This window comes from Lissotriton helveticus, chromosome 7, assembly GCF_964261635.1.
Source record: "Lissotriton helveticus chromosome 7, aLisHel1.1, whole genome shotgun sequence".
NCBI lineage: Eukaryota > Metazoa > Chordata > Amphibia > Caudata > Salamandridae > Lissotriton > Lissotriton helveticus.
The window spans coordinates 1,885,759,230-1,885,831,318 of NC_136068.1; positions in this window are offsets into that span (position 1 = coordinate 1,885,759,230).

A 72,089-nucleotide genomic window follows, 5' to 3' on the forward strand; every position below is an offset into this window, starting at 1 on the left:
ATGAGATTATGAACAGATTGAGTGAGTGAATAACTGGGTGTGTTGTAATCAATTAACACAAGTCTCTGCATACTGTGGTGAATCAAGACTTGTGTGTGGTATGGTCAGATCTGTATCTGGTGGTCATCAACTAGAAATCAAAAGGCACATGTTCTGTCAGACTAAGGGCTTGATCGGGTGATTGACAGATGGTTCACTTCACCACAAGTATTACAAGTGACAGCGGATATCATGCACTTGTAATGTGGTGGACCGGATATCGGTCATGTTTGTGATGGAGTGACCCATCCGCCAAACTCTAATTCAGACCCTAAATTCCAAGGCAAGGACCATGGACACTGTAGGGCCAAACTTTCTAAACTGTCACTCATTGCAGCGCTGCAAACAGAGCTGCTGGAATGCATTATGAACAGGAGAGATGGGACAGTGTCATAGCTACTGAGATATATCACTGTTGCTGTTTCCCCCAGCTGATGCACTCTAGTATACCCTTTACTATGTTTGAAAATACTTTACAACGTTTCCAACATGCTATGTGTGCCGTATACCACAGCACGCAAGCTACATTTGAAAAGATTTGAAGAACATTTTTCTCCAACTTTAGGCTTGCCTCCCAGAGGTTTACATTGTTGGAGCAAAGCTCTATCTACAAATGTTAGTCGATAAGGCTTAGTCTAAACAATCATGGCTCAATCCTGGAGATTACTTATGCAACATCCATAGGATAACCCGTGTTTCAAAATAGCAAGCACAATGCTGCTTTCCGTCACTTTAGAGCTATTTTCCATCCCCAAACATGATTTGCACTGGAAAGTAAATCTCAATTCAACACTTTGAGTCTGTTTGTGTCACTTTTCGTTACACTGTACCGATGTAAAGTGCTGATAACTCCGGCCCACAGTTTGTAGTGGGATGGGGTGTGTGTCAACATATCGACTAGTAAATATTATGTTATGATAATATCTCCACACAATTCTCGACAACCAAAATATTAAGATTAGTAAGTGCATGTTGCTTAGTATAAATGTACTATTCTTAACTACACACCTTGAACATTTATAATTGGTCATAGTAAATATACAAAGTAAATCAACTATTAATATCAACTTACCTTGTCCATATTTTGGAGATTATTTTGGAAATATCAGGGTGGGACGATATTCAGTGTTCAGCCTCCTGGCACCACACCCTGATGGAGTCCATCCTACACATACAAGAGAGGGAGTATTGTGTAACTGCACTGGTCACAGGGCTCAATCATTTTTAGAATCCTGTTTTCCAAAATATGGAAACACAGAGAGAGGCAGAATATTCTTACTAAAGTAAGTGTCTTCTGTGAACACAACAACCTGGAGCAGCACAGTCCATGGATGACAAGTTGAATGATTATATCCAACTCTCGGTGAGCAGAAACCAACCTGGGTGAATGGAAATGCCAATGAAACATCCGGAATGAATCCTTGCAGGAGAAGAAGCTGCAGCGTGTTACAACTTTCCTCAAATAACCACAAATGTGTGCAGTGAGAAGCTCCTGCATGTGGACCTCATATCTGCAGCTCCCTTCCTGTACTCAGTACCCACCAGAAGCAACACTTACAGGCCAGGTGATAATAATAATAATAATAATACTGAGGTTTATATAGCGCAAACAGCCACCTCACAAAGAGGTGTCCCGGTGCTCAGTAAACATCACGATAAACGGAGTAGTAACAGGGCATCCTCAAAACAGATTACTGATTAAAAAGCCATGTCTTTAGCTGTTTCCTGCAGACGGCTCAGAGATTGCATCAGGAATATAAAGTGGAAGGTGATGGCACTGGTTTAACCATTGCTACTAAATTGTATTTATGATGACAACATCCTGTCTGCAGATCAGTATCTAGTAATTTAAGCATCATTAAGGAGTAGCCATGACAGTCAAAACAGAATGACATACTTCACCATCTCTGCCACAGATATGTACCACCTAATCAATGCAGGTGGTACATGTCTATGACACAATCCCCGTTGTCAGGGAAACCTTGCCTTAAAGAACCTATAATTATAGAATGAGGTGGTTATTGCCCAAATTAGGGAGTTTTATTTACCATCTGCATTAACACATAGTGATACAATAGCCTGTTTCTCCGAGGTGAGTGAATGGCTTGTCATAATTGTGATCTGACTGTGTACAATGCAATCACTTCTGTGTGGCTTCAAACAGAAAAGTGGCCAACGCATTCACTGAATGCACATGACATTGAATACATGTACATAGCAGCTGATGTATTTACCTTCATCTTGAATGTCAAATATTCCCAGCGACAGAGGTTGTGGCTGGTGCACACTGCTCCCCAGTGCACTTTCTTTTCACAGAAAGTCTGCATTGAGGGACCATTGCTTTGTGACTTCTGAAGATGGTATACACCTGATTGCTGCTTGTTGTGAAGACATGTGCTAGAGAGATCTGCCTGCATGTGAGGCTTTTCTGTGCATGTTCTGTTGGGGTGCCAGAGTCACACCAGCAGCTGCAGGTGCCATTATTCACATACTGCTGGTTCCCTTCTCACATGCTGTGTCACTGGTACACGGATTGATGTGTCTCATGGCTTATACATTAGTTACACCACAGCATTTGATGAGATATTATGCACAGTCTGCCACAGACTACTAATGGTGCAGCATGCAGCGGCCAGACTAGTGTTGGGATGGGAAAGAAGGACCTCAGCCACGATAGCCATGAGCACCCTGCACTGGTTGCCAATACATAAAAGGGTGCTGTTCAAAATTCTGCTCATCACCTTTAGGGCTTTCAACAGAACAGGACCCAAATACATCAACAACATGTTCCAACGGAATGTCCCCTCCCGATGTCTGAGGTCCTAAGGTGACAACCTCCTTACCATCCCCAAGTTTAGACTCAAAACCAGGGGAGGCAAAGCCCTGGCAGTTTTGGGGTCCAAAGCCTGGAATACACTACCACCCCCTTTCCAACAAATCCTCACAGAAACCACTTGCAGAAAGACCCTAAAAACCTGGATCTACACCTTATCAGACACACAATGTAAAAACATGATTTAACACCCCTATCAAGACCTGCCACACAAACAAAGTCACCTGTTTCGTTTACACTCTGAAGTGCTAAGATGCTCCCTGGAGTGTAACCCGCGCTATATAAAAAACAGTTACAATACATTACATTACATCCTATAGAAGCTAACGGATAACCAATGCCTGTAGCAGGCTGCATCTGTTTGTAGAGGTCAACAGAATTTGCGTTTATCTACCAGCATATTGATGCCATCCGTGCATTTGCTGGACAGGAACCTGTTTCAAAATGAGCCAAACATGACTTTACTGCTGACATGGATGCCCTGTAGTTGGTGAAAGGACATCTGCATGATGTGTGTGGGTGAAAGACCAACACTGAATGACTCTTTACACTGCTCCCTGAACACTAATATTAATACCACTTGTAAATAATCCATAAATAATGCATGTGGTAGGAGGGGATTGTCTGATATTGATTCCAAGCACTTACTCTGTGAACACCTTTATCAAAGGATTGGTAAATCGTACAACTTCAGGGCGATGAGGAGTCAATCACAGAAGAGGAGAAGGAGCAGATTCCAGTGAGGCCACAATACTTGCAAACTTGCACAATACAGGAGAGGGTCGGCAGCATCCATGGCATTCACCATGAAGTGTCTTCCATCCTCTCTCTCCCTTCTTCTCTCACCTGCTTATATCAAGCTTGAGGCAGCATTCACTCTGCAGGAAGCTCCTCAGAGACACAGTCCCTGGAGCTACAAGGGACAGATCTACAACTGCAAAGAGTTCCTGTTTTTGTAACATCATTACTTTGAAACCCAATTAACATGATGTGTCCTGGTCATTGTTGCCCAATTCTCAGGACAGAAGCCAGATGATGTCCTTAAGTCAGTGGTCATGTTTACAATCAATAAGTAACAATTTTCTAATGTCGGGGTTCACCAGAATTGATTGTGTGTAAGGGAAACATGAATTATTGTGACAGGTCTTGAAATTGACATCCCCTGGATGACCATGTGGCACATCAGTGAGGTTCCAAGATGATGCCTCCCTTGATTGATGTCCAGAGCACCCACTGCTATAGCATAGGAGGGGCCACTTACTTGCATTAACCCATGGATGTACAGAGGAGTAGGAAACACTCCAATTGAAGAAGATATGCACTTCCTTGATACACCCACTGATCCTAAGGCTTTTAATGGTTTAGGTTTGAGAAGGCTAACTCCATATCTGTGTATGTGCAGGGGCACGAGGTTGTAACCAGAGGTGAGGGTGCATGGGTACTTGACGTGTAATATAACCATTTTTCCAAAGTCTCCTTGCCTCTCAGGTCTAGCTGAACAATCAGAAATTAGCTCAAAGTGAGTGATACATTGGTTGACATTCAATGCAGTAAATCCAGTTATCACTGGTGTAACATAACTGTAATAACATCATGAAAACATTAAGGGCCATATGTATCAACATCCTGATTTGCGATTCTCAAATAGTGATTTTTTAGAAATCGCTATATTAGAATCGCAAATAGGGATGTATGTAAAAAATCGAAATTTGTTAGCGATTTCTTAATATTCCTTAATTGCGATTAGCAAATTGCGAATCGCAATTAAGGAATACTTTCCCATTTGTTTCTATGGGCCAGGAGGCCCATAGCAATGAGTGGGAAGTTATTCTCAATTTGCGATTCGCAATTTGAGAATCGCAAATTGAGAATAATTTCAAGGGTGCAGGGGTGTCAAAAGGACACCCTGTTGCACCCCTGAAATAAGCATGGGTGCACATGCGGCGCACATACATGCCCTAAGGGCATGTATGTGCTTCACATTGCACTTTGAAAAATGCAAAAAAGTGAATTTTTCAAAGAAATCGCAAATTACCGCCAACTTGAAGTTGGTGGTAATTTACGATTCTTTAAGCCCAAATTGCACTTTTTTGGTGCTTCTTACATCGCAATTAAGGAATCGCAAAATTTACGATTCCTTAAATGCAATCGCTAAATAAGGAATCGCAAATTATTTTGCCTTAATACATACCATTTGGCAAAAGTGCATTCGCAAACACTGAAATTCTGCAAATTTCGGCGTTTGCGAATGCAATTTTGCTTGATACATATGGCCCATAGATATGTACTCAGTTAAACGTGATAATAGAAACTGTCAACACAATACACACACAATGATCAGTTACGAAAAGTGCCAACACTGTACTTAGGTTGAAATAACAATATGCTGCTCACCTTCATTTTATTGGTCATCATCACTGTGCTACTCACACTTCTGTGTGAAGGCCACAAGGAGTATGACCCTCCCGCCAATAACTGTCACTCCTATTACACTGTTGGAGGCCACTAACTGATCACAATCTCTAGAAGAGGAAATGTAAGAATTGCAGAATGAGTTCATTCACAATCCCTTCAAATTTGCTTATCATGTGTATCAAACGCTAGATCCACCTGCTCACCAGCTACATATAAAGGAAGGGCAGATGTTAGTACTCAAAGGGGTCAGACAGAGAACAGTGGCAACTATGGGAGTGGGCAAAAGAAGGAGGAAGGAACATACCCAAGAGCCAAGCTGGACTTCCATGACCCTGGAACCCAGCTCAAGTCTATGGGGGGATCAGAAAGATCTGTTTGGATTTCCCTAATATTGTGGGTTCTTCTCTGTGCAAGGTCAGCAGCAGATGCTGGACATTAGACTTAGCCCTGGCCTTGAGGCAACAGGCAGTTCACTGTTCCATGTTCAGGAAGTGCTGGTGGTTTCTGTGCACTGGAGTGAGTCTCCACCTTGTATACGCAGTCCATGGCTTTCATTTGTTTCACATTTATTACTCATCTTGTATTTCTTGAGCACTACCACCTTTCTTATATTATATGTCTTTCTATTTTCCTTTTTTTACATGCATCTTTCTCATTTGTCATACCCTTTCCTTTCATTCTCTCCCCTAGAGGTGTTTCCTAATATTTTTCTTTCCTCTACCTCTCACATTTCTTTTCCCTGTTTGTTATCTGTCTCTTTAGCTCCACCTCATTGTTCCTTTTCTTCTCTCTTTTTTCTTTTTAACTCCTATAGTCTTCACACCATGCTTGAGGCCTGACTCCTACACCATCAATTCTGTTAACATTTTTCTCTTCACTGGGTTATTTATGACCCTCTGCCTAAATGCATAGGATTATTTTCAAAACACACAAAAGAATGTAATAGCCAAAGCACCAGAAATCGCTAATACAGCACCAACAGGAGCAGCTCAAGTTTCACACATTCACAAGAAGCAGGTCATAGTTAACAGGAGTGCAACCTTCATTCACACACCCACAGCAAGTACTATGCAGGTAGAAGCATTGCAAAGGAGAGTAGAATGTCTTCATGGAGATTATGCACATGCAGCTCAGGTGTATGCTTTCACTCACAATAAAGTGAATAGCACACAGAGCTGCACTGCAAGCATCCCTGATATAAAACAGTCATAGCAGAGGCACCTTCTGTGCAAGCTTCACAAAGAACGGGTACACCATGGGCAACTGCACTGCAAACGTTCCTGGCAGAAGAAAGGTGCAAGATAGACATCAGCATTCAATCCCTCTCACATCAGTGCATTACAGTGAGCAACAGTGCAGGCTTCCCTTGAAGAACAGGTCCATCGTGGGCAGCAGACATGCAGTTTTCTCTTGCACTAAACATGAAAAATGTAAGCAGCAGCTTTAGAATCTTTCGCATGAAACAGATAAGCACCTGAAACAGGAGTACAGCACACATCTCTCACAAAAGAGATACACCAAGAAGCAATGGCAGCCACCTTCACCAGAGAGGTGCAGTAGTAGTAGTAGCAGCAGCTGTGCAAGCACCCCAAACATGTTGAACAGCACAGCAGCAGGGCAGGCTTATGTGACAAAACATGTGATGACGTACAAAGGGATAGGTGTGCACAGGTGCCAACTGGCAACATGTCATATGTGGTACAAAAGGGGGTGGTGATGGACGGAGCATCTGAACCAATCAAACACTCACACCCAGTCAAAAGATCTGGGTTTTATCCATCACCGTTCTTTAGCCCACTCTGCCACCCCAGTTCAGACATGGCTATATGCAAATCAGTCTGACCCTGTGCCTCATGGGAACAGTCCAGCACGAACTGCCAAGCCATGTCTTCCCTGGACCGGAAACAAGCTTCCGAGGACCGGTTTCTGGAATTCCAACGGTCTTCAGCCCGGCTTGCTTGAATCCAGTGGCAAAGTGAGCAAGGGACTCACGTCTGAGTATACCCTGCCACACTTATGGCGGCCATAGCGGTACAAAAGGGGGTGGTGATGGACGGAGCATCTAAACCAATCAGACACTCACACCCAGTCAAAAGATCTGGGTTTGATCCATCACCGTTCTTTAGCCCACTCTGCCACCCCAGTTCAGACATGGCTATATGCAAATCAGTCTGACCCTGTGCCTCATGGGAACAGTCCAGCACGAACTGCCAAGCCATGTCTTCCCTGGACCGGAAACAAGCTTCCGAGGACCGGTTTCTGGAATTCCAACGGTCTTCAGCCCGGCTTGCTTGAATCCAGTGGCAAGGTGAGCAAGGGACTCACGTCTGAGCATACCCTGCCACACTTATGGCGGCCAAAGCGGTACAAAAGGGGGTGGTGATGGACGGAGCATCTGAACCAATCAAAAACTCACACCCAGTCAAAAGATCTGGGTTTGATCCATTACCGTTCTTTACCCCACTCTTCAGCCCAGTCATATGTCACACATCAGTAATTCCTGGCATTTTATCCAAAAGAACAGCCCAAAAAAATTCTTGCTCCCCTAACAAATTTGCACCTGGGTTAACCACCCCTGTTGACCCCCCCAATGCTACATCACTGTTGAGATACCTGCCAGGTAAATAGCTTTTTAATGATCATTTCTGTTCTAATGTTTCTGATTCACCATATGGTTCATGCCTGGGTTCCCTTTCACTATAAGATTGTTGGTATCTATAAATTATTTTTCACCCATTCAGAGCATTTAAATAAACCATAAAAGACTTAGATCCGCATTTATAATGCATTGATGCATGGCAGTGCAGCAGCATCAAATGAAAAGGGCAGGAATGTGCCATATCTATATGATATGGTGCATTCCTGTACTTTTCTACTGTGGTGACACACAATGGCCTGCCATGCGCCAATGCAGGGACTCTTGGGACATGGTGCAACAAGGGTGTCTGCATTGTAGGGTTGCACAAAAAATCACAAGAGGTGTTTTCCTCTTTCTATGTTTGCTGCAACATCCTTCAATGTTTTATTGCCATTTTCGCATGGTATCAAGACACATTTACAGTTGTCATATCAACTTTCATTACATCTTTTAAATCCATATCTTGACATTATTATTCCTTTGAGCTTCATTATCAAACATGTGTACTTCATGCTGTTTGTGCTATTGTCACAACAAAAACACTCCCCCCCCCACCCTCTCTATTGTGATGTCAGATCTCAGAAATAGGTAACATACCCATCTCCCCGTAGGTCATATCCATGTACACAATGCATTCTCTTGTCGCTTCATCTGGCCATTCCTTCCATGCCCATCTCCTCCATTCCTTCCCCTTACACCTCCACATCAGGGACGGGGGGTATTTTGCGTCTGCTATCATGAGGGACCAGGCTTGCACACCATCTTCTACCTCTTTGTCCCTTCTAACCCTTTTCCTTCTGACTAGTTCTGCAGTTGCCCATTCACTCAGGTCTTTAGCCACCCCTTCCTTGTAGGGGGATCCAAACTGATCCATCTTATCGCTATTCTCCTCTGCGAACACTAGCCCTAAGAGGACAAACCTTCTGCTGAGTTTTTTATATTTGGGAGTAGGGAGCAATCCCAATGGTACTACTTGTATTTTATTTGGTGTTTTCCACCCAATGGCAGTTTGCACATGGTCTATTACATTTTCCCAGTATTGTGTCAGTTCTAGACAGTCCCATATCATGTGGATGAAGTGTGCATCTGTTTGCCTGCATCTACAGCATTGGTTGGTGTGGTCCGGATATATTCTATTTAGGATCCATTGGGGCAAGTAGGTCTGAGGTATAATGTTATAATGTTTGAGTTTAGATTTCACGGTTGAACCATTCATTAAGTGTCAGAGGTTCATCCATCGTTCCGTACCATCTTGCCTGGACTGGGAGGAGTTTTTTGGGAAGGACTTCTCATTGCACTCTGTATATATCCAATATATACTTTATTCGGCATAAAAGAAAACAACACCATAAAAGCACAGGCTAAAAACATTTCATACATAGACAATCTCAACTCCAGGGGCACATGTATAAACGAGCGTTACTAATCCCGCTAATATCATAATACTAACCTAAAACTCCCTCCTCCACCCGATTCATTACTCGTGCTGCTTATCTCACCGGAGGGGAGGGCAGGCAATGGGCGATTCACACATTCCCTCTGGTGTTTCTAAGGCGCATTGCCACTCTTAAAAAAATTTACAGTGCAATTCAAGGTTAAAATCTCCGAGGAGAGTTTCAAGTACAATAAAGCCACTTTAGCCTGCCTAAATCCTGCTTTTTTTAATATTCTTTAAAAAAAATGCTTCCTTGGGTGCATATAAAAGGGGCATAGCAGAACAAAATGAAGGGTATCCGGTGGGGATCGTTGATTGCAGCCGCAGGGACCCTTCTGCTAAACCGTCTGGGTAAAACCTGCTGGCACCGCAAGGCTGTGATGTAAGGAGTCCAACCTAAAAGGCGTCATTAAAAATCTAGCTTGGGCACTTTGTATGAGGTACTGATAAGGTTCAATACCCAAGCAGAATTTAGTCAGGATGTGCATTCTCACTGCAGGTTTTCCTATCTCATGATCTTCCATACTGGAACCCAGAAGTTTCGAAAGCTCCCCGTTGACCATAACCTTGTCCTTGGCCAGCAATTTCGTCGGGTGAGTAAAAAATTCTGGACAACCCAGGACCTCAAAGGATTCCCTGACATAGTTAAGCCATGGGATATTTATTCCATTGTCACGTGCCATGCAATCCTTTATAAGTTCTCTTGTCAATATGGCCTCTCGATTTGTCCAGAGTTTGACCCACCAACTAATGGGTTTTAGTTTTAACCTATCATTAATATAAGCAGCACCCAATTCCTCATGGACAATAAAGCCCGGGGTACTTTGTGGCACTTTCAATAATCTTCTAAAAAATGTATTCTCTTCGATGTGGAGGGACTTGGCATCCACAAAGCCCCACACTTCGCTGCCGTAGAGTACTTTAGCCCAACAGATTGAATTATAAAGATTCAGGATCTGGTCAGGGGACCAGCGAGCCAACCTGTGTGCATAATTCATGATCGCACCCGTGCTTCTAGTTAGGGTGCGACATTTTTCCTCCAACAAAGGTTTAAAATTAAGCCTAGAATCACCTAATATCCCAAGATATGAAAAAAACTGGACTTTTTCTATACAATGTGCCCCGATCGTGTATTTATATTTCTTTTTGGGCACCTTTCCTACCTCCATTATATACGATTTGGCAAGGTTTGCTGACAGGTCCAGGCTCTCCATAAAATGGACAAACCCATCTACCAATCTTTGGAGGCCCGAGGTGTTCGGGCCAGAAGTACTGCATCGTCTGCATAAAGCAGACCTGGAACCCCCCTGGCACCTATCCTTGGCGAGTCTACTCCCAGACCGGCCAGTGCTTTCTCTAGACCGTTAATGAACAAGGTGAATAGAAAGGGTGCCAATATGCAACCCTGGCTAACTCCCCTTGTGCATGGGAACTGGTCAGTCATGCTGCCCTCATCGTTATACCTAATCTGGGAAAGGATGTTCCAATGTAAGGATCTCAGGAAGGATGTTTACTAAACGCAGATCCGCACCCAGCTCCTCCATGAGTTCCCATAATTTTTTTCGGTTCACCCGATCGAAGGCCGCCGTCAAGTCCATAAAGGCCAAGTACACGGTCTCTTGGCTAGCGACCGTGTACTTGGGCGTCAGGAGGTACAGGTTGAGGAATTGGTCAGTTGTAGAATGTCCGACCTTAAACCCGTACTGCTTGTCGGTAATAATCTTATATTCCTCTGCCCAATCTAGTAAATGGGTGAGTATGGCCCTGCCAAGAACTTTCATGGACACATCAATAAGGGAGATAGGTCGATAACAAGACGGGATCTCCCTATCTCCCTTTTTGAAGATTGGTACAATTAGTGCTGTTGACCAAGTTGCAGGAATACCCATACTTACTGCAGCATTTATGACCCTGGTCAGTATGGGGACCCTCAATCAACTTGAGCTAAAAACAGGTCAGGGGGGTCCCCGTCTGGTCCCGGTGCTTTATTCAGGGTCAGTCCCTCCACACCCGCCTTGATTTCATTCAGCGAAAAGATTATATGTTCTTCCCTTCCTTGCCCCTCCTTAATTACTGGACAGTACTCCAGGGTACTGTAATTTTATAGGCCATTAAAATACTCGAACCATGACTCCGGCAAGATATGGTTTACAATCTTGGGCTTATACCTATCTTGGAAGCATGGTTCATTGATGACCTTCCAGAATGCCGTCATATTTTTGGTGTCTGCTGCTTCCCTCAAGTTCTCCCAGTTCTGCTGTTGCAGAGAAGTTTTGCAGTGCTTAACAGCCCCTTTATATTAGCCTTGACATGCAGTGGCCCTACTTGTGTCCCTAGGGCAGGTTTTCACTGCCAGTTTCAGCTCTTTCAAGGCCTTAGAGCAGGCCTGATCAAACCACCCATGTTCCGCCGTACCTTTTTTCCCGGGCTTGACCCTGAGGAGTCTATCGATGTGCATTGTGACCCCTTCATAGGCCTTGACTAAATCAAACCCTTTTACTGCAGGATTCAGGCACCTCCATACATAATGGTGTTTGTCTGCCATTAATGCTCCATAAAAGGCATCCACCTCTGTTAACAGCCCATTCATATCCCTCTTTTCCTGGGATACAGTCATGTTGGGGTCCCTTAACACAATGACTAAGGGATTATGATCACTAAATGCGCTCAATTGTATATCAAACCCCAGGACCTCGTGTTTCAATGTGTTTGATACAAAGATAAAATCTATAAATGAATTGCAGCCTCTACCTTTAAAGGTTGGGTGCACCCGGCCAAGATCCCCTCCTTTCAATAAGTCCATGCTGTGTTGGAGAGCATAAATTCCCAGCACCTTATTGAGCTCTTTTCCCTCTGCAGTGTGCTCTAAGTGGGGGCCCTTTTCCAGTGGGCAAGAAGACCAGTCGCCCCATCTATTTTTCACTTTAGGACAAAGGTGTCAATTGAAATCTCCTGCAAGCACCAGCTGGTACATGCGTCCCCCCTGGTCAACCTCCCCCGCCAGCCTTTTTTCCAGTTCTTTAAGTCTAATCAATCAATAAATCAATCAATCAATCAGTGCATTTGTAGAGCGCGCTACTCACCCGCGAGGGTCTCAAGGTGCTGAAGGGAAGGGGGTGCTGTTACTGCTCGAATAGCCAGGTCTTGATGTGCTCCTGGGTCAGTCGTAGGTGTGCGGGGAGGGAGTTCCATGTCTTGGCGGCCTCCTGTTGTGTTTCTGCGGATCCGTGGGATGGTGGCGAGGCTGGTGGAGCAGAGCTGGCGGGTGGGAGTGTAGAACGAAAGCCGGTTGTTGAAGTATTCTGGGCCCATGTTGTGTAGCGCTTTGTGTGCGCGGGTGAGGAACCTGAACTTGATCCTCTTGCTGACGTGGAGCCAGTGCAGGTTTCTCAGGTGGGCAGTTATGTGGCTATTGCGGGGGATGTTGAGGATGAGACGTGCGGAGGCGTTCTGTATGAGCTGAAGTCGTTTCTGAAGTTTGGCTGTGATTCCTGCATATAGGGCGTTCCCATAGTCTAGGTGGCTGGTGACGAGGGCCTGGGTGACCGTCTTTCTGGTTTCGGTGGGGATCCATCAGAAGATGTTTCAGAGCATGCGCTGGGTGTTGAAGCATGAAGGTGAGATGGCGTTGACTTGTCTGGTCATCGTGAGGGAGGAGTCCAGGATGAATCCCAGGTTGCGTGCGTGGTCCATGGGTGTCGGTGTGGTGCCCAGCAGAGTGGGCCACCAGGAGTCATCCCAGGAGGATGGAGATTGTCCAAGGATGAGGACCTACGTCTTGTCTGAGTTCAGTTTCAGACGGCTGAGCTTCATCCATTCCGCGAATTTTTTCATTCCTTCCTGGAGGTTGGATTTGGCGGTTGCTGGGTCTTTGGTGAGGGAGAGTATCAGCTGGGTGTCGTCGGCATAGGAGATGATGTTGAGGTTCTGTTTGCGTGCGATGGCGGCGAGGGGGCTCATGTAGATATTGAAGAGGGTTGGGCTGAGCGAGGATCCTTGGGGTACGCCGCAGATGATCTTGGTGGCCACGGAGCGGAAGGGAGGGATGCGGACTCTCTGGGTTCTGTCGGAGAGGAACAAGGTGATCCAGTCCAGGGCTTTTCCTTGGATCCCAGTGTTGTAGAGGCCGGTTGTTAGGGTACGGTGGCAGACGGTATCGAAGACGGCTGACAGGTCCAGGAGGATGAGAGCGGTTGTTTCCCCGTTGTCCATCAGGGTTCTGATGTCATCGGTGGCTGCGATGAGGGCAGTCTCTGTGCTGTGGTTGGCTCGAAATCCGGACCGGGATGGGTCGAGCGCGTTGTTTGCTTCGAAGAATGCAGTCAGTTGTTTGTTGACGGTCTCCTCGATGACTTTTGCCGGGAAAGGAAGGAGAGAGATGGGGCGAAAGTTCTTGAGGCCTTTTGGGTCGGCAGTGGGTTTCTTCAGAAGGCAGTTGATTTGTGAGTGCTTCCAGCTTTCTGGGAAGGTGGCTGATGCGAAGGAGTTGTTTATGATGTCCTGAAGGTGGGGTGCGATGATGGTGTCGGCTTTGTTGAAGATGTGGTGAGGGCATGGGTCAGAGGGAGAGCCAGAGTGGAGGGTGTTCATGTCGTGGGTGGTGTCTTTATTACTGACTGGGGTCCAGGCGCTGAAGGTCGTAGGAGTGATTGTTGGTTCAGTGGCTGGGGGTGGAGTCTGGGTGTGGAAGCTGTCGTGTATGTCTGCGATCTTGCGGTAGAAGAATGTGGCGAGGTAGTTGCAGAGGTCTTGCGATGGTGGGATGTCGTTGTTGCTGGTGCTGGGGTTGGAGAGCTCTTTTACGATGTTGAAGAGTTCCTTGCTGTTGTGGGTGTTGTTGTCCAGCTGCTCTTTAAAAGATGTCCTTTTGGTGGTGCGGATCAGCTGGTGGTGTTCGCGGGTGGCGTTCTTTAGGGCTTTCATGTTTTCTATCGTCCGTTCATGGCGCCAGGTTTTTTCGAGGGTTCGGCAGGATTTCGTTAAGTCTTTGAGGGCGTCGGTGAACCATGTGGTTTCCCTGGTGCTGGTCTTGCCTGTGGGGTTCTTTAGAGGAGCGAGGTCATCGGCGGTTTTGGTGATCCACTGTGCGAGATTCTGGGCTGCGTTGTTGGTTTCAGGGGTGTCAACTGGTGGGTTCTGGCTCAGCGATGTGGTTAACTGGTCTGTGGTGACTTTGCTCCAGCATCTGCTGGGGATATGTTGCGTGTGGTGGTGGGATGTAGTCTTCTTGAAGGTGAAATGGATGCAGCTGTGGTCTGTCCAGTGTAGTTCCGTGGAGTGGCTGAAGGAGACGTGATTGCTAGCGGAGAAGATGGGGTCGAGCGTGTGGCCGGCGTAGTGGGTGGGTGTGTTCACCAGTTGCTTGAGTCCGAGGTTGGCGAGGTTGTCGAGCAGGGTGGTGGTGCTGCTGTCGTTGTTGTTCTCCAGGTGGAATTTCAGGTCCCCTAGGAGGATGTATTCGGGTGAGGCTAGGGCGTGCCGGCTGATGAAGTCGGCGATGGTTTTGCTGAATTGTGTGCGTGGGCCCGGCGGTCTGTAGATGAGGGTTCCTCTGAGTGTGGTCTTGGGGTTGGTGTGGATCTGAAACTGTTGGTGTTCGGTGGCCGAGATTGCGTCTTCGGTGTTGGATGTGACTCTGATGGTGTTCCTGTAGATGATGGTGATTCCTCCTCCGGTTTGGTTGACGCGGTCCTTCCGGGTGATTTTGTAGCCGTCCGGGATGCTATGGCGATGTCGGGGGCCGAGGAGGTGTTCATCCAGGTCTCCGTGAGGAAGGTGATGTCTGGTGCTGTAGTATCGAGGAGGTCCCCGAGTTCGATGGTGTGCTTGTGGAAGGAGCGTGCGTTGAGAAGGATGCACTTGAGGTTGTTGTTGTTGCTGGGTTCGATGGGCGGGGTGCAGGTTGGGAGGCAGGTGAATTTGCAGGCTTGGCAGGTGAAGGGTCCGTGGGTTCGCTTCGGGGTGGCTCGGTAGCATGCAGGTGGTCGTCCGGTGTTGAGTGCATTGAGGGTGGTGGTGTCGTACCTCAGTCGGGTGTCCTGGCTCCGGCGTGGGCCAGGGGTTTTGGCGCTGGGCGCGCTCCAGGCACGGACGGGCGCAGACGGGCTTGCCTTTGGCGCAACAGCGGCGCCGCCGCTGCACGGCCTCCATATGAGGGGCTGTGGGAGGGAGGAGCAGCTGGGAGGCGGGAGCGCGGCGGAAAATGGGACAGCGGGGGTCGGGGCCGCAGGGGCGCAGCGGCAGGAAAGTGGTACAGTAGGCAGAACGGGGGAAGGGATACAGAAAGAAAAACGGGGGGAGGGGGCACAAAGGGCACAACAGTGGCGGAAAACAGTACAAACGGGCAAGAAATTCAACAGGGATACGATAATCAGAGGAGACAAAAGGGCTTACGCAATCACAGACACAGGCAGCGGCAAGAGCGAGGCGGCAGTACTCAGCGGGGGTAGCGTCACAGGAGGACCGTGTGGCGGCTTGGGGGGGCGATCTACCTGAGGACCTCCTGGTCCATCTGGTCCTCCAGCATCTTTCTGTAACTCTTAGTTGTCTCGAACCATGATCTGGACGGAATAGGACAACTTTTTTTTTAATTTCAGAGGAGCAAGTTGGTCAAGTAAGGTTACCATGTTTGCTTTGCAGAGCGAGATGAGCTCACTTGTGGGAGCTCCGAGTCACTCGGTAGGAGCAGGTTTAGCCTCTCTTCGATTGCATCCAGGGGAATCTGGGAGAGATTTCGGGTTCATTTGGGAGGGTCAAGGACCGAAGGCAGGGATAAAAGTCTTCGGTTGATGTGGAATAGGATCATGTGGTTATCTGACAAGTCCACTGGAAGAATATTGTTGACGTAATTGCATCCTGATGGGCGATGATGGGATCCATGGTTGCACCTTTGTTGTGCGTTTCTTCTGAACAGTGTTGGGAAAGATTATTGTCACAGAGGAGGTTTTTCAGAGATTGAATTAGAGAGTTGTTTGTCTCACTCCAATGTAGGTTGAGATCACCCAGGATTAGGACGTTGATGTCTTTGAGTGCACACTGGGCAATTAGGTCGGATAAGTGTTCCCCAAATGTGGGGATGTTGTCTGGGGGGTGATAGAGAAGAGGACAGACTATAGGGCTGATGTCTCTAGTCTTAATGTTCACAGAAAGACATTCAAATGAGCTGTACTTCCAGGAGTCAGTTACAGTGATGTCTACATCGTCTCTGTGGATGATGGCTATACCTCCCCATCGTTGATCTATCCTATCTTTGTTGATGATGGAGTAGCCAGGAGGCACAACTATATCTAAACAGGGGGTGGAGGTCTCTTTTAGCCATGTCTCTGTGATGAACGCAATGTCTAGGTCATGGGAGAGGATGGTTTCTGCCAATTCCGTTGCATGTTTGGGAGCTGATCTACAATTAATGAGGAGACAGCTAGAGGATAGACCCTTTTTGCTAGGGTACTTTCCTGGTGGGGCCTTAGGTATGGACAAGAGGGAGGGCAGGGGTCTTTTAGCTTTAGAGGGGGGGTTCGCTTCTGAAGCCTGTGATCACTTGTATTTTGGAATCAAGTGAGACTGTGGGAGGAGAGTCGTAGGTGGCAGCTAGGATCGTTGCTTCTTCCTTGGACATTGCTGCTTTGGTCCTGGAGGGTCTATGCGTCTGGGTCTTGCAACCATACTTGGGGGACTCGGTAGCCTGGACATGGAGGATTTGGTTCTGGTGCGGGTCTGTACCGTGGTCTCCACAACTCTTTATTGAGCCTCGGGTGCCGGATATCGAGGACCGGAAAGGGCTCGCATTGGGATTTTGGGAGGTTAGAATTGGTCGCAGGAGAGGCCCTTGTAAGGGATTGCTCGGGCATTCGAGAGAGGGTCTGTAACGGGGTCTCCACAACAGTTTTATTGGGCCTCTGGGGCCGGAGATCGGCGGGACAGGGCTCGGAATGGGAATTTAGAAGTCTTGAGTTGGTTGGAGGAGAGGCCCTAGTAAGGGGATTGTTCGGACATGTGAGCCTTGTCTAGGTTGGTTATAATTTCTCCAAGGCCTCTGAATATTATTTGTAACTGATTCTCTAATAAGATCAGTCGGTGCAACATGTTTTCCGGGGGAGGAGGCATTACATTGTGGGTGGGGACAGCCCTTGAGGTGGTGGGCAAGATCGAATTGTGGGGTCTAATGCTGGTTGGGTCGCATTGATAGCCGCGTTTCATGACTCTCGGAGGGAGGTCGGGTTGCGAGCTCTTCCTCAAAGGCTCTGTGGGAATGGCGAAGGGGTCGGAAGGCCGAGTTCGAGTGAGGGTGAAGGGATGTATGGGCGGCTGAGTCTGAGGGGGTTTAGGGATAAGAAGAGAGATTGAAGGTTGCGGTTAGTAGGAATGGGGAAGTGAGAGGGCCTCCTAGCTGGGAGGCTGAAGGGTCTAACCGGGAGGATGGGAGTAGGAATTTGTGACCTCTGGAGGGGAAGGGAGTCTGGGGACGGGGGTTAAGGAAGAACAGATCGAAGAGAGTGGAGACAGGCGGAACGCAGAGCAGGGAAGAGGAAGTCGAAGGCCTCCAGGTTCTCATTATTAGCCTGTATCAACACTGTGCCATTTGAGTAAATGGTCACTGTTGTGTTCCCATTTCTAGTCGCCTGGTTAGGAAGAGAGGTCGTAAATTTACAGCTATGTGTGGCGGTCGTTGTTTTGGATATGTGGCGTTGTAATCTCAGTGTAGTGATCCAATCGTCCGGTCCATCCGTATGGAAGATGAGATCCATCTTCACCTGCCCTTTGGAAGAGCAGTGGTAGGTGTCTACAAAAAGGGTTTCTGGGTGTTCTCTGATAAGACTATGTTTAAGGTTTCTCCATGCTTTGATGGAGAGCTTGGGGGGAAGCTAATTTTGAAGGCGTTCACGCCATCCAATTTCGTGTGGGTCGGCATGGGAGCTTCGACAGGGATTGGGATACCACGTGGCGTTGTTTGGGTTACGTGAGATTGAAATGCACGTGGGGTCCATCGCAGCCATCGGAGATGAGGGACTGCTAGGTAGGGGGCCGCTGAGTAGTGGAGAAAGCGATAGGTGGTGTGGGATCACATAGCCACCAAAGGAGTCAGAGGGGTCTCAAAGGACTTTGCCAAAGGAGAGGAGGGAGGGAGCCCAGCACAAAAATTGGGAGAGAATTTGCTGCGAAAGGAAGGAGGGGGTGAGAGTTGGTGGAGTTATAAGCTACTGAGGGAGCTCACTGTGTGGCTTTGTTATCCCATTGGGCAGTCACATCATCGCGGATGCTTCAGTATCTTGATCAGACTCTCGGTCTGTGTGTATTTTTTGGGACGTCAGGCCACCATCATAGAGTGGGCAAAGCATTTGAGGCACTAGAGTGTGGCCCGCGATGTTGTGTGGAGGCAGGTCTTTGTCCTGGAGGCCGAATCCAGGGCTGAGCAGTCGTCCACTGTGGAGATTTTGTCCGACGAATGAGATGCTAAACATATAACGCTTGGCGGGTTCCTTCATGAGGGGATCCTCATCGGACCGCTTGCTGTCCTGGAGGCACCGGGCGAGGGACGATTCCACCGTGCGTGTACGTTTGGCCTGCTTCACTCTGTTCAAATCCTGGATTGTTGCGGTGAGTCGTCCCTTTAAGGGTTGTTGAGTTTCACGGCTGGAGGGGGGGTCGGTGTGGGTTTTACTGTGATGGTGGTGGACCCCGAGTCTGGGAGCTTGGTTTCAGAGCTCCTTCTCCCTTGGTCATGAGTTGAGATCAGGTGTTGGTGATGTTTGTTGCTGTGTCTTAATAAAAAGGAGACCAAAGACCCAGTATTCAGATTGTTATTGTTATTTCACTGTACTGTCAATGAGGTACTAGTTTGGTGTAAAATATGGAGTAAGAACAGATATAACACTAGTCACTGACATGAATAGCTCAGGACCTATCAAAGTAAGTAGTAGAGTAAATTCACACAGATAAATACTGCTACACATCACTGTAGAGTAACTATGAGAGAATGAAATTTTTATAATATTAGTTACAAGCGCCCTTGTGTACATAGCGTTTGCTTTTAGAATCAAAGGGGCGACCACAGTAAGGAGGATTAATATCTTCCATAGGGTCTAAATTTAAGTGATTAGATTGACTCCTGTATACAAATATATGTTGCGCTTTGTGGACTGAAGTATACGCGGCGTGAGGGGAGAGGACGTGGATCGGCAGACAACTCCACACAGTGTAGGCAAAAGTTTCACTTTGTAGAATGTTTTGTAATACATTTTGTAGTATTATAACATGACTTCAATAGCACAGCTTGTAAATCTGGTCTGCTGTGTTCAGGATAGTAATTTAGAAGGTGCAAGAGCAGTGCAATGTTTAGTGATTTTAAGAACAGAAAACAAAAATTCCAATGTTTGCATATTTTCTCATTTATTTACCTGAAACTTACTGTCCTCATAGTACACTTTAAACTATACAGGCCCCGTCCATGGCACTGTCCACTCAGATGTTCATTACTAATTTAGCAAGTACACCCGTGAGCATCAACTCTAACCCATACATAATGAAAGAGATAAACATCTCTTCTTATATGAGCCCTTATTTAAGATACAGACTGCCTCACATTATGCAATTTCTTAAGCTATGTCTGTGCCCTTGCCCGCATTAGTCTGTTTGACTAGAAAAAACATTTAAAACCCATAAAATCTAGTATTGATCAAATTATTTTGAGTGTGAAACAAAATCATAACAAATGTTTATGCAATAAATATATTGTATAATATAATTGTATATCAGGCTTGTTCCTTATTCTGTGATCTTCTACCTGTTCTTCTTTTCAAGGCATCTTTGAACTCTTTGTTTTTAAGAGTGTAGATTATGGGGTTGCACAAAGGGGCCACTCCATTGTAGACCAAGAAGAACATTTTGCTCTCACTCACTGAGTACATAGAGACTGGCCTTACATAGACAAACATGATGGCTCCATAAAATAAAACAACCACTGTGAGGTGAGAGGCACAGGTGGAGAAGGCCTTTTGCCTCTGGGTAGTGGTCTGCATTTTCAAAATGGCTGAGATGATTTTGATGTATGAAGTGATAATTAAAATCCATGAGAATATTACCAATATCACGGCAAGGATGAAAGTCATTGTTTCAATTGTACGAGTGCTGGTGCAGGAAAGTTTCAGCAGGGCAGCGATGTCACAGAAGAAGTGGTTAATTTCATGAGACTTACAGAAGGAGAATGTTGATAAAAGAACAGTGTGAAATATTGGCTCCAGGAAGCCTAAAATCCATGCTCCGGTGGCCATACGCAGACACACAGATCTATTCATCATCATTGTGTACTGTAATGGATTGCAGATGGCTACATAGCGATCAAAAGACATGATGGTCAGCAGAAGGAATTCTATTGCAATCATGGACATGAAAAAGTAAACCTGCAGCAGGCATTCCTGAAGAGTTATTTGTGTTTTTGCAAGAGAGAAGCTGGCCAGCATTTTTGGGATTGTGACAGAAGTGTAGGAGATGTCTACAAAAGACAGGTTTGTAAGGAAAAAGTACATGGGTGTGTGAAGTTGTGACTCGGAGTAAATGACAGATATGACGGTGAGGTTACCAGAAACTGCTAATAGGTACAAAAACAGGCATCCAGCAAATATGGGAACTCGCAAGTTGGAAAGATCAGAGAACCCTACAAGAATAAATTCTCCCAGGTAAGTTTGATTGATATCTTCCATCTGAAAATAAATAAAAAAATATTGTTTACAACGTCTAAAACACAAAAGATGATTTGAGAGTGCATTCTGAGCAACTCAATGATTAATTTGTCGATGTAAAGGTATTGATTATTTCTACAATAAGACCAAATTCGTACATTATTTTAATGGTAGCCAGAATTATGAAATTAAGACAATTATCCTTGAGACTACCTACCCTACCAACCACATAAATGGAGGATTTTTAGTTGCACCAAACTCTAAATCAGGGCTCATGATAAATGAGTGGCTCAGAATAGACGGGCTGAAAGAGTTACTTGGAGGCATATTAACGAGTCCCGTTGCATCTCTCTTGTACCACCCTCATGTTGGTAGGTGTGACTTTAATAGAACATGGCCAAATACGTGGATCAATTGAAATGGGGGTTGAGCGGTGTACTCCTTTTGTTGGTGATTTAACTTCAAGTTTTAGATTGTTACTTACCTCAGTTTTATTTTGGTGTGCCAAGAGGGAAGGAGGAGCCACCCTCCGCAGAAGTTGAAATGAATAATGAACTAGTGACAATGGTCATTAGACTCTTCTTGCACTACCATTGGCAGAATTCCATCTGCTTTTATAGACCACAAATCTAATGATACTTTGTTCTGTTTGTAAATTTCTTTTAATTTGAAATAAATCATTTCATTTTCTCATGATTGTCTGAACATCCATTATTTACATTTTCTGCAAGCATTCAATCTTGCTTCATGTTTTTTAGACAGCCAATCCAAATGCTTATAACACAAAATAAATGAATTAAAACTGGTGCAAAATCAAATCCCAATGCATTTCGGGAATATTTCCCTTTGTCAGGGGAGCTGAAAAACATAAACACATCAAAATAATAATGACTTTAGTTTAAGAAAGACCGTCATTCAGCACTTACAACTTACATTGAAATTTCCCTAAATTTTGAGACATTTTTCTCACTTTGAGAACTGTGAATGTTTATGAAGCAAAAACTTAACCAAAAAGAGATGCTGAATATCCTTATGTTAGGAGCAGGTTGGGGTAAACACTTAGAGTACAGGCAAAAACAATGCTCATCATGATAATACAGAGTTATAACAACAGAAGAACAAGAGTATACCAGGTTCAGAGGGTATTTATGAGTTATACACTAACTGTGTTTGAGCCAAAATGGGAGAATATTTTGTAACAAAAAACTAAATGGGACTTTAGACAAAGATTGGACATTGGAGAAAAAAGAGCTTTGAGGATCCTTACCGTGAATAAGATGTGAATATTTCGATGTAGAGTTTTACCAATATGAATGATGCACGGATTCTGAAAATGAAGAACATATATTTAGGATGATATAAAGAAGCTCGCTAATTAAGACTCTAACGCCCGCGAGTACCTAAATGCTATATTTCTAAAACTCGTGCCTGTATATTAAAATATGTGTAGGGTGGGGAAATGACCCGTCTACACTTTTGTCGATCAGCCTGTTTCACCGCTATGGTGTTATATGTTTGGGCGCTCTATCCAAACATAAAGTGCGTGTAATGCGCAAGACCATCAGAACACAAGAAGAAAGAAAATGATCAAACCTACCCTAAATCTAATCCGTGTGCATACGGGTATAGATAGTAATCTTGCCAGGAGTTCGATTGTGGAAACCGTCTTGTCTAAGTGCTGAATGACGGTCTTTCTTAAACTAAAGTCATTATTATGTTGATGTGTTCATGTTTTTCAGCTCCCCTGACGAAGGGAAATATTCCCGAAATGCATTGGGATTTGATTTTGCACCAGTTTTAATTCATTTATTTTGTGTTATAAGCATTTGGATTGGCTGTCTAAAAAACATGAAGCAAGATTGAATGCTTGCAGAAAATGTAAATAATGGATGTTCAGACAATTATGAGAAAATGAAATGATTTATTTCAAATTAAAAGAAATTTACAAACAGAACAAAGTATCAGCAAATGTGTGGTCTATAAAAGCAGATGGAGTTCTGCCAATGGTAGTGCAAGAAGGGTCTAATGACCATTGTCACTAGTTCATTATTCAAATACGTGGATCAGCAGGCTAAAAGAGTAACTAGGTGTAAAAGTCACATGCTTTTGCCTCTGAAGGCGTAGAGAGTTTTTTCAAGCAAAGACTTAAATGCACAAAAGGGAATTATGAGTGTGCAATGACTAAAGCTATTTTGGCATCCTCTTTCCCACACAAGGAGAAAGTTTCACCAAATGCAAAGTTATGTCCGTGTGAATAATCAGTCTGCACCAGTTTTATTCTCTTGCTTCACAGTCGTATCATGTGTGGGTGCTTCTCCATTCTTACAGGTGAAGTGCTTCTGTGATTGTTCCTCACTCCATTGCAGTTTGCATATGCTCACCTTCCCAAAAGAAGAGATAACATCCAACTTTCCAGTGTCTCTCTAGCCAGGCCTACTGTGCTCTTCGGTGCACATCCATGTGCCTTCCAGATCACATCCATGTGCCCGTGTTGAACTAGAAAGGATGGCCTCATCAATTGGTGTACCTGTAGGGGGAGAAGGATTATCTTCAATTTGGATCTTATGTCTTATGGTGCTCAAGAACTACCAAGTGCTTGCCTGAATGTAGTGTACCACTGCCTCCCTTCTCAGTCTCATAGCTGGCCAGTTAGAACAGGGAAACTAGGAAATGCACTGGGTGTAGTCTTGGGTCTTATCAATTCATTTCATTAACATTTAATTTGGTTTTGCTTGAACCATAAATGATACATAATAACATCTCATAAACATCGATTGATAAAACACAGTTCCAATACAACACATGCTAAAATAATCACAGTTTAGTTCAGAATAATTATATTGAGTTTTCAAAAAGAGACATAAAAAGACAATACATAAAAGCAATAAATGTCATTAAAAACCAATTAAATGATCTTAACATACAATAAACCGATCATATAGGTCAAGAAAATACAATTAGCAAAAAGTCAATGAGGGGAAAATAAAAGCATGGAAGGGAGAAGGGGGAAAAGGGGAAGGGAAGAGGGTATACATTATATCACCTTAAATAAATTGTAGAGTTACTATTAACATCTAAATAAATTGTACATCACTTATGAAGTAGCCATAAAAATAAAAAAAAGTGAAAATTATTGTTGAAACAACATATTTGAATCAATAGGAGACCAGAAGGATTGAAAAGAAATCTGGTTATGATTAACTCCATGTAAGGATAATTGTGCACCTCTTCTTGTGAAGATAATCCATGACCACCAAGCATGCACAGAAAGTGAAGCAGCGTCTTTCCAACAAAAAGTAATTGATTTTAACGCAGCCGAAATTAAGAAATTAAACAATTTTGTTTCAGAATCTGGTAGATGATGAACAAGCACAACCGATTTACAAACTAACAATTTGTACGAGAAAGCATCCTGAATAGGTAATATTTTTAACAATACATCCCAAACTTCTGACCAAAATTTCGAAATAATATGGCATTCAAATAGCATATGACGTAAAGACCCAGGATGCAAATGACAGTGCCAACAAACATCAGAAGGAAATAGTTTTGCACGGTGGAGGCGTACAGGCGTCCAAAGGGAATTAAACAAAATATATGCATTAGTCTGGTAAAGAGACACCGGAAACCATCCAGAAATGCTATTGAGACAAATAGTTTTCCAAGAGTCATTGGATAAGTGAATGGAGAGTTCAGTATTCCAAAATGTTGAAATGGCATCAATATTGGTACCTAATGAGGAGGTAAATTGTTTATCCATAATACAAACAGCATGAGAAGATGAAGAAACGGCGTTGAGATAGATTAACAAATCAGATGTAACAGTAGAGGGGACACCATTAGGGAAAGAGTCTAAAATTGAGTTACATAGAGATTGATATTTAACTAAATCATTCTTAGGCAACTGGAATTTAGATTGTAAATCGTAAAAAGGAATAAAAGCATTATCATAAAATACATCGTTAAGGTAAAAAATGCCCGCCTTAATCCAGGAGTTCCAGAAAGTCACCTTTCTATTCAGTAAAGCACTATGCCACAGTGATATATTCAATGTAGAAATTAAAGGAGAAGCAAAATTAATATCTAAATCATTGAAAATTAATCTGGATGACTTGAGTATAGATGAGTAGTGCACAACAGTAGATTTATGAGACATTGTGAGTAAGGAGGGTAACGGAAAAGGGGCAACGAGAGATTTTTCAATATCAAACCAAATAGGAGGATTAACCATGGGTGAAACAGTAAACCACAAGGAACTTTGTTTTAGTATGAATGCCTTATGATAAAGGAAAAAGTCAGGAAGGCCAAATCCTGCATTACATTTAGGTATTTTTAGCTTTTGATAAGCAATTCGAGGAGGCTTTTTAGTCCACAGAAAAGTAGATAACAGTTTATCAACATCTTTATAGAATTTTAACGGAAATTGAGTGGGTATCATAGCAGGGAATAAAATATTTTAGGAGCAATATTCATTTTTATCGATTCCATTCTTCCCCACCAAGTGAGATGGAGAGAAGACCATCTAGAAGTTTTATTTTTAACAAAATCAAGTATAAAATTACTATTCAATTTTAACGTTGAGGGTAAGGAGGAGGAGAACAAAATACCCAGATATTTCAGTTTGTGTTTTTGCCAAACAATATCAGTTAAAGGTAACATATCAGGGGTACACAGAAAATTAAAAGGAAAAAAAAATCAGTTTTATTAACATTAAGTTTGTAACCAGAAAGTGATGAATATTTATCAATAATGGTTAATAAGGAGGGAACAGATGAAATTGGATTACTAAGAAACAATAATACATCATCTGCATTAGCTAAAGTTTTAATGGTAACATTTTTATTTGTAATACCTTGAATATCCTTACAATTACGTATATAATTAAGAAAAGGTTCGATTCCCAATAGAAATAAAAGCGGGGAAAGGGGACAACCCTGTCGTGTTCCTCTAAAAAGGGAGAATTGAGTAGAAATTTGGCCATTGATAAATAAACGAGCAGTGGGAGCATAATATAACGCCGCAATCATACGAATAAGAGAGGGGCCAAAATTAAATCTAGATAAAGTTTGAAACAAAAATTGCCAATGGATTTTATCAAAGGCTTTTTCTGCATCCAAAGCCATAACTCCAGCATGAACAAGAAGGGTAGGAGTTTGTTCAATAACATGTAATAGGGTTCTGGTGTTATTAGCGGAGTATCTGTTTTTCCTAAATCCTGATTGATCAGGGTGAATAGTAGAATGGAGTACAGGAGCTAATCTAGAGGCAAGGATTTTAGCATATAATTTACAGTCCTGATTAATTAAGGATATAGGGCGATAGTTAGAAACTAGGGTAGGGTCTTTATCGGGTTTGGGAAGAACAATAATTAAAGCATCAGCAAAAGAGCCTGAAATGGTTCCGGAGGAACTAAAATGTGAAAAAAAGCTGAAATAAATTTGGTAAAAGAAGATGAGGTTGGAATTCTTTATAAAATTCAGCAGGGATACCATCAGGGCCTGGGGATTTATTCGGTTTAAGTGATTTAATGGCTTTCGGAATTTCCTCAATAGTAATAGGTAAATCCAATCCAGTTCTATCTGAGAGAGGAAGTTTTGGTAAGTGACAAGAATTCAGGAAGGCATCAATTAATGAACTATCACACAACTCAGGTTTATTATATAGGTTAGAATACAAATCAAGAAACTCTTGAACAATATCATTATGGGACAGCGCAATCTTGCCGTGAGGGCTATGAATTGAGGTAATCTGTGTTTTATCTCTTTTAATACGTAAGTAATTTGCAAGGAGTTTCCCAGACTTGCTGGAATTAAAACGAAATCTAGCATTGGATTTAGCAAGTTGAACCCCAGCTCTTTTACTAAGAATAGAATTGTTGAACGAAGTTATTGTAGTGTTGTTTTGTATTGGGGATTATTGGAAGTAATAAATAATCGTTCAAATTTTGCGATTTGTTTCTCCAAATGTTTAATATTATTATTAAACAATTTATTCTCATGAGCCATGATGGAAATTGTAGCACCCCTAATGTAAGCCTTAAAAGCATCCCATCTTTTGATTACAGAAGTAGAGTTTTCTGGATTAAACAAAAAAATAGTCTTGAATGGCTTGTAATAGTTTAGGTTTATTACGCTCGTTAAGAGCAATACTAGTGTTCATACGCCATCTGGTTTGCTTAGTAAAATTGGAGGAGATATTTAAAACAAAAGAAATTAAAGCATGATCTGATATATTAATATTACCAATTATCGGGGATGATGCAGTTTGGATAAGAGATGGAGAAAGTAGAAAATAGTCAATTCGTGAGTGAGAATTATGAGGGTTGGAAAAAAAGGTAAAACATTTTTCAGTAGGGAAATGAAGTCGCCAAACGTCGGCTAATTTAGTAGTTTGAGTAAACAATTTAAAGGCATGAAACACTTTAGGAGGACGAAATTTAGTGGTAGACAACCTATCTAACAATGGGTCAGCTATAACATTAAAATCACCCCCAACAACAATTGGAACATTACCCAACTTCAAAACCTCAGTAGTAATAGTAGACCAAAAAGTAGGGTCATCCGCTGAAGGACCATAAATATTAAGTAAAAATAGAGTAGAATCATGGATTTGAATTTTAGCAAGTACATATCTTCCCTCAGAATCTGTAATTTTATTCAAAACCTGACAGTGAAGTCGCTTCGCAAAGAAGATAGCAACACCATTTTTCTTTCCCGTAGCCGGAGAAGAAACAATAGTGTCAACCCATTTCTTATTCATATAATGAAGTATTTTATCTTCAACATGAGTTTCTTGCACAAAGCAAATATAAGCTTAACAGCTACCTAAATAGTCCAAAATGTTTGTACGTTTAACTGGGTGTCTCAAACCTTTCACATTAAGAGAAACAATTTTAACATTATGAACAGTAGCCATTATAAAAAGAAGAAAGGAAAAAAGAAAAGGAAAAGAAAACATTAAAACAAGAAGAGATGGAGAAAATCAGAAAGAAGAAACAGATTAAAATAGCAACTCTATATGTAAAAACAAAAGGGGGTGAAAAGAAAATATGGAGAAAAGAACAAACAAGAAACATAAATAGAAACATATAAACGCACACACGTTTCACAAGCATGGCCAGAACCGTTGAAGCCCATAAAAATATCAAGAAAAATCAAAAAAGTGTCAGTAAATTGCTGACTAGAAAGAGTCAAGTGTTAGGGTCATGAGTATCCATTGAAGGTGGAGCTTGCTGGTCAAGGAAGTGCCTCAGATCTTCAGGACGTTGAAAGGATTTGGAAAAGTTGTCTTTCCATATGCGCATAGTAAAAGGATCAAAAAGACCATACTTGAAACCAAGGCTCCTGAGTTGTGAACGACATGCAGAGAATTCTTTACGGATAGCCACTGTCTCTTTAGCAAAGTCTTGGTGAATAAAAATGTTGTGACCATTCACCATAAGTGAGGGAATGTCTCTTGCAGCTTTGCGGATCAAGACAAGATGGTGATGACGCAGAACCTTAAATATCATTTGCCTGGGTTTAGTATGACGAGGGTTACGATGAGAAGGGATTCTATGGGCTTTGTCCACTTCAAATTTTTCTGGAAACTTGAGATTCAGAAGACCAGGAAGCAAAGATTCCAAGTATAAACGACAATCAGAACCCTCAACTTCTTCAGGCAAATTAAAAATGCGAAGATTATATTGTCGGTTGCGGTTTTCCAATTCCAAAAGTCGAGCATGCATTGGAAGAATTTGAGCCACAAGAGGAATAAAAGAATCCACTTTACTTTTATTATCTTGTATTTTGATGGAATTATCTGAAATTTTCATGGACAGAGAAGCCATATCTTTGCGTACACTTTTAATATCAGAGGCAATAACGTCCATATTACTGCGTAAAGCCTTAATTTCCTCTAGAATTAATGAAAGCGAAGGTTCAGAAGAAGACTCCACCACTTTAGACTTAACAGGAGGAGGGGAAACTTGCTGTCTCCTTTTATTATTGACTGGATTTTTATTGTCCATTGTGAGGCAAAGATGAGACACAAATGTGCAATAATAATACACAAATGTGAATTAAATGAGTGAAGGAGTAAAGAAAACAGTGTAAAACACTGAAAAAGCACTGGTGCAGCAGCTATAATGGACTGTGGGCGTGGCTAGGCCCAAGCCAGGCCCTTTCCTAAGAAGCACTCCGCCCCCAAGGCTCACAAAACAGGCAGTACCTCAGGATGCAGCTGGGAGCCGGAACCAGGAGGCCGGGAAACAGGCTTCCGGCGACAGTAAATGCCCCAAAATCGGCAGGAAGGTAGGAAACCTGGTGGTGCAGCAAGCGCTCCCCTCAAATCCCACTCGTTGAGGTAAAAAATCGTCGTTATAATAGATAAAGGGCCGACGAATTATCGGAGCCTACACGGCGGCGGCCATCTTGATTGACGTGCTCGCGCGTCTCCCCAAATAATCACAGTTTAAATAAAAAAGAATAAAACGGCAAAACACCCATCAAGCTAAAATATGACAAAAATGCTAAGCTTACATTCTGATATAATTAAAATGTTGAGGAGAATATAAAGTCCAGGACGGGTTGAAAAGAAGCAAATACTAGAAGGGTACATATGATGAATGCAGCCTTCGCACATAAAATCTCAACAGCGACAATAGTGCAAGTGCTTTAAAAGTGCTTATAGGCTACAATAAGCGGGACATAGGATACCCAACAAAACAGTTCTACCTGAGTTCTGGGCAGTTCTATAGTGCAAATGCAGAAAAGTGCAAATTGGAATTTACGATGCCACATAAAATTCAGAATATTAAAAGTTCAGACCTTTTTTTTCTCTTGGTTTAACCACGGCAAGCAAATGTCTGCTAACACTAAAAACTATTTTCTGAGAAGTATTCGTTTTTAGTATTCTTTCTGCCTCAAAACTAGACCTTGGTCCCAAATTTCGACACATTGGTTTAATTCATTTTTACCTGGGCATGGCATAGGCTGGGAAAAAGAATAATAAGTGTAAATCATTTTCTTGTGCATTGGATTAGCATAGTAAACAACTGTCAACATTGTTCTCATCTGTATTTCGACCTCATTTCGATGTGTTTGAGATAATTTGTAAAACACCATAGCGAAATTTCATGTATATAGATTTGCCAACTGGGACTGCACTTCATCCAGATATTGCTCAAAAACCGGGTTTTCTCCCCCGCAAAAGTATTCCTACAAAAAGGCCCCCATAGTTCCACACCATAAAGGATTGACGATTGTGCCCTCTATTTATATACCTCAAGTGCAGGGGACACTGCCTTGGGAATACTGCTCTCATGTTTTTTTAGTATTGGTAGGGAATTTTGGAGCAAAATGGTCTTACTTTTGTGCAGATGAGGCTACCAGGTCATTTTAGTGTCAAGTGTAATGCCTGGATAGTTAAAACTTGGCTCATATTCTAGCTTCTGTTTTTGGACTGTTATGTTCTTCTTGAACTATTTAAGTGGATTAACTAGAATTGATAGAATTTATTTTTATACCCTTAAAATCTCAGAAAACACTAAAAGAGTCTAATAGGCATTGCAGTCCCTTCGGGGTTTGAGACACTAGAATAGTATTGTCCGCCAATAAAAGAGCTAGCACTGGCACCCCACCTAGCTTCGGTGAATCGTGTGCGCACCACCGCAGGTATTCTGGGGCATCATTTACATATAGTGAAAGTAGGGTTGGCGCCAGTACACAGCCTTGTCTTACGGGGATTGACTCAATAAGCTCTCCCCTCAGACCCCATCCAACTTTTGCATAGTTGTTGTCATGCAGTCTTATTATTTGCACAAGGAGATCCTCTGGTGCACCTTGGTTTGTTACGGAATTCATAAGCTAATCTCTGGGAATCAGGTTGAAGGCAGCCTTCAGATAAATTAAAGCAATGTACATTTGGCCTTTTTTTTTTCCGTATATCTCCAGCTCCTACAGAGAAATCTAAAAACCTGATCAATTGTACTGGTTTTAGCTCTAAACCCAGCCCGCTATTTTGATAAAATATGATTCTCCTCAATCCAATCATTTAATTTTGTTGGTAATTTGCAGGGTCTTGGGGATCACCTTTTTTCAAAATTGTAATAATTTCATCCCCTTTCCATGACTCCGGAAATGGAGCGCCTGCCGCCACTGTATTACAAAGAAGATTGATATATGGCCCCCAAACAGCTTCATCATGCCTCAACAGGTCACCTGGTATTTTGTCTGGGCCTGGTGCTTTCCCGGGTTTTACTGTGTTGATTGCTGCTAAGGTGTCCTCTAGACTAAAAGACAGGGGGTTTGTAACAAAGATTGTTCTATGGCCTTGCTTGTTATTTATAGTATCAAAAATGGTCCTTTAATACAGTTTAGAAAATGGTTCACCCAGGTACCAGAGTAAAAAAAAAGTCCTTGATACTTTTTCCCAATTTGTTTCTTTTGGCTATCAATCACCAAAAGCCAGCATGATCCTTAATCTTGGCTGCGTTGATCAATTTTGTCCAGACACTATTGTCCAAGTTTTGCTTTGTTTGTGCGAATAATCTTTTCTACTTGGACCTTTTCTCTCTTAGTGTCTCGGCATTATTTGATTTGGCTGCCAAAGTAAGCTCTCTCCTGGTATTAGGACACTCGTTGTTGTACCATGGGTTACCTGAATTATTAGCATCTATTTTCCCTCCTCATTTTCTTTGGGGATCCTACTCAAAATAAGTTTTAGTTTACCTACCAGTATATGGTGAATCTATACCAAGGGGATCTCTACAACAGACAGATCAATATACAGAGAGCTAACATCCGAAATGGAGTCATACATCTGTGTCATGACCTCGTCTTTTCCCACTATTGATAGCCATTTCAGGGCTCTACGGGTATTGCCGACTGTGGGTCCTGTTGGAATTGGGTTAATATCATTTTCTCTCCAGTTTGCGGGTTGAAAGAGGGAACCTGCTAACATTCGACACAGAGGATAATGGTTACTATCGACTCTACAATACAATACAATCCAATACAATATTTTAATTGATTCAGACCTCTATTGAGATCAACAAATACATACACATACACTCATCCTTATTAAAATACAATCACAAAACTTTTAAAATTCATTATATAATAGAACAATAAAAATGCTCTAAAATCCACCTTTGCATTCTATTGAATAAAAATGTTATGATTATGTGCTCTACTTTAAAACAATTAAAAAAAACTTTCAAACAAATGTAAACAAGTTATGACAAACTAATTCATTGGCTGGAGAGTTACAGAGCATAATTAACTCATGGGCTAGAGTCGCTTTGTGCTTTATTTGGATAGGTTTTATATACCGTTCTCGAGCCTCTACCAGTCCACGTGTTGGGACAGATTAGTAAAACATGAAGTAAATCTTGTTGTCCTCCTTTACACAAGTCACATATGCATTTATTTTTATTTATATCATCCCAACTGGCTAGGTATGTTGCTAATGGGAGTATTCCCATACATAAAAGAAGAATACAACGTCTTACCCCATGTTCTAATTGAAATTGTAAATAGGACGCATGGGTTTTTAAATCTATGCCTTCAGCGAGCGCTTTATACTGCTTTAGCTGAATGCAATATTCTTTGAAATTTTCGTAACTGATTCTAGGAGTCAGATGTTTAAAAAAAAAGCTTTAAATGCACTGGGGACCACTCCTGTAAAAGTGCTACAGTACATTGTGAAACCTCAACAGGCTTTGAAAAATTCCTATTAAAAGTATACCGAGATTCGAGACTCTCTGAAAGTCTCCAATTATAAGAGCTACCGTAGTGTGTCTGGTGCTGCTTGTAATAGATTATATGCCCACCTTATGATGTTACAAATTATTCAAGCAAAGACTACCATTAGAGATAACTTCAAATGAAGAGCTTGAACTGGTACCGACTGAGACACCTTTACTAATTTTCGAAGTATGATTCCCTCCTTTACCTTTATAGATGGACATTTCAGTACTCTACGGGTATTGCCGACTGTGGGTTCCGTTGGAATTGGATTCATATAATTTTCTCTCCAGTTTGTGGGTTGAAAGAGGGAACCTGCTAAAGTTGACACAGAGGATAATGGTTACTATCGACTCTAATTATAACAATTAAATCATGGGCAAAAGTTGATGAATGCCAATCTGTAATCGATACTGCTCTTACAATTTCCTCTGCTAAATGTAGAAGCATTCGGTCTATCAGACGGCAGACGACCATTGCAGGTTCTAGGTCCATACCCTGAAACTTATCAAGTGAATTTCAAAACTGCAACTGTGCAAGGCACTGTAAGACTGCTATCTAGAGGAGGAATGTTATTTGCAATGTCCTCCTCTTCGAAGATATTTGCTAGTCTCACAACTGGTTCAAATCTGTGATTAAAATAGCCCCATGAGTACCATTGCCCTTGGATCAATTGTGCATAAAAATGTATTTAGCTGTTCTCTTGTTGAGGATACCCTACTGGACCGACTTGGTCTACTATAGATGTTTACTTTATAGATTTCAGTTTTGTCATATGTAGAAATCTTTAACCCTCTAAATATTGTAATAAAAGATACAGCTGGGTTATATCAATACTTAGGGTGATTTTTACTCATAAAACAAGGCCACCCAAGGGTCTACCTCTAGCTGAGGGAATGGCATTAACACTGAATATTTTGAACGCAGGCTTGTGGGGAGTTTCCAGGGCTTGTAGCAGACAGATTTCACTGCCTATCAGCATCCTTTATATTTCTTTTCAGACCTGCTATGTTCTTTGATGTCAGCTGTATTTCTGATTGCTGGATTTATATACTTGAAATATGTGGGTTATCAGGGGCTTCAACAGACCTTGTTTCACTCCTGACATCTTGAGCTTGGTGATGTTTGTTAGTGAAGTCAGAAGGACATGTTTCATTGCTGTGTATAGGCAGGTGTAACATATTTGGGGCTGCAAAACCTGAGGGTTGAGGCTCTAGCAGAGCTGGATCAGTTTGTAACATATCTTTGCAGACCAAATGCCCAGTTGATTCTCTGTGATCAGGTGGGATATAATTTGGTGAGTTTAAGGATACCAGTCAATCCACTTTGTCTAGAGTTGAAACTGAGCCTGCCCGAGTGCCAATCATTTTGTGGGCTTTGGGCAGATACATACCACTTGGGTTGTATTTCATCTGTATACCAGTGGGTGAGGCTGAGGCTAGTACTTCCAGTGCTATTAGGTTATGCATCACATTCTCATCCCTTAAGTGCAGCTCGATGGAATCCATTTGAGAAGAACATCAGCTTAGCCTTCACACCCATAATATGTCTTCTCAGATAACCGATCTGCACCCCCTAACCTTTCTAATCCAATGAATCGATTTACTGATTAGGGAGTTGTGATCTTCATGTGTAAAGTGTGTTGGGACTTTAGGCAAATTTATCATGAAGATACTTTTTGCCAGGCAATAGGTCAGCCCATATATATCACAAGAGTAACGCTTGTTACTGTCCTCAAATGTTTTGTTTCTACCCATTTTCTACCCCTGAATGCCTAAATCTATTGAATAGAGGATTTTATAGGGGGGTGTGTAGGAATGGACATCAATGAAGTGATATTATACGTGGGCTTGTAAGAAGTGGTGCTATCCTGGAAAGAATGAGGGTTTGTTTCAGGGCCTATGGGATGATATGCGATATATGTCTTGGATCTCTCCCTGCCCAGAAGGTGTTTAACCTGGTCTGCAAGGTCAGATATTAGCATTGTGAGAGAATTGACTTCAGCCCTAAGCTCATTAATAATCATATTCCTGTCCTTAGCCACTCCTGACTGGACCTCATTTCCATGGTTAATATGTTCATGTTCCTCATGGATAGTACTTAAACTTGGTGGATGTGCTACCAACGCTACTACAACCACCCTCCCCGCATTATTTTCAGTTAGGTCTAGTAATGGACAACACCTATTGATCAGGGGGATGTTGGTAGAAATGTTGGTGCTATTGGTAGCATAAATGTCTTCAGTTGTTGTAGAACTGTCATCCATGAACGAGGGGGGTTTGGAATGCCTAATTCTACATCATTGGAGACAGCTATTGATTGCGTAACACTGCTGTGACTGAGGGGCTTGTTCCTTGCACTCCTTTTGGTGCGTTTAGTAAAGATAGAGGGAATACGAACAGCAGATTTGTAACATGAGCTAATGGAAGAAGAAGTCTTGACTAAAGGATGTGGGTTACCTATGGGGACTTGAAGAGAATCAGACGTTAAAATATCTCAGCACTCCTCCAATGGATCATCAATGCAGTCTAACACACAGTTGTTAGCTGCTGATCTGCAGGCTTCTTTTTTTCTACTGACCGTCAGGTTAGGCCCATCAGACAGTCCAGCCCCCTTGCTTACAGTAGACTTCCTTTTACCCCATACTACCAATAATAATATATCCCAAGGCAAAAGAGAAAATAAACTCAGAACAATAGATTTCAAAAACAGTTTCAAGCTTTGCTCAGTGCAACAAGTACTTAGTAATATAAGAAACAAAGTAGCACATCAGGTGCAATAACAAAGTACTGGAAGGGAAAAGGGGTTAAGGGACAGCGTTCAGAACTCACAGTTTATGTTTTGACGGACGAGGATTCCAATAAGTCCAACAAAGTTAATGCAAAGCCAAAAGAAGTAGCCAAGCCCACATTTTGTCCTGATGCTGACGGGCCCGCCCTTGGCCTGGGCTTTGCCCAGGCGAGGCCCGGGCACGCCTGCATGTGTCCACGCTGCTGGAAGCCATAGCCCCTCTTTTGCACCGCCGGGTATGGGGATCTGAAGTGGGCACCTGCCGGTGCTTAGGCTCCTGGGAGTTGGAGTCCCCCCAATGTGGGTGGCGTGGCAGAAAGGCTTGTGGTTAGGAAAGGGCCCCCTGCACTGCAGTAAGCCCCAGCCGCTATTATGCACCTCCGGGTGTGGGGAACTGACCTGGGTGCCTCCCAGCGCTTAGACTCCTGGGAGTTGGAGTCCCCCAACGTGGCATAGCAGCGTGGTACAAAGGCTTATGGTCAGGAAAGGGCTCCCGTGCTGCGGGAAACCCCAGCTGCTCTTATGTGCCTCTGGCGGTACAAAGGGGGGTGGTGATGGACGGAGCATCGGAATCAATCAAACACTCACACCCAGTCAAAAGATCTGGGTTTAATCCATCACCTTTCTTTAGCCCACTCTGCCACCCCAGTTCGGACATGGCTATATGCAAATCAGTCTGACCCTGTGTCTCATGGGAACAGACGTGAGTCCATTGCTCACTTGGCCACTGGATTCAAGATAGCCTGGCTGATGAGGATTATGAATCCGAAACCGGTCCCAGGATGCTTGTTTCTGGTCCAGGGAAGACATGGCTTGGCAGTTCGGGCTGGACTGTTCCCATGAGGCACAGGGTCAGACTGATTTGCATAATGGCCATGTCTGAACTGGGGTGGCTGAGTGGGCTAAAGAATGGTGATGGATTAAACCCAGATCAGTTGACTGGGGGTGAGTGTTTGATTTGCTCAAACGCTCCGTCCATCAACCCCCTTTTGTATCGCTTTGTTCGCCCTAAGTGTGGCAGGGTATGCTCAGACGTAAGTCCCTTGCTCACTTGGCCACTGGATTCAAGATAGCCTGGCTGATGAGGATTATGAATCCGCAACCGGTCCCAGGATGCTTGTTTCCGGTCCAGGGAAGACATGGCTTGGCAGTTCGGGCTGGACTGTTCCCATGAGGCACAGGGTCAGACTGGTTTGCATAATGGCCATGTCTGAACTGGGGTGGCTGAGTGGGCTAAAGAATGGTGATGGATTAAACCCAGATCAGTTGACTGGGGGTGAGTGTTTGATTTGATCAAACGCTCCGTCCATCAGCCCCCTTTTGTATCGCTTTGTTCGCCCTAAGTGTGGCAGGTTATGCTCAGACGTGAGTCCCTTGCTCACTTGGCCACTGGATTCAAGATAGCCTGGCTGATGAGGATTATGAATCCGAAACCGGTCCCAGGATGCTTGTTTCCGGTCCAGGAAAGACATGGCTTGGCAGTTCGGCCTGGACTGTTCCCATGAGGCACAGGGTCAGACTGATTTGCATAATGGCCATGTCTGAACTGGGGTGGCTGAGTGGGCTAAAGAATGGTGATGGATTAAACCCAGATCAGTTGACTGGGGGTGAGTGTTTGATTTTCTCAAACGCTCCGTCCATCAACTCCCTTTTGTATCGCTTTGTTCCCCCTAAGTGTGGCAGGGTATGCTCAGACGTGAGTCCCTTGCTCACTTGGGCACTGGATTCAAGATAGCCTGGCTGATGAGGATTATGAATCTGAAACCGGTCCCAGGATGCTTGTTTCCGGTCCAGGAAAGACATGGCTTGGCAGTTCAGGCTGGACTGTTCCCATGAGGCACAGGGTCAGACTGATTTGCATAATGGCCATGTCTGAACAGGGGTGGCTGAGTGGGCTAAAGAATGGTGATGGATTAAACCCAGATCAGTTGACTGGGGGTGAGTGTTTGATTTTCTCAAACACTCCGTCCATCAACCCCCTTTTGTATCGCTTTGTTCGCCCTAAGTGTGGCAGGGTATGCTCAGACGTGAGTCCCTTGCTCACTTGGCCACTGGATTCAAGATAGCCTGGCTGAAGAGGATTAGGAATCTGAAACCGGTCCCAGGATGCTTGTTTCCGGTCCAGGGAAGACATGGCTTGGCAGTTCGGGCTGGACTGTTCCCATGAGGCACAGGGTCAGACTGATTTGCATAATGGCCATGTCTGAACTGGGGTGGCTGAGTGGGCTAAAGAATGGTGATGGATTAAACCCAGATCAGTGGACTGGGGGTGAGTGTTTGATTTTCTCAAACACTCCATCCATCAACCCCCTTTTGTATCACTTTGTTCGCCCTAAGTGTGGCAGGATATGCTCAGACGTGAGTCCCTTACTCACTTGGCCACTGGATTCAAGATAGCCTGGCTGATGAGGATTATGAATCCGAAACCGGTCCCAGGATGCTTGTTTCCGGTCCAAGAAAGACATGGCTTGGCAGTTCGGCCTGGACTGTTCCCACGAGGTAGAGGGTCAGACTGATTTGCATAATGGCCATGTCTGAACTGGGGTGGCTGAGTGGGCTAAAGAATGGTGATGGATTAAGCCCAGATCAGTTGACTGGGGGTGAGTGTTTGATTTTCTCAAACGCTCTGTCCATCAACCCCCTTTTGTATTGCTTTGTTCCCCCTAAGTGTGACAGGGTATGCTCAGACGTGAGTCCCTTGCTCACTTGGCCACTGGATTCAAGATAGCCTGGCTGATGAGGATTATGAATCCGAAACCGGTCCCAGGATGCTTGTTTCCGGTCCAGGGAAGACATGGCTTGGCAGTTCGGGCTGGACTGTTCCCATGAGGCACAGGGTCAGACTGATTTGCATAATGGCCATGTCTGAACTGGGGTGGCTGAGTGGGCTAAAGAATGGTGATGGATTAAACCCAGATCAGTTGACTGGGAGTGAGTGTTTGATTTTCTCAAACGCTCCGTCCATCAACCCCCTTTTGTATCGCTTTGTTCGCCCTAAGTGTGGCAGGTTATGCTCAGATGTGAGTCCCTTGCTCACTTGGCCACTGGATTCAAGATAGCCTGGCTGATGAGGATTATGAATCCGAAACCGGTCCCAGGATGCTTGTTTCCGGTCCAGGAAAGACATGGCTTGGCAGTTCGGGCTGGACTGTTCCCATGAGGCACAGGGTCAGACTGATTTGCATAATGGCCATGTCTGAACTGGGGTGGCTGAGCGGGCTAAAGAATGGTGATGGATTAAACCCAGATCAGTTGACTGGGGGTAAGTGTTTGATTTGCTCAAACGCTCCGTCCATCAACCCCCTTTTGTATCGCTTTGTTCGCCCTAAGTGTGGCAGGGTATGCTCAGACGTGAGTCCCTTGCTCACTTGGCCACTGGATTCAAGATAGCCTGGCTGATGAGGATTATGAATCCGAAACCGGTCCCAGGATGCTTGTTTCCGGTCCAGGGAAGACATGGCTTGGCAGTTCGGGCTGGACTGTTCCCATGACGCACAGGGTCAGACTGATTTGCATAATGGCCAAGTCTGAACTGGGGTGGCTGAGTGGGCTAAAGAATGTTGATGGATTAAACCCAGATCAGTGGACTGGGGGTGAGTGTTTGATTTTCTCAAACACTCCGTCCATCAACCCCCTTTTGTATCGCTTTGTTTGCCCTAAGTGTGGCAGGGTATGCTCAGACGTGAGTCCCTTGCTCACTTGGGCACTGGATTCAAGATAGCCTGGCTGATGAGGATTATGAATCCGAAACCGGTCCCAGGATGCTTGTTTCCGTTCCAGGAAAGACATGGCTTGGCAGTTCGGGCTGGACTGTTCCCATGAGGCACAGGGTCAGACTGATTTGCATAATGGCCATGTCTGAACAGGGGTGGTTGAGTGGGCTAAAGAATGGTGATGGATTAAACCCAGATCAGTTGACTGGGGGTGAGTGTTTGATTTGCTCAAACGCTCCGTCCATCAACCCCCTTTTGTATCGCTTTGTTCGCCCTAAGTGTGGCAGGGTATGCTCAGACGTGAGTCCCTTGCTCACTTGGCCACTGGATTCAAGATAGCCTGGCTGATGAGGATTATGAATCCGAAACCGGTCCCAGGATGCTTGTTTCCGGTCCAGGGAAGACATGGCTTGGCAGTTCGGGCTGGACTGTTCCCATGAGGCACAGGGTCAGACTGATTTGCATAATGGCCATGTCTGAACTGGGGTGGCTGAGTGGGCTAAAGAATGGTGATGGATTAAACCCAGATCAGTTGACTGGGGGTGAGTACTTGATTTTCTCAAACGCTCCGTCCATCAACCCCCTTTTGTATCGCTTTGTTCCCCCTAAGTGCGGCAGGGTATGCTCAGACGTGAGTCCCTTGCTCACTTGGGCACTGGATTCAAGATAGCCTGGCTGATGTGGATTATGAATCCGAAACCGGTCCCAGGATGCTTTTTTCCGGTCCAGGAAAGACATGGCTTGGCAGTTCGGGCTGGACTGTTCCCATGAGACACAGGGTCAGACTGATTTGCATAATGGCCATGTCTGAACTGGGGTGGCTGAGTGGGCTAAAGAATGGTGATGGATTAAACCCAGATCAGTTGACTGGGGGTGAGTGTTTGATTTGCTCAAACACTCCGTCCATCAACCCCCTTTTATATCGCTTTGTTCGCCCTAAGTGTGGCAGGGTATGCTCAGACGTGAGTCCCTTTCTCACTTGGCCACTGGATTCAAGATAGCCTGGCTGATGAGGATTATGAATCCGAAACCGGTCCCAGGATGCTTGTTTCCGGTCCAGGGAAGACATCGCTTGGCAGTTCTGGCTGGACTGTTCCCATGAGGCACAGGGTCAGACTGATTTGCATAATGGCCATGTCTGAACTGGGATGGCTGAGTGGGCTAAAGAATGGTGATGGATTAAACCCAGATCAGTTGACTGGGAGTGAGTGTTTGATTTTCTCAAACGCTCCTTCCATCAACCCCCTTTTGTATCGCTGTGTTCGCCCTAAGTGTGGCAGGGTATGCTCAGACGTGAGCCCCTTGCTCACTTGGCCACTGGATTCAAGATAGCCTGGCTGATGAGGATTATGAATCCGAAACCGGTCCCAGGATGCTTGTTTCCGGTCCAGGAAAGACATGGCTTGGCAGTTCGGGCTGGACTGTTCCCTTGAGGCACAGGATCAGACTGATTTGCATAATGGCCATGTCTGAACTGGGGTGGCTGAGTGGGCTAAAGAATGGTGATGGATTAAACCCAGATCAGTTGACTGGGGGTAAGTGTTTGATTTGCTCAAACGCTCCGTCCATCAACCCCCTTTTGTATCGCTTTGTTCGCCCTAAGTGTGGCAGTATATGCTCAGACGTGAGTCCCTTGCTCACTTGGCCACTGGATTCAAGATAGCCTGGCTGATGAGGATTATGAATCCGAAACCGGTCCCAGGATGCTTGTTTCCGGTCCAGGGAAGACATGGCTTGGCAGTTCGGGCTGGACTGTTCCCATGAGGCACAAGGTCAGACTGATTTGCATAATGGCCATGTCTGAACTGGGGTGGCTGAGTGGGCTAAAGAATGGTGATGGATTAAACCCAGATCAGTTGACTGGGGGTGAGTGTTTGATTTTCTCAAACGCTCCGTCCATCAACCCCCTTTTGTATCGCTTTGTTCGCCCTAAGTGTGGCAGGGTATGCTCAGACGTGTGAGTCCCTTGCTCACTTGGCCACTGGATTCAAGATAGCCTGGCTGATGAGGATTATGAATCCGAAACCGGTCCCAGGATGCTTGTTTCCGGTCCAGGGAAGACATGGCTTGGCAGTTCGGGCTGGACTGTTCCCATGAGGCACAGGGTCAGACTGATTTGCATAATGGCCATGTCTGAACTGGGGTGGGTGAGTGGGCTAAAGACAGGTGATGGATTAAACCCAGATCAGTTGCCTGGGGGTGAGTGTTTGATTTGCTCAAACGCTCCGTCCATCAACCCCCTTTTGTATCGCTTTGTTCGCCCTAAGTGTGGCAGGGTATGCTCAGACGTGAGTCCCTTGCTCACTTGGCCACTGGATTCAAGATAGCCTGGCTGATGAGGATTATGAATCCGAAACCGGTCCCAGGATGCTTGTTTCCGGTCCAGGGAAGACATGGCTTGGCAGTTCGGGCTGGACTGTTCCCATGACGCACATGGTCAGACTGATTTGTATAATGGCCAAGTCTGAACTGGGGTGGCTGAGTGGGCTAAAGAATGTTGATGGATTAAACCCAGATCAGTGGACTGGGGGTGAGTGTTTGATTTTCTCAAACACTCCGTCCATCAACCCCCTTTTGTATCGCTTTGTTCACCCTAAGTGTGGCAGGGTATGCTCAGACGTGAGTCCCTTTCTCACTTGGCCACTGGATTCAAGATAGCCTGGCTGATGAGGATTATGAATCCGAAACCGGTCCCAGGATGCTTGTTTCCGGTCCAGGGAAGACATGGCTTGGCAGTTCGGGCTGGACTGTTCCCATGACGCACATGGTCAGACTGATTTGTATAATGGCCATGTCTGAACTGGGATGGCTGAGTGGGCTAAAGAATGGTGATGGATTAAACCCAGATCAGTTGACTGGGAGTGAGTGTTTGATTTTCTCAAACGCTCCTTCCATCAACCCCCTTTTGTATCGCTGTGTTCGCCCTAAGTGTGGCAGGGTATGCTCAGACGTGAGCCCCTTGCTCACTTGGCCACTGGATTCAAGATAGCCTGGCTGATGAGGATTATGAATCCGAAACCGGTCCCAGGATGCTTGTTTCCGTTCCAGGAAAGAAATGGCTTGGCAGTTCGGGCTGGACTGTTCCCATGAGGCACAGGGTCAGACTGATTTGCATAATGGCCATGTCTGAACAGGGGTGGCTGAGTGGGCTAAAGAATGGTGATGGATTAAACCCAGATCAGTTGACTGGGGGTGAGTGTTTGATTTGCTCAAACGCTCCGTCCATCAACCCCCTTTTGTATCGCTTTGTTCGCCCTAAGTGTGGCAGGGTATGCTCAGACGTGAGTCCCTTGCTCACTTGGCCACTGGATTCAAGATAGCCTGGCTGATGAGGATTATGAATCCGAAACCGGTCCCAGGATGCTTGTTTCCGGTCCAGGGAAGACATGGCTTGGCAGTTCGGGCTGGACTGTTCCCATGAGGCACAGGGTCAGACTGATTTGCATAATGGCCATGTCTGAACAGGGGTGGCTGAGTGGGCTAAAGAATGGTGATGGATTAAACCCAGATCAGTTGACTGGGGGTGAGTGTTTGATTTGCTCAAACGCTCCGTCCATCAACTCCCTTTTGTATCGCTTTGTTCGCCCTAAGTGTGGCAGGGTATGCTCAGACGTGAGTCCCTTGCTCACTTGGCCACTGGATTCAAGATAGCCTGGCTGATGAGGATTATGAATCCGAAACCGGTCCCAGGATGCTTGTTTCCGGTCCAGGGAAGACATGGCTTGGCAGTTCGGGCTGGACTGTTCCCATGAGGCACAGGGTCAGACTGATTTGCATAATGGCCATGTCTGAACTGGGGTGGCTGAGTGGGCTAAACAATGGTGATGGATTAAACCCAGATCAGTTGACTGGGGGTGAGTGCTTGATTTTCTCAAACGCTCCGTCCATCAACCCCCTTTTGTATCGCTTTGTTCCCCCTAAGTGCGGCAGGGTATGCTCAGACGTGAGTCCCTTGCTCACTTGGGCACTGGATTCAAGATAGCCTGGCTGATGAGGATTATGAATCCGAAACCGGTCCCAGGATGCTTGTTTCCGGTCCAGGAAAGACATGGCTTGGCAGTTCGGGCTGGACTGTTCCCATGAGACACAGGGTCAGACTGATTTGCATAATGGCCATGTCTGACCTGGGGTGGCTGAGTGGGCTAAAGAATGGTGATGGATTAAACCCAGATCAGTTGACTGGGAGTGAGTGTTTGATTTTCTCATACGCTCCTTCCATCAACCCCCTTTTGTATCGCTGTGTTCGCCCTAAGTGTGGCAGGGTATGCTCAGACGTGAGTCCCTTGCTCAATTGGCCACTGGATTCAAGATAGCCTGGCTGATGAGGATTATGAATCCGAAACCGGTCCCAGGAAGCTTGTTTCCGGTCCAGGGAAGACATGGCTTGGCAGTTCGGGCTGGACTGTTCCCATGAGGCACAGGATCAGACTGATTTGCATAATGGCCATGTCTGAACTGGGGTGGCTGAGTGGGCTAAAGAATGGTGATGGATTAAACCCAGATCAGTTGACTGGGGGTAAGTGTTTGATTTGCTCAAACGCTCCCTCCATCAACCCCCTTTTGTATCGCTTTGTTCACCCTAAGTGTGGCAGGGTATGCTCAGACGTGAGTCCCTTGCTCACTTGGCCACTGGATTCAAGATAGCCTGGCTGATGAGGATTATGAATCCGAAACCGGTCCCAGGATGCTTGTTTCCGGTCCAGGGAAGACATAGCTTGGCAGTTCGGGCTGGACTGTTCCCATGACGCACAGGGTCAGACTGATTTGCATAATGGCCAAGTCTGAACTGGGGTGGCTGAGTGGGCTAAAGAATGTTGATGGATTAAACCCAGATCAGTGGACTGGGGGTGAGTGTTTGATTTTCTCAAACACTCCGTCCATCAACCCCCTTTTGTATCGCTTTGTTCGCCCTAAGTGTGGCAGGGTATGCTCAGACGTGAGTCCCTTGCTCAATTGGCCACTGGATTCAAGATAGCCTGGCTGATGAGGATTATGAATCCGAAACCGGTCCCAGGAAGCTTGTTTCCGTTCCAGGAAAGACATGGCTTGGCAGTTCGGGCTGGACTGTTCCCATGAGGCACAGGGTCAGACTGATTTGCATAATGGCCATGTCTGAACAGGGGTGGCTGAGTGGGCTAAAGAATGGTGATGGATTAAACCCAGATCAGTTGACTGGGGGTGAGTGTTTGATTTTCTCAAACGCTCCGTCCATCAACCCCCTTTTGTATCGCTTTGTTCGCCCTAAGTGTGGCAGGGTATGCTCAGAGGTGAGTCCCTTGCTCACTTGGCCACTGGATTCAAGATAGCCTGGCTGATGAGGATTATGAATCCGAAACCGGTCCCAGGATGCTTGTTTCCGGTCCAGGGAAGACATGGCTTGGCAGTTCGGGCTGGACTGTTCCCATGAGGCACAGGGTCAGACTGATTTGCATAATGGCCATGTCTGAACTGGGGTGGCTGAGTGGGCTAAAGAATGGTGATGGATTAAACCCAGATCAGTTGACTGGGGGTGAGTGTTTGATTTTCTCAAACGCTCCGTCCATCAACCCCCTTTTGTATCGCTTTGTTCGCCCTAAGTGTGGCAGGGTATGCTCAGACGTGTGAGTCCCTTGCTCACTTGGCCACTGGATTCAAGATAGCCTGGCTGATGAGGATTATGAATCCGAAACCGGTCCCAGGATGCTTGTTTCCGGTCCAGGGAAGACATGGCTTGGCAGTTCGGGCTGGACTGTTCCCATGAGGCACAGGGTCAGACTGATTTGCATAATGGCCATGTCTGAACTGGGGTGGGTGAGTGGGTTAAAGACAGGTGATGGATTAAACCCAGATCAGTTGCCTGGGGGTGAGTGTTTGATTTGCTCAAACGCTCCGTCCATCAACCCCCTTTGTATCGCTTTGTTCGCCCTAAGTGTGGCAGGGTATGCTCAGACGTGAGTCCCTTGCTCACTTGGCCACTGGATTCAAGATAGCCTGGCTGATGAGGATTATGAATCCGAAACCGGTCCCAGGATGCTTGTTTCCGGTCCAGGGAAGACATGGCTTGGCAGTTCGGGCTGGACTGTTCCCATGACGCACAGGGTCAGACTGATTTGCATAATGGCCAAGTCTGAACTGGGGTGGCTGAGTGGGCTAAAGAATGATGATGGATTAAACCCAGATCAGTGGACTGGGGGTGAGTGTTTGATTTTCTCAAACACTCCGTCCATCAACCCCCTTTTGTATCGCTTTGTTCGCCCTAAGTGTGGCAGGGTATGCTCAGACGTGAGTCCCTTGCTCACTTGGGCACTGGATTCAAGATAGCCTGGCTGATGAGGATTATGAATCCGAAACCGGTCCCAGGATGCTTGTTTCCGTTCCAGGAAAGACATGGCTTGGCAGTTCGGGCTGGACTGTTCCCATGAGGCACAGGGTCAGACTGATTTGCATAATGGCCATGTCTGAACAGGGGTGGCTGAGTGGGCTAAAGAATGGTGATGGATTAAACCCAGATCAGTTGACTGGGGGTGAGTGTTTGATTTGCTCAAACGCTCCGTCCATCAACCCCCTTTTGTATCGCTTTGTTCGCCCTAAGTGTGGCAGGGTATGCTCAGACGTGAGTCCCTTGCTCACTTGGCCACTGGATTCAAGATAGCCTGGCTGATGAGGATTATGAATCCGAAACCGGTCCCAGGATGCTTGTTTCCGGTCCAGGGAAGACATGGCTTGGCAGTTCGGGCTGGACTGTTCCCATGAGGCACAGGGTCAGACTGATTTGCATATTGGCCATGTCTGAACTGGGGTGGCTGAGTGGGCTAAAGAATGGTGATGGATTAAACCCAGATCAGTTGACTGGGGGTGAGTGCTTGATTTTCTCAAACGCTCCGTCCATCAACCCCCTTTTGTATCGCTTTGTTCCCCCTAAGTGCGGCAGGGTATGCTCAGACGTGAGTCCCTTGCTCACTTGGGCACTGGATTCAAGATAGTCTGGCTGATGAGGATTATGAATCCGAAACCGGTCCCAGGATGCTTGTTTCCGGTCCAGGAAAGACATGGCTTGGCAGTTCGGGCTGGACTGTTCCCATGAGACACAGGGTCAGACTGATTTGCATAATGGCCATGTCTGACCTGGGGTGGCTGAGTGGGCTAAAGAATGGTGATGGATTAAACCCAGATCAGTTGACTGGGAGTGAGTGTTTGATTTTCTCATACGCTCCTTCCATCAACCCCCTTTTGTATCGCTGTGTTCGCCCTAAGTGTGGCAGGGTATGCTCAGACGTGAGCCCCTTGCTCACTTGGCCACTGGATTCAAGATAGCCTGGCTGATGAGGATTATGAATCCGAAACCGGTCCCAGGATGCTTGTTTCCGGTCCAGGAAAGACATGGCTTGGCAGTTCGGGCTGGACTGTTCCCTTGAGGCACAGGATCAGACTGATTTGCATAATGGCCATGTCTGAACTGGGGTGGCTGAGTGGGCTAAAGAATGGTGATGGATTAAACCCAGATCAGTTGACTGGGGGTAAGTGTTTGATTTGCTCAAACGCTCCGTCCATCAACCCCCTTTTGTATTCCTTTGTTCGCCCTAAGTGTGGCAGTATATGCTCAGACGTGAGTCCCTTGCTCACTTGGCCACTGGATTCAAGATAGCCTGGCTGATGAGGATTATGAATCCGAAACCGGTCCCAGGATGCTTGTTTCCGGTCCAGGGAAGACATGGCTTGGCAGTTCGGGCTGGACTGTTCCCATGAGGCACAGGGTCAGACTGATTTGCATAATGGCCATGTCTGAACTGGGGTGGCTGAGTGGGCTAAAGAATGGTGATGGATTAAACCCAGATCAGTTGACTGGGGGTGAGTGTTTGATTTGCTCAAACGCTCCGTCCATCAACCCCCTTTTGTATTGCTTTGATCGCCCTAAGTGTGGCAGGGTATGCTCAGACGTGAGTCCCTTGCTCAATTGGCCACTGGATTCAAGATAGCCTGGCTGATGAGGATTATGAATCCGAAACCGGTCCCAGGAAGCTTGTTTCCGGTCCAGGGAAGACATGGCTTGGCAGTTCGGGCTGGACTGTTCCCATGAGGCACAGGGTCAGACTGATTTGCATAATGGCCATGTCTGAACTGGGGTGGCTGAGTGGGCTAAAGAATGGTGATGGATTAAACCCAGATCAGTTGACTGGGGGTGAGTGTTTGATTTTCTCAAACGCTCCGTCCATCAACCCCCTTTTGTATCGCTTTGTTCACCCTAAGTGTGGCAGGGTATGCTCAGACGTGTGAGTCCCTTGCTCACTTGGCCACTGGATTCAAGATAGCCTGGCTGATGAGGATTATGAATCCGAAACCGGTCCCAGGATGCTTGTTTCCGGTCCAGGGAAGACATGGCTTGGCAGTTCGGGCTGGACTGTTCCCATGAGGCACAGGGTCAGACTGATTTGCATAATGGCCATGTCTGAACTGGGGTGGGTGAGTGGGCTAAAGACAGGTGATGGATTAAACCCAGATCAGTTGCCTGGGGGTGAGTGTTTGATTTGCTCAAACGCTCCGTCCATCAACCCCCTTTTGCATCGCTTTGTTCGCCCTAAGTGTGGCAGGGTATGCTCAGACGTGAGTCCCTTGCTCACTTGGCCACTGGATTCAAGATAGCCTGGCTGATGAGGATTATGAATCCGAAACCGGTCCCAGGATGCTTGTTTCCGGTCCAGGGAAGACATGGCTTGGCAGTTCGGGCTGGACTGTTCCCATGAGGCACGGGGGCAGACTTATTTGCATAATGGCCATGTCTGAACTGGGGTGGCTGAGTGGGCTAAAGAATGGTGATGGATTAAACCTAGATCAGTTGACTAGGGGTGAGTGTTTGATTTGCTCAAACGCTCGTCCATCAACCCCCTTTTGTATCGCTTTGTTCGCCCTAAGTGTGGCAGGGTATGCTCAGACGTGAGTCCCTTGCTCACTTGGCCACTGGATTCAAGATAGCCTGGCTGATGAGGATTATGAATCCGAAACCGGTCCCAGGATGCTTGTTTCTGGTCCAGGGAAGACATGGCTTGGCAGTTCGGGCTGGACTGTTCCCATGAGGCACAGGGTCAGACTTATTTGCATAATGGCCATGTCTGAACTGGGGTGGCTGAGTGGGCTAAAGAATGGTGATGGATTAAACCCAGATCAGTTGACTGGGAGTGAGTGTTTGATTTCCTCAAACTCTCCGTCCATCAAACCCCTTTTGTATCGCTTTGTTCGCCCTAAGTGTGGCAGGTTATGCTCAGACGTGAGTCCCTTGCTCACTTGGCCACTGGATTCAAGATAGCCTGGCTGATGAGGATTATGAATCCGAAACCGGTCCCAGGATGCTTGTTTCCAGTCCAGGAAAGACATGGCTTGGCAGTTCGGGCTGGACTGTTCCCATGAGGCACAGGGTCAGACTGATTTGCATAATGGCCATGTCTGAACTGGGGTGGCTGAGTGGGCTAAAGAATGGTGATGGATTAAACCCAGATCAGTTGACTGGGGGTAAGTGTTTGATTTGCTCAAACGCCCCTTCCATCAACCCCCTTTTGTATCGCTTTGTTCGCCCTAAGTGTGGCAGGGTATGCTCAGACGTGAGTCCCTTGCTCACTTGGCCACTGGATTCAAGATAGCCTGGCTGATGAGGATTATGAATCCGAAACCGGTCCCAGGATGCTTGTTTCCGGTCCAGGGAAGACATGGCTTGGCAGTTCGGGCTGGACTGTTCCCATGAGGCACAGGGTCAGACTGATTTGCATAATGGCCATGTCTGAACTGGGGTGGCTGAGTGGGCTAAAGAATGGTGATGGATTAAACCCAGATCAGTTGACTGGGGTGAGTGCTTGATTTTCTCAAACGCTCCGTCCATCAACCCCCTTTTGTATCGCTTTGTTCCCCCTAAGTGCGGCAGGGTATGCTCAGACGTGAGTCCCTTGCTCACTTGGGCACTGGATTCAAGATAGCCTGGCTGATGAGGATTATGAATCCGAAACCGGTCCCAGGATGCTTGTTTCCGGTCCAGGAAAGACATGGCTTGGCAGTTCGGGCTGGACTGTTCCCATGAGACACAGGGTCAGACTGATTTGCATAATGGCCATGTCTGAACTGGGGTGGCTGAGTGGGCTAAAGAATGGTGATGGATTAAACCCAGATCAGTTGACTGGGGGTGAGTGTTTGATTTGCTCAAACGCTCCGTCCATCAACCCCCTTTTGTATTGCTTTGTTCGCCCTAAGTGTGGCAGGGTATGCTCAGACGTGAGTCCCTCGCTCACTTGGCCACTGGATTCAAGATAGCCTGGCTGATGAGGATTATGAATCCGAAACCGGTCCCAGGATGCTTGTTTCCGGTCCAGGGAAGACATGGCTTGGCAGTTCGGGCTGGACTGTTCCCATGAGGCACAGGGTCAGACTGATTAACATAATGGCCATGTCTGAACTGGGATGGCTGAGTGGGCTAAAGAATGGTGATGGATTAAACCCAGATCAGTTGACTGGGGGTGAGTGTTTGATTTGCTCAAACGCTCCGTCCATCAACCCCCTTTTGTATCGCTTTGTTCGCCCTAAGTGTGGCAGGGTATGCTCAGACGTGAGTCCCTTGCTGACTTGGCCACTGGATTCAAGATAGCCTTGCTGATGAGGATTATGAATCTGAAACCGGTCCCAGGATGCTTGTTTCCGGTCCAGGGAAGACATGGCTTGGCAGTTCGGGCTGGACTGTTCCCATGAGGCACAGGGTCAGACTGATTTGCATAATGGCCATGTCTGAACTGGGGTGGCTGAGTGGGCTAAAGAATGGTGATGGATTAAACCCAGATCAGTTGACTGGGGGTAAGTGTTTGATTTGCTCAAACGCTCCGTCCATCAACCCCCTTTTGTATCGCTTTGTTCGCCCTAAGTGTGGCAGGGTATGCTAAGACGTGAGCCCCTTGCTCACTTGGCCACTGGATTCAAGATAGCCTGGCTGATGAGGATTATGAATCCGAAACCGGTCCCAGGATGCTTGTTTCCGGTCCAGGGAAGACATGGCTTGGCAGTTCGGGCTGGACTGTTCCCATGAGGCACAGGGTCAGACTGATTTGCATAATGGCCATGTCTGAACTGGGGTGGCTGAGTGGGCTAAAGAATGGTGATGGATTAAACCCAGATCAGTTGACTGGGGGTGAGTGTTTGATTTGCTCAAACGCTCCGTCCATCAACCCCCTTTTGTATTGCTTTGATCGCCCTAAGTGTGGCAGGGTATGCTCAGACGTGAGTCCCTTGCTCAATTGGCCACTGGATTCAAGATAGCCTGGCTGATGAGGATTATGAATCCGAAACCGGTCCCAGGATGCTTGTTTCCGGTCCAGGGAAGACATGGCTTGGCAGTTCGGGCTGGACTGTTCCCATGAGGCACAGGGTCAGACTGATTTGCATAATGGCCATGTCTGAACTGGGGTGGCTGAGTGGGCTAAAGAATGGTGATGGATTAAACCCAGATCAGTTGACTGGGGGTGAGTGTTTGATTTTCTCAAACGCTCCGTCCATCAACCCCCTTTTGTATCGCTTTGTTCACCCTAAGTGTGGCAGGGTATGCTCAGACGTGTGAGTCCCTTGCTCACTTGGCCACTGGATTCAAGATAGCCTGGCTGATGAGGATTATGAATCCGAAACCGGTCCCAGGATGCTTGTTTCCGGTCCAGGGAAGACATGGCTTGGCAGTTCGGGCTGGACTGTTCCCATGAGGCACAGGGTCAGACTGATTTGCATAATGGCCATGTCTGAACTGGGGTGGGTGAGTGGGCTAAAGACAGGTGATGGATTAAACCCAGATCAGTTGCCTGGGGGTGAGTGTTTGATTTGCTCAAACGCTCCGTCCATCAACCCCCTTTTGCATCGCTTTGTTCGCCCTAAGTGTGGCAGGGTATGCTCAGACGTGAGTCCCTTGCTCACTTGGCCACTGGATTCAAGATAGCCTGGCTGATGAGGATTATGAATCCGAAACCGGTCCCAGGATGCTTGTTTCCGGTCCAGGGAAGACATGGCTTGGCAGTTCGGGCTGGACTGTTCCCATGAGGCACGGGGGCAGACTTATTTGCATAATGGCCATGTCTGAACTGGGGTGGCTGAGTGGGCTAAAGAATGGTGATGGATTAAACCTAGATCAGTTGACTGGGGGTGAGTGTTTGATTTGCTCAAACGCTCGTCCATCAACCCCCTTTTGTATCGCTTTGTTCGCCCTAAGTGTGGCAGGGTATGCTCAGACGTGAGTCCCTTGCTCACTTGGCCACTGGATTCAAGATAGCCTGGCTGATGAGGATTATGAATCCGAAACCGGTCCCAGGATGCTTGTTTCCGGTCCAGGGAAGACATGGCTTGGCAGTTCGGGCTGGACTGTTCCCATGAGGCACAAGGTCAGACTGATTTGCATAATGGCCATGTCTGAACTGGGGTGGCTGAGTGGGCTAAAGAATGGTGATGGATTAAACCCAGATCAGTTGACTGGGAGTGAGTGTTTGATTTCCTCAAACTCTCCGTCCATCAAACCCCTTTTGTATCGCTTTGTTCGCCCTAAGTGTGGCAGGTTATGCTCAGACGTGAGTCCCTTGCTCACTTGGCCACTGGATTCAAGATAGCCTGGCTGATGAGGATTATGAATCTGAAACCGGTCCCAGGATGCTTGTTTCCAGTCCAGGAAAGACATGGCTTGGCAGTTCGGGCTGGACTGTTCCCATGAGGCACAGGGTCAGACTGATTTGCATAATGGCCATGTCTGAACTGGGGTGGCTGAGTGGGCTAAAGAATGGTGATGGATTAAACCCAGATCAGTTGACTGGGGGTAAGTGTTTGATTTGCTCAAACGCCCCTTCCATCAACCCCCTTTTGTATCGCTTTGTTCGCCCTAAGTGTGGCAGGGTATGCTCAGAAGTGAGTCCCTTGCTCACTTGGCCACTGGATTCAAGATAGCCTGGCTGATGAGGATTATGAATCCGAAACCGGTCCCAGGATGCTTGTTTCCGGTCCAGGGAAGACATGGCTTGGCAGTTCGGGCTGGACTGTTCCCATGAGGCACAGGGTCAGACTGATTTGCATAATGGCCATGTCTGAACTGGGGTGGCTGAGTGGGCTAAAGAATGGTGATGGATTAAACCCAGATCAGTTGACTGGGGTGAGTGCTTGATTTTCTCAAACGCTCCGTCCATCAACCCCCTTTTGTATCGCTTTGTTCCCCCTGAGTGCGGCAGGGTATGCTCAGACGTGAGTCCCTTGCTCACTTGGGCACTGGATTCAAGATAGCCTGGCTGATGAGGATTATGAATCCGAAACCGGTCCCAGGATGCTTGTTTCCGGTCCAGGAAAGACATGGCTTGGCAGTTCGGGCTGGACTGTTCCCATGAGACACAGGGTCAGACTGATTTGCATAATGGCCATGTCTGAACTGGGGTGGCTGAGTGGGCTAAAGAATGGTGATGGATTAAACCCAGATCAGTTGACTGGGGGTGAGTGTTTGATTTGCTAAAACGCTCCGTCCATCAACCCCCTTTTGTATTGCTTTGTTCGCCCTAAGTGTGGCAGGGTATGCTCAGACGTGAGTCCCTCGCTCACTTGGCCACTGGATTCAAGATAGCCTGGCTGATGAGGATTATGAATCCGAAACCGGTCCCAGGATGCTTGTTTCCGGTCCAGGGAAGACATGGCTTGGCAGTTCGGGCTGGACTGTTCCCATGAGGCACAGGGTCAGACTGATTAACATAATGGCCATGTCTGAACTGGGGTGGCTGAGTGGGCTAAAGAATGGTGATGGATTAAACCCAGATCAGTTGACTGGGGGTGAGTGTTTGATTTGCTCAAACGCTCCGTCCATCAACCCCCTTTTGTATCGCTTTGTTCGCCCTAAGTGTGGCAGGGTATGCTCAGACGTGAGTCCCTTGCTGACTTGGCCACTGGATTCAAGATAGCCTGGCTGATGAGGATTATGAATCTGAAACCGGTCCCAGGATGCTTGTTTCCGGTCCAGGGAAGACATCGCTTGGCAGTTCTGGCTGGACTGTTCCCATGAGGCACAGGGTCAGACTGATTTGCATAATGGCCATGTCTGAACTGGGGTGGCTGAGTGGGCTAAAGAATGGTGATGGATTAAACCCAGATCAGTTGACTGGGGGTAAGTGTTTGATTTGCTCAAACGCCCCTTCCATCAACCCCCTTTTGTATCGCTTTGTTCGCCCTAAGTGTGGCAGGGTATGCTCAGAAGTGAGTCCCTTGCTCACTTGGCCACTGGATTCAAGATAGCCTGGCTGATGAGGATTATGAATCCGAAACCGGTCCCAGGATGCTTGTTTCCGGTCCAGGGAAGACATGGCTTGGCAGTTCGGGCTGGACTGTTCCCATGAGGCACAGGGTCAGACTGATTTGCATAATGGCCATGTCTGAACTGGGGTGGCTGAGTGGGCTAAAGAATGGTGATGGATTAAACCCAGATCAGTTGACTGGGGTGAGTGCTTGATTTTCTCAAACGCTCCGTCCATCAACCCCCTTTTGTATCGCTTTGTTCCCCCTGAGTGCGGCAGGGTATGCTCAGACGTGAGTCCCTTGCTCACTTGGGCACTGGATTCAAGATAGCCTGGCTGATGAGGATTATGAATCCGAAACCGGTCCCAGGATGCTTGTTTCCGGTCCAGGAAAGACATGGCTTGGCAGTTCGGGCTGGACTGTTCCCATGAGACACAGGGTCAGACTGATTTGCATAATGGCCATGTCTGAACTGGGGTGGCTGAGTGGGCTAAAGAATGGTGATGGATTAAACCCAGATCAGTTGACTGGGGGTGAGTGTTTGATTTGCTAAAACGCTCCGTCCATCAACCCCCTTTTGTATTGCTTTGTTCGCCCTAAGTGTGGCAGGGTATGCTCAGACGTGAGTCCCTCGCTCACTTGGCCACTGGATTCAAGATAGCCTGGCTGATGAGGATTATGAATCCGAAACCGGTCCCAGGATGCTTGTTTCCGGTCCAGGGAAGACATGGCTTGGCAGTTCGGGCTGGACTGTTCCCATGAGGCACAGGGTCAGACTGATTAACATAATGGCCATGTCTGAACTGGGGTGGCTGAGTGGGCTAAAGAATGGTGATGGATTAAACCCAGATCAGTTGACTGGGGGTGAGTGTTTGATTTGCTCAAACGCTCCGTCCATCAACCCCCTTTTGTATCGCTTTGTTCGCCCTAAGTGTGGCAGGGTATGCTCAGACGTGAGTCCCTTGCTGACTTGGCCACTGGATTCAAGATAGCCTGGCTGATGAGGATTATGAATCTGAAACCGGTCCCAGGATGCTTGTTTCCGGTCCAGGGAAGACATCGCTTGGCAGTTCTGGCTGGACTGTTCCCATGAGGCACAGGGTCAGACTGATTTGCATAATGGCCATGTCTGAACTGGGGTGGCTGAGTGGGCTAAAGAATGGTGATGGATTAAACCCAGATCAGTTGACTGGGAGTGAGTGTTTGATTTTCTCAAACGCTCCTTCCATCAACCCCCTTTTGTATCGCTGTGTTCGCCCTAAGTGTGGCAGGGTATGCTAAGACGTGAGCCCCTTGCTCACTTGGCCACTGGATTCAAGATAGCCTGGCTGATGAGGATTATGAATCCGAAACCGGTCCCAGGATGCTTGTTTCCGGTCCAGGGAAGACATGGCTTGGCAGTTCGGGCTGGACTGTTCCCATGAGGCACAGGGTCAGACTGATTTGCATAATGGCCATGTCTGAACTGGGGTGGCTGAGTGGGCTAAAGAATGGTGATTGATTAAACCCAGATCAGTTGACTGGGGGTGAGTGTTTGATTTGCTCAAACGCTCCGTCCATCAACCCCCTTTTGTATTGCTTTGATCGCCCTAAGTGTGGCAGGGTATGCTCAGACGTGAGTCCCTTGCTCAATTGGCCACTGGATTCAAGATAGCCTGGCTGATGAGGATTATGAATCCGAAACCGGTCCCAGGATGCTTGTTTCCGGTCCAGGGAAGACATGGCTTGGCAGTTCGGGCTGGACTGTTCCCATGAGGCACAGGGTCAGACTGATTTGCATAATGGCCATGTCTGAACTGGGGTGGCTGAGTGGGCTAAAGAATGGTGATGGATTAAACCCAGATCAGTTGACTGGGGGTGAGTGTTTGATTTTCTCAAACGCTCCGTCCATCAACCCCCTTTTGTATCGCTTTGTTCACCCTAAGTGTGGCAGGGTATGCTCAGACGTGTGAGTCCCTTGCTCACTTGGCCACTGGATTCAAGATAGCCTGGCTGATGAGGATTATGAATCCGAAACCGGTCCCAGGATGCTTGTTTCCGGTCCAGGGAAGACATGGCTTGGCAGTTCGGGCTGGACTGTTCCCATGAGGCACAGGGTCAGACTGATTTGCATAATGGCCATGTCTGAACTGGGGTGGGTGAGTGGGCTAAAGACAGGTGATGGATTAAACCCAGATCAGTTGCCTGGGGGTGAGTGTTTGATTTGCTCAAACGCTCCGTCCATCAACCCCCTTTTGCATCGCTTTGTTCGCCCTAAGTGTGGCAGGGTATGCTCAGACGTGAGTCCCTTGCTCACTTGGCCACTGGATTCAAGATAGCCTGGCTGATGAGGATTATGAATCCGAAACCGGTCCCAGGATGCTTGTTTCCGGTCCAGGGAAGACATGGCTTGGCAGTTCGGGCTGGACTGTTCCCATGAGGCACGGGGGCAGACTTATTTGCATAATGGCCATGTCTGAACTGGGGTGGCTGAGTGGGCTAAAGAATGGTGATGGATTAAACCTAGATCAGTTGACTGGGGGTGAGTGTTTGATTTGCTCAAACGCTCGTCCATCAACCCCCTTTTGTATCGCTTTGTTCGCCCTAAGTGTGGCAGGGTATGCTCAGACGTGAGTCCCTTGCTCACTTGGCCACTGGATTCAAGATAGCCTGGCTGATGAGGATTATGAATCCGAAACCGGTCCCAGGATGCTTGTTTCCGGTCCAGGGAAGACATGGCTTGGCAGTTCGGGCTGGACTGTTCCCATGAGGCACAGGGTCAGACTGATTTGCATAATGGCCATGTCTGAACTGGGGTGGCTGAGTGGGCTAAAGAATGGTGATGGATTAAACCCAGATCAGTTGACTGGGAGTGAGTGTTTGATTTCCTCAAACTCTCCGTCCATCAAACCCCTTTTGTATCGCTTTGTTCGCCCTAAGTGTGGCAGGTTATGCTCAGACGTGAGTCCCTTGCTCACTTGGCCACTGGATTCAAGATAGCCTGGCTGATGAGGATTATGAATCTGAAACCGGTCCCAGGATGCTTGTTTCCAGTCCAGGAAAGACATGGCTTGGCAGTTCGGGCTGGACTGTTCCCATGAGGCACAGGGTCAGACTGATTTGCATAATGGCCATGTCTGAACTGGGGTGGCTGAGTGGGCTAAAGAATGGTGATGGATTAAACCCAGATCAGTTGACTGGGGGTAAGTGTTTGATTTGCTCAAACGCCCCTTCCATCAACCCCCTTTTGTATCGCTTTGTTCGCCCTAAGTGTGGCAGGGTATGCTCAGAAGTGAGTCCCTTGCTCACTTGGCCACTGGATTCAAGATAGCCTGGCTGATGAGGATTATGAATCCGAAACCGGTCCCAGGATGCTTGTTTCCGGTCCAGGGAAGACATGGCTTGGCAGTTCGGGCTGGACTGTTCCCATGAGGCACAGGGTCAGACTGATTTGCATAATGGCCATGTCTGAACTGGGGTGGCTGAGTGGGCTAAAGAATGGTGATGGATTAAACCCAGATCAGTTGACTGGGGTGAGTGCTTGATTTTCTCAAACGCTCCGTCCATCAACCCCCTTTTGTATCGCTTTGTTCCCCCTGAGTGCGGCAGGGTATGCTCAGACGTGAGTCCCTTGCTCACTTGGGCACTGGATTCAAGATAGCCTGGCTGATGAGGATTATGAATCCGAAACCGGTCCCAGGATGCTTGTTTCCGGTCCAGGAAAGACATGGCTTGGCAGTTCGGGCTGGACTGTTCCCATGAGACACAGGGTCAGACTGATTTGCATAATGGCCATGTCTGAACTGGGGTGGCTGAGTGGGCTAAAGAATGGTGATGGATTAAACCCAGATCAGTTGACTGGGGGTGAGTGTTTGATTTGCTAAAACGCTCCGTCCATCAACCCCCTTTTGTATTGCTTTGTTCGCCCTAAGTGTGGCAGGGTATGCTCAGACGTGAGTCCCTCGCTCACTTGGCCACTGGATTCAAGATAGCCTGGCTGATGAGGATTATGAATCCGAAACCGGTCCCAGGATGCTTGTTTCCGGTCCAGGGAAGACATGGCTTGGCAGTTCGGGCTGGACTGTTCCCATGAGGCACAGGGTCAGACTGATTAACATAATGGCCATGTCTGAACTGGGGTGGCTGAGTGGGCTAAAGAATGGTGATGGATTAAACCCAGATCAGTTGACTGGGGGTGAGTGTTTGATTTGCTCAAACGCTCCGTCCATCAACCCCCTTTTGTATCGCTTTGTTCGCCCTAAGTGTGGCAGGGTATGCTCAGACGTGAGTCCCTTGCTGACTTGGCCACTGGATTCAAGATAGCCTGGCTGATGAGGATTATGAATCTGAAACCGGTCCCAGGATGCTTGTTTCCGGTCCAGGGAAGACATCGCTTGGCAGTTCTGGCTGGACTGTTCCCATGAGGCACAGGGTCAGACTGATTTGCATAATGGCCATGTCTGAACTGGGGTGGCTGAGTGGGCTAAAGAATGGTGATGGATTAAACCCAGATCAGTTGACTGGGGGTAAGTGTTTGATTTGCTCAAACGCCCCTTCCATCAACCCCCTTTTGTATCGCTTTGTTCGCCCTAAGTGTGGCAGGGTATGCTCAGAAGTGAGTCCCTTGCTCACTTGGCCACTGGATTCAAGATAGCCTGGCTGATGAGGATTATGAATCCGAAACCGGTCCCAGGATGCTTGTTTCCGGTCCAGGGAAGACATGGCTTGGCAGTTCGGGCTGGACTGTTCCCATGAGGCACAGGGTCAGACTGATTTGCATAATGGCCATGTCTGAACTGGGGTGGCTGAGTGGGCTAAAGAATGGTGATGGATTAAACCCAGATCAGTTGACTGGGGTGAGTGCTTGATTTTCTCAAACGCTCCGTCCATCAACCCCCTTTTGTATCGCTTTGTTCCCCCTGAGTGCGGCAGGGTATGCTCAGACGTGAGTCCCTTGCTCACTTGGGCACTGGATTCAAGATAGCCTGGCTGATGAGGATTATGAATCCGAAACCGGTCCCAGGATGCTTGTTTCCGGTCCAGGAAAGACATGGCTTGGCAGTTCGGGCTGGACTGTTCCCATGAGACACAGGGTCAGACTGATTTGCATAATGGCCATGTCTGAACTGGGGTGGCTGAGTGGGCTAAAGAATGGTGATGGATTAAACCCAGATCAGTTGACTGGGGGTGAGTGTTTGATTTGCTAAAACGCTCCGTCCATCAACCCCCTTTTGTATTGCTTTGTTCGCCCTAAGTGTGGCAGGGTATGCTCAGACGTGAGTCCCTCGCTCACTTGGCCACTGGATTCAAGATAGCCTGGCTGATGAGGATTATGAATCCGAAACCGGTCCCAGGATGCTTGTTTCCGGTCCAGGGAAGACATGGCTTGGCAGTTCGGGCTGGACTGTTCCCATGAGGCACAGGGTCAGACTGATTAACATAATGGCCATGTCTGAACTGGGGTGGCTGAGTGGGCTAAAGAATGGTGATGGATTAAACCCAGATCAGTTGACTGGGGGTGAGTGTTTGATTTGCTCAAACGCTCCGTCCATCAACCCCCTTTTGTATCGCTTTGTTCGCCCTAAGTGTGGCAGGGTATGCTCAGACGTGAGTCCCTTGCTGACTTGGCCACTGGATTCAAGATAGCCTGGCTGATGAGGATTATGAATCTGAAACCGGTCCCAGGATGCTTGTTTCCGGTCCAGGGAAGACATCGCTTGGCAGTTCTGGCTGGACTGTTCCCATGAGGCACAGGGTCAGACTGATTTGCATAATGGCCATGTCTGAACTGGGGTGGCTGAGTGGGCTAAAGAATGGTGATGGATTAAACCCAGATCAGTTGACTGGGAGTGAGTGTTTGATTTTCTCAAACGCTCCTTCCATCAACCCCCTTTTGTATCGCTGTGTTCGCCCTAAGTGTGGCAGGGTATGCTAAGACGTGAGCCCCTTGCTCACTTGGCCACTGGATTCAAGATAGCCTGGCTGATGAGGATTATGAATCCGAAACAGGTCCCAGGATGCTTGTTTCCGGTCCAGGGAAGACATGGCTTGGCAGTTCGGGCTGGACTGTTCCCATGAGGCACAGGGTCAGACTGATTTGCATAATGGCCATGTCTGAACTGGGGTGGCTGAGTGGGCTAAAGAATGGTGATGGATTAAACCCAGATCAGTTGACTGGGGGTGAGTGTTTGATTTGCTCAAACGCTCCGTCCATCAACCCCCTTTTGTATTGCTTTGATCGCCCTAAGTGTGGCAGGGTATGCTCAGACGTGAGTCCCTTGCTCACTTGGCCACTGGATTCAAGATAGCCTGGCTGATGAGGATTATGAATCCGAAACCGGTCCCAGGATGCTTGTTTCCGGTCCAGGGAAGACATGGCTTGGCAGTTCGGGCTGGACTGTTCCCATGAGGCACAGGGTCAGACTGATTTGCATAATGGCCATGTCTGAACTGGGGTGGCTGAGTGGGCTAAAGAATGGCGATGGATTAAACCCAGATCAGTTGACTGGGGGTGAGTGTTTGATTTTCTCAAACGCTCCGTCCATCAACCCCCTTTTGTATCGCTTTGTTCGCCCTAAGTGTGGCAGGGTATGCTCAGACGTGTGAGTCCCTTGCTCACTTGGCCACTGGATTCAAGATAGCCTGGCTGATGAGGATTATGAATCCGAAACCGGTCCCAGGATGCTTGTTTCCGGTCCAGGGAAGACATGGCTTGGCAGTTCGGGCTGGACTGTTCCCATGAGGCACAGGGTCAGACTGATTTGCATAATGGCCATGTCTGAACTGGGGTGGGTGAGGGGGCTAAAGACAGGTGATGGATTAAACCCAGATCAGTTGCCTGGGGGTGAGTGTTTGATTTGCTCAAACGCTCCGTCCATCAACCCCCTTTTGCATCGCTTTGTTCGCCCTAAGTGTGGCAGGGTATGCTCAGACGTGAGTCCCTTGCTCACTTGGCCACTGGATTCAAGATAGCCTGGCTGATGAGGATTATGAATCCGAAACCGGTCCCAGGATGCTTGTTTCCGGTCCAGGGAAGACATGGCTTCGCAGTTCGGGCTGGACTGTTCCCATGAGGCACGGGGCAGACTTATTTGCATAATGGCCATGTCTGAACTGGGGTGGCTGAGTGGGCTAAAGAATGGTGATGGATTAAACCCAGATCAGTTGACTGGGAGTGAGTGTTTGATTTTCTCAAACTCTCCGTCCATCAACCCCCTTTTGTATCGCTTTGTTCGCCCTAAGTGTGGCAGGTTATGATCAGACGTGAGTCCCTTGCTCACTTGGCCACTGGATTCAAGATAGCCTGGCTGATGAGGATTATGAATCCGAAACCGGTCCCAGGATGCTTGTTTCCAGTCCAGGAAAGACATGGCTTGGCAGTTCGGGCTGGACTGTTCCCATGAGGCACAGGGTCAGACTGATTTGCATAATGGCCATGTCTGAACTGGGGTGGCTGAGTGGGCTAAAGAATGGTGATGGATTAAACCCAGATCAGTTGACTGGGGGTAAGTGTTTGATTTGCTCAAACGCTCCGTCCATCAACCCCCTTTTGTATCGCTTTGTTCGCCCTAAGTGTGGCAGGGTATGCTCAGACGTGAGTCCCTTGCTCACTTGGCCACTGGATTCAAGATAGCCTGGCTGATGAGGATTATGAATCCGAAACCGGTCCCAGGATGCTTGTTTCCGGTCCAGGGAAGACATGGCTTGGCAGTTCGGGCTGGACTGTTCCCATGAGGCACAGGGTCAGACTGATTTGCATAATGGCCATGTCTGAACTGGGGTGGCTGAGTGGGCTAAAGAATGGTGATGGATTAAACCCGGATCAGTTGACTGAGGGTGAGTGTTTGATTTGCTCAAACGCTCCGTCCATCAACCCCCTTTTGTATCGCTTTGTTCGCCCTAAGTGTGGCAGGGTATGCTCAGACGTGAGTCCCTTTCTCACTTGGCCACTGGATTCAAGATAGCCTGGCTGATGAGGATTATGAATCCAAAACCGGTCCCAGGATGCTTTTTTCCGGTCCAGGGAATACATGGCTTGGCAGTTCGGGCTGGACTGTTCCCATGAGGCACAGGATCAGACTGATTTGCATAATGGCCATGTCTGAACTGGGGTGGCTGAGTGGGATAAAGAATGGTGATGGATTAAACCCAGATCAGTTGACTGGGGGTAAGTGCTTGATTTGCTCAAACGCTCCGTCCATCAACCCCCTTTTGTATCGCTTTGTTCTCCCTAAGTGTGGCAGGGTATGCTCAGACGTGAGTCCCTTGCTCACTTGGCCACTGGATTCAAGATAGCCTGGCTGATGACGATTATGAATCCGAAACCGGTCCCAGGATGCTTGTTTCCGGTCCAGGGAAGACATGGCTTGGCAGTTCGGGCTGGACTGTTCCCATGAGGCACAGGGTCAGACTGATTTGCATAATGGCCATGTCTGAACTGGGGTGGCTGAGTGGGCTAAAGAATGGTGATGGATTAAACCCAGATCAGTGGACTGGGGGTGAGTGTTTGATTTTCTCAAACGCTCCGTCCATCAACCCCCTTTTGTATCGCTTTGTTCGCCCTAAGTGTGGCAGGGTATGCTCAGACGTGAGTCCCTTGCTCACTCGGCCACTGGATTCAAGATCGCTTGGCTGATGAGAATTATGAATCCGAAACCGGTCCCAGGATGCTTGTTTCCGGTCCAGGAAAGACATGGCTTGGCAGTTCGGCCTGGACTGTTCCCATGAGGCACAGGGTCAGACTGATTTGCATAATGGCCGTGTCTGAACTGGGGTGGCTGAGTGGGCTAAAGAATGGTGATGGATTAAACCCAGATCAGTTGACTGGGGGTGAGTGCTTGATTTTCTCAAACGCTCCGTCCATCAACCCCCTTTTGTATCGCTTTGTTCCCCCTAAGTGCGGCAGGGTATGCTCAGACGTGAGTCCCTTGCTCACTTGGGCACTGGATTCAAGATAGCCTGGCTGATGAGGATTATGAATCCGAAACTGGTCCCAGGATGCTTGTTTCCGGTCCAGGAAAGACATGGCTTGGCAGTTCGGGCTGGACTGTTCCCATGAGACACAGGGTCAGACTGATTTGCATAATGGCCATGTCTGAACTGGGGTGGCTGAGTGGGCTGAAGAATGGTGATGAATTAAACCCAGATCAGTTGACTGGGGGTGAGTGTTTGATTTGCTCAAACGCTCCGTCCATCAACCCCCTTTTGTATTGCTTTGTTCGCCCTAAGTGTGGCAGGGTATGCTCAGACGTGAGTCCCTCGCTCACTTGGCCACTGGATTCAAGATAGCCTGGCTGATGAGGATTATGAATCCGAAACCGGTCCCAGGATGCCTGTTTCCGGTCCAGGGAAGACATGGCTTGGCAGTTCGGGCTGGACTGTTCCCATGAGGCACAGGGTCAGATTGATTAACATAATGGCCATGTCTGAACTGGGGTGGCTGAGTGGGCTAAAGAATGGTGATGGATTAAACCCAGATCAGTTGACTGGGGGTGAGTGTTTGATTTTCTCAAACGCTCCATCCATCAACCCCCTTTTGTATCGCTTTGTTCGCCCTAAGTGTGGCAGGGTATGCTCAGACGTGAGTCCCTTGCTCACTTGGGCACTGGATTCAAGATAGCCTGGCTGATGAGGATTATGAATCCGAAACCGGTCCCAGGATGCTTGTTTCCGGTCCAGGAAAGACATGGCTTGGCAGTTCGGGCTGGACTGTTCCCATGAGGCACATGGTCAGACTGATTTGCATAATGGCCATGTCTGAACTGGGGTGGCTGAGTGGGCTAAATAATGGTGATGGATTAAACCCAGATCAGTTGACTGGGGGTGAGTGTTTGATTTGCTCAAACGCTCCGTCCATCAACCCCCTTTTGTATTGCTTTGTTCGCCCTAAGTGTGGCAGGGTATGCTCAGAGGTGAGTCCCTTGCTCACTTGGCCACTGGATTCAAGATAGCCTGGCTGATGAGGATTATGAATCCGAAACCGGTCCCAGGATGCTTGTTTCCGGTCCAGGGAAGACATGGCTTGGCAGTTCGGGCTGGACTGTTCCCATGAGGCACAGGGTCAGACTGATTTGCATAATGGCCATGTCTGAACTGGGGTGGCTGAGTGGGCTAAAGAATGGTGATGGATTAAACCCAGATCAGTTGACTGGGGGTGAGTGTTTGATTTTCTCAAACGCTCCGTCCATCAACCCCCTTTTGTATCGCTTTGTTCGCCCTAAGTGTGGCAGGGTATGCTCAGACGTGTGAGTCCCTTGCTCACTTGGCCACTGGATTCAAGATAGCCTGGCTGATGAGGATTATGAATCCGAAACCGGTCCCAGGATGCTTGTTTCCGGTCCAGGGAAGACATGGCTTGGCAGTTCGGGCTGGACTGTTCCCATGAGGCACAGGGTCAGACTGATTTGCATAATGGCCATGTCTGAACTGGGGTGGGTGAGTGGGTTAAAGACAGGTGATGGATTAAACCCAGATCAGTTGCCTGGGGGTGAGTGTTTGATTTGCTCAAACGCTCCGTCCATCAACCCCCTTTGTATCGCTTTGTTCGCCCTAAGTGTGGCAGGGTATGCTCAGACGTGAGTCCCTTGCTCACTTGGCCACTGGATTCAAGATAGCCTGGCTGATGAGGATTATGAATCCGAAACCGGTCCCAGGATGCTTGTTTCCGGTCCAGGGAAGACATGGCTTGGCAGTTCGGGCTGGACTGTTCCCATGACGCACAGGGTCAGACTGATTTGCATAATGGCCAAGTCTGAACTGGGGTGGCTGAGTGGGCTAAAGAATGTTGATGGATTAAACCCAGATCAGTGGACTGGGGGTGAGTGTTTGATTTTCTCAAACACTCCGTCCATCAACCCCCTTTTGTATCGCTTTGTTCGCCCTAAGTGTGGCAGGGTATGCTCAGACGTGAGTCCCTTGCTCACTTGGGCACTGGATTCAAGATAGCCTGGCTGATGAGGATTATGAATCCGAAACCGGTCCCAGGATGCTTGTTTCCGTTCCAGGAAAGACATGGCTTGGCAGTTCGGGCTGGACTGTTCCCATGAGGCACAGGGTCAGACTGATTTGCATAATGGCCATGTCTGAACAGGGGTGGCTGAGTGGGCTAAAGAATGGTGATGGATTAAACCCAGATCAGTTGACTGGGGGTGAGTGTTTGATTTGCTCAAACGCTCCGTCCATCAACCCCCTTTTGTATCGCTTTGTTCGCCCTAAGTGTGGCAGGGTATGCTCAGACGTGAGTCCCTCGCTCACTTGGCCACTGGATTCAAGATAGCCTGGCTGATGAGGATTATGAATCCGAAACCGGTCCCAGGATGCTTGTTTCCGGTCCAGGCAAGACATGGCTTGGCAGTTCGGGCTGGACTGTTCCCATGAGGCACAGGGTCAGACTGATTAACATAATGGCCATGTCTGAACTGGGATGGCTGAGTGGGCTAAAGAATGGTGATGGATTAAACCCAGATCAGTTGACTGGGGGTGAGTGTTTGATTTGCTCAAACGCTCCGTCCATCAACCCCCTTTTGTATCGCTTTGTTCGCCCTAAGTGTGGCAGGGTATGCTCAGACGTGAGTCCCTTGCTGACTTGGCCACTGGATTCAAGATAGCCTTGCTGATGAGGATTATGAATCTGAAACCGGTCCCAGGATGCTTGTTTCCGGTCCAGGGAAGACATCGCTTGGCAGTTCTGGCTGGACTGTTCCCATGAGGCACAGGGTCAGACTGATTTGCATAATGGCCATGTCTGAACTGGGGTGGCTGAGTGGGCTAAAGAATGGTGATGGATTAAACCCAGATCAGTTGACTGGGAGTGAGTGTTTGATTTTCTCAAACGCTCCTTCCATCAACCCCCTTTTGTATCGCTGTGTTCGCCCTAAGTGTGGCAGGGTATGCTAAGACGTGAGCCCCTTGCTCACTTGGCCACTGGATTCAAGATAGCCTGGCTGATGAGGATTATGAATCCGAAACCGGTCCCAGGATGCTTGTTTCCGGTCCAGGGAAGACATGGCTTGGCAGTTCGGGCTGGACTGTTCCCATGAGGCACAGGGTCAGACTGATTTGCATAATGGCCATGTCTGAACTGGGGTGGCTGAGTGGGCTAAAGAATGGTGATTGATTAAACCCAGATCAGTTGACTGGGGGTGAGTGTTTGATTTGCTCAAACGCTCCGTCCATCAACCCCCTTTTGTATTGCTTTGATCGCCCTAAGTGTGGCAGGGTATGCTCAGACGTGAGTCCCTTGCTCAATTGGCCACTGGATTCAAGATAGCCTGGCTGATGAGGATTATGAATCCGAAACCGGTCCCAGGATGCTTGTTTCCGGTCCAGGGAAGACATGGCTTGGCAGTTCGGGCTGGACTGTTCCCATGAGGCACAGGGTCAGACTGATTTGCATAATGGCCATGTCTGAACTGGGGTGGCTGAGTGGGCTAAAGAATGGTGATGGATTAAACCCAGATCAGTTGACTGGGGGTGAGTGTTTGATTTTCTCAAACGCTCCGTCCATCAACCCCCTTTTGTATCGCTTTGTTCACCCTAAGTGTGGCAGGGTATGCTCAGACGTGTGAGTCCCTTGCTCACTTGGCCACTGGATTCAAGATAGCCTGGCTGATGAGGATTATGAATCCGAAACCGGTCCCAGGATGCTTGTTTCCGGTCCAGGGAAGACATGGCTTGGCAGTTCGGGCTGGACTGTTCCCATGAGGCACAGGGTCAGACTGATTTGCATAATGGCCATGTCTGAACTGGGGTGGGTGAGTGGGCTAAAGACAGGTGATGGATTAAACCCAGATCAGTTGCCTGGGGGTGAGTGTTTGATTTGCTCAAACGCTCCGTCCATCAACCCCCTTTTGCATCGCTTTGTTCGCCCTAAGTGTGGCAGGGTATGCTCAGACGTGAGTCCCTTGCTCACTTGGCCACTGGATTCAAGATAGCCTGGCTGATGAGGATTATGAATCCGAAACCGGTCCCAGGATGCTTGTTTCCGGTCCAGGGAAGACATGGCTTGGCAGTTCGGGCTGGACTGTTCCCATGAGGCACGGGGGCAGACTTATTTGCATAATGGCCATGTCTGAACTGGGGTGGCTGAGTGGGCTAAAGAATGGTGATGGATTAAACCTAGATCAGTTGACTGGGGGTGAGTGTTTGATTTGCTCAAACGCTCGTCCATCAACCCCCTTTTGTATCGCTTTGTTCGCCCTAAGTGTGGCAGGGTATGCTCAGACGTGAGTCCCTTGCTCACTTGGCCACTGGATTCAAGATAGCCTGGCTGATGAGGATTATGAATCCGAAACCGGTCCCAGGATGCTTGTTTCCGGTCCAGGGAAGACATGGCTTGGCAGTTCGGGCTGGACTGTTCCCATGAGGCACAGGGTCAGACTGATTTGCATAATGGCCATGTCTGAACTGGGGTGGCTGAGTGGGCTAAAGAATGGTGATGGATTAAACCCAGATCAGTTGACTGGGAGTGAGTGTTTGATTTCCTCAAACTCTCCGTCCATCAAACCCCTTTTGTATCGCTTTGTTCGCCCTAAGTGTGGCAGGTTATGCTCAGACGTGAGTCCCTTGCTCACTTGGCCACTGGATTCAAGATAGCCTGGCTGATGAGGATTATGAATCTGAAACCGGTCCCAGGATGCTTGTTTCCAGTCCAGGAAAGACATGGCTTGGCAGTTCGGGCTGGACTGTTCCCATGAGGCACAGGGTCAGACTGATTTGCATAATGGCCATGTCTGAACTGGGGTGACTGAGTGGGCTAAAGAATGGTGATGGATTAAACCCAGATCAGTTGACTGGGGGTAAGTGTTTGATTTGCTCAAACGCCCCTTCCATCAACCCCCTTTTGTATCGCTTTGTTCGCCCTAAGTGTGGCAGGGTATGCTCAGAAGTGAGTCCCTTGCTCACTTGGCCACTGGATTCAAGATAGCCTGGCTGATGAGGATTATGAATCCGAAACCGGTCCCAGGATGCTTGTTTCCGGTCCAGGGAAGACATGGCTTGGCAGTTCGGGCTGGACTGTTCCCATGAGGCACAGGGTCAGACTGATTTGCATAATGGCCATGTCTGAACTGGGGTGGCTGAGTGGGCTAAAGAATGGTGATGGATTAAACCCAGATCAGTTGACTGGGGTGAGTGCTTGATTTTCTCAAACGCTCCGTCCATCAACCCCCTTTTGTATCGCTTTGTTCCCCCTGAGTGCGGCAGGGTATGCTCAGACGTGAGTCCCTTGCTCACTTGGGCACTGGATTCAAGATAGCCTGGCTGATGAGGATTATGAATCCGAAACCGGTCCCAGGATGCTTGTTTCCGGTCCAGGAAAGACATGGCTTGGCAGTTCGGGCTGGACTGTTCCCATGAGACACAGGGTCAGACTGATTTGCATAATGGCCATGTCTGAACTGGGGTGGCTGAGTGGGCTAAAGAATGGTGATGGATTAAACCCAGATCAGTTGACTGGGGGTGAGTGTTTGATTTGCTCAAACGCTCCGTCCATCAACCCCCTTTTGTATTGCTTTGTTCGCCCTAAGTGTGGCAGGGTATGCTCAGACGTGAGTCCCTCGCTCACTTGGCCACTGGATTCAAGATAGCCTGGCTGATGAGGATTATGAATCCGAAACCGGTCCCAGGATGCTTGTTTCCGGTCCAGGGAAGACATGGCTTGGCAGTTCAGGCTGGACTGTTCCCATGAGGCACAGGGTCAGACTGATTAACATAATGGCCATGTCTGAACTGGGGTGGCTGAGTGGGCTAAAGAATGGTGATGGATTAAACCCAGATCAGTTGACTGGGGGTGAGTGTTTGATTTGCTCAAACGCTCCGTCCATCAACCCCCTTTTGTATCGCTTTGTTCGCCCTAAGTGTGGCAGGGTATGCTCAGACGTGAGTCCCTTGCTGACTTGGCCACTGGATTCAAGATAGCCTGGCTGATGAGGATTATGAATCTGAAACCGGTCCCAGGATGCTTGTTTCCGGTCCAGGGAAGACATCGCTTGGCAGTTCTGGCTGGACTGTTCCCATGAGGCACAGGGTCAGACTGATTTGCATAATGGCCATGTCTGAACTGGGGTGGCTGAGTGGGCTAAAGAATGGTGATGGATTAAACCCAGATCAGTTGACTGGGAGTGAGTGTTTGATTTTCTCAAACGCTCCTTCCATCAACCCCCTTTTGTATCGCTGTGTTCGCCCTAAGTGTGGCAGGGTATGCTAAGACGTGAGCCCCTTGCTCACTTGGCCACTGGATTCAAGATAGCCTGGCTGATGAGGATTATGAATCCGAAACAGGTCCCAGGATGCTTGTTTCCGGTCCAGGGAAGACATGGCTTGGCAGTTCGGGCTGGACTGTTCCCATGAGGCACAGGGTCAGACTGATTTGCATAATGGCCATGTCTGAACTGGGGTGGCTGAGTGGGCTAAAGAATGGTGATGGATTAAACCCAGATCAGTTGACTGGGGGTGAGTGTTTGATTTGCTCAAACGCTCCGTCCATCAACCCCCTTTTGTATTGCTTTGATCGCCCTAAGTGTGGCAGGGTATGCTCAGACGTGAGTCCCTTGCTCACTTGGCCACTGGATTCAAGATAGCCTGGCTGATGAGGATTATGAATCCGAAACCGGTCCCAGGATGCTTGTTTCCGGTCCAGGGAAGACATGGCTTGGCAGTTCGGGCTGGACTGTTCCCATGAGGCACAGGGTCAGACTGATTTGCATAATGGCCATGTCTGAACTGGGGTGGCTGAGTGGGCTAAAGAATGGCGATGGATTAAACCCAGATCAGTTGACTGGGGGTGAGTGTTTGATTTTCTCAAACGCTCCGTCCATCAACCCCCTTTTGTATCGCTTTGTTCGCCCTAAGTGTGGCAGGGTATGCTCAGACGTGTGAGTCCCTTGCTCACTTGGCCACTGGATTCAAGATAGCCTGGCTGATGAGGATTATGAATCCGAAACCGGTCCCAGGATGCTTGTTTCCGGTCCAGGGAAGACATGGCTTGGCAGTTCGGGCTGGACTGTTCCCATGAGGCACAGGGTCAGACTGATTTGCATAATGGCCATGTCTGAACTGGGGTGGGTGAGTGGGCTAAAGACAGGTGATGGATTAAACCCAGATCAGTTGCCTGGGGGTGAGTGTTTGATTTGCTCAAACGCTCCGTCCATCAACCCCCTTTTGCATCGCTTTGTTCGCCCTAAGTGTGGCAGGGTATGCTCAGACGTGAGTCCCTTGCTCACTTGGCCACTGGATTCAAGATAGCCTGGCTGATGAGGATTATGAATCCGAAACCGGTCCCAGGATGCTTGTTTCCGGTCCAGGGAAGACATGGCTTCGCAGTTCGGGCTGGACTGTTCCCATGAGGCACGGGGCAGACTTATTTGCATAATGGCCATGTCTGAACTGGGGTGGCTGAGTGGGCTAAAGAATGGTGATGGATTAAACCCAGATCAGTTGACTGGGAGTGAGTGTTTGATTTTCTCAAACTCTCCGTCCATCAACCCCCTTTTGTATCGCTTTGTTCGCCCTAAGTGTGGCAGGTTATGATCAGACGTGAGTCCCTTGCTCACTTGGCCACTGGATTCAAGATAGCCTGGCTGATGAGGATTATGAATCCGAAACCGGTCCCAGGATGCTTGTTTCCAGTCCAGGAAAGACATGGCTTGGCAGTTCGGGCTGGACTGTTCCCATGAGGCACAGGGTCAGACTGATTTGCATAATGGCCATGTCTGAACTGGGGTGGCTGAGTGGGCTAAAGAATGGTGATGGATTAAACCCAGATCAGTTGACTGGGGGTAAGTGTTTGATTTGCTCAAACGCTCCGTCCATCAACCCCCTTTTGTATCGCTTTGTTCGCCCTAAGTGTGGCAGGGTATGCTCAGACGTGAGTCCCTTGCTCACTTGGCCACTGGATTCAAGATAGCCTGGCTGATGAGGATTATGAATCCGAAACCGGTCCCAGGATGCTTGTTTCCGGTCCAGGGAAGACATGGCTTGGCAGTTCGGGCTGGACTGTTCCCATGAGGCACAGGGTCAGACTGATTTGCATAATGGCCATGTCTGAACTGGGGTGGCTGAGTGGGCTAAAGAATGGTGATGGATTAAACCCGGATCAGTTGACTGGGGGTGAGTGTTTGATTTGCTCAAACGCTCCGTCCATCAACCCCCTTTTGTATCGCTTTGTTCGCCCTAAGTGTGGCAGGGTATGCTCAGACGTAAGTCCCTTTCTCACTTGGCCACTGGATTCAAGATAGCCTGGCTGATGAGGATTATGAATCCAAAACCGGTCCCAGGATGCTTTTTTCCGGTCCAGGGAATACATGGCTTGGCAGTTCGGGCTGGACTGTTCCCATGAGGCACAGGATCAGACTGATTTGCATAATGGCCATGTCTGAACTGGGGTGGCTGAGTGGGATAAAGAATGGTGATGGATTAAACCCAGATCAGTTGACTGGGGGTAAGTGCTTGATTTGCTCAAACGCTCCGTCCATCAACCCCCTTTTGTATCGCTTTGTTCTCCCTAAGTGTGGCAGGGTATGCTCAGACGTGAGTCCCTTGCTCACTTGGCCACTGGATTCAAGATAGCCTGGCTGATGACGATTATGAATCCGAAACCGGTCCCAGGATGCTTGTTTCCGGTCCAGGGAAGACATGGCTTGGCAGTTCGGGCTGGACTGTTCCCATGAGGCACAGGGTCAGACTGATTTGCATAATGGCCATGTCTGAACTGGGGTGGCTGAGTGGGCTAAAGAATGGTGATGGATTAAACCCAGATCAGTGGACTGGGGGTGAGTGTTTGATTTTCTCAAACGCTCCGTCCATCAACCCCCTTTTGTATCGCTTTGTTCGCCCTAAGTGTGGCAGGGTATGCTCAGACGTGAGTCCCTTGCTCACTCGGCCACTGGATTCAAGATCGCTTGGCTGATGAGAATTATGAATCCGAAACCGGTCCCAGGATGCTTGTTTCCGGTCCAGGAAAGACATGGCTTGGCAGTTCGGGCTGGACTGTTCCCATGAGACACAGGGTCAGACTGATTTGCATAATGGCCATGTCTGAACTGGGGTGGCTGAGTGGGCTGAAGAATGGTGATGAATTAAACCCAGATCAGTTGACTGGGGGTGAGTGTTTGATTTGCTCAAACGCTCCGTCCATCAACCCCCTTTTGTATTGCTTTGTTCGCCCTAAGTGTGGCAGGGTATGCTCAGACGTGAGTCCCTCGCTCACTTGGCCACTGGATTCAAGATAGCCTGGCTGATGAGGATTATGAATCCGAAACCGGTCCCAGGATGCCTGTTTCCGGTCCAGGGAAGACATGGCTTGGCAGTTCGGGCTGGACTGTTCCCATGAGGCACAGGGTCAGACTGATTAACATAATGGCCATGTCTGAACTGGGGTGGCTGAGTGGGCTAAAGAATGGTGATGGATTAAACCCAGATCAGTTGACTGGGGGTGAGTGTTTGATTTTCTCAAACGCTCCATCCATCAACCCCCTTTTGTATCGCTTTGTTCGCCCTAAGTGTGGCAGGGTATGCTCAGACGTGAGTCCCTTGCTCACTTGGGCACTGGATTCAAGATAGCCTGGCTGATGAGGATTATGAATCCGAAACCGGTCCCAGGATGC